General features: G+C 34.5%; 2 protein-coding genes and 1 pseudogene across 2 annotated transcripts; all 3 read left to right on the top strand.

The window, feature by feature from the left end:
• The first annotated feature begins 3,916 nt into the window (after window positions 1–3,916).
• LOC127878383 (tolloid-like protein 2) lies at window positions 3,917–18,520 on the top strand. The gene is made up of 10 exons (XM_052424908.1): window positions 3,917–3,947; window positions 8,667–8,751; window positions 9,894–9,994; window positions 12,838–12,993; window positions 13,453–13,567; window positions 13,921–14,048; window positions 14,433–14,597; window positions 16,094–16,235; window positions 16,534–16,661; window positions 18,300–18,520. Exons 1-10 carry the CDS (start codon window positions 3,917–3,919, stop codon window positions 18,518–18,520), a joined length of 1,272 nt encoding a protein of 423 aa, XP_052280868.1.
• A 643-nt stretch (window positions 18,521–19,163) lies between these two features.
• On the top strand, window positions 19,164–21,346 carry LOC127879239 (neuronal acetylcholine receptor subunit beta-3-like). Its single transcript, XM_052425992.1, has 2 exons — window positions 19,164–19,433; window positions 19,695–21,346. The coding sequence occupies exons 1-2, from the start codon at window positions 19,224–19,226 to the stop codon at window positions 21,033–21,035; spliced, it is 1,551 nt and encodes a 516-aa protein (XP_052281952.1). The 5' UTR covers window positions 19,164–19,223; the 3' UTR covers window positions 21,036–21,346.
• A 15,655-nt stretch (window positions 21,347–37,001) lies between these two features.
• Window positions 37,002–43,647, top strand: LOC127878382 (uncharacterized; annotated as a pseudogene).
• The last annotated feature ends 9,340 nt before the right edge of the window (window positions 43,648–52,987 follow it).

The raw sequence follows: 52,987 nt of genomic DNA, 5'->3' as shown, positions 1-52,987 counted from the left end.
AGAATAGTAGCGATTTCAACATTTTCTTTCGTACATGAAATAGAGGATATTTAAGAAATAATATTGTTCTATCATGGTTTGTTGTCGAATAACCCACAGTAAGGAGTATAGATGCGTAGTAATTAAATCACGAGTGCGAAGCACGAGTAATTTGATAACACGCATCTATACTCCTTACTGTGGGTCATTCGACAACAAACCATGATAGAAAAATATTATTTCGATTCTAACACGATTCTGATTGATTTGGTTCAAGCTTTTGGACGTGAACTATATTTTTCAATACTCCGCCCTTCTTAGTACAAAGTTCACTATTTAGTGACGTCATTGAATTGTACAAACATATGACGTCGTTTTTATTCATAAATATTTTGCAAATGACGTCACTTTCATTGAGAACAAACATCGTAGAAAACTACATGACGTCACGTTTATTGATGCTACTGAAAAGCTTACATGCTATATATGTTTTCTTAATTACATTTCCTAACAAATAACATTCTTTGTAGGCGTGGTTATGCCACTTATCACCAAAAATACAATTTGTTGTTTCATTACATTTATATACATGCTACATTTATTACTTTTCTTTTAGAGCGGGTTTTAGCACGTGCATTTTAGCGCAATATTTTCTTTATTTATTCGGAACTATTTTCGAAACATTAAGCTCCGCCCATTTATTATTGCAGAATAACCCACACGAGTGATCATAGAAAATATATTTTCACGAGTGGCGCAGCGCAGATCACGAGTGAAATAACAAACGATCTTACACTGACATGAACAAATTTTCTGTTTCTTTTATGCCCCTTTTTCAAGAAAAAAATTAACTGCTCTTTCCCTTTCCCTGAAAAGTTAACCATTCTCCCTTGGCGTGCCTCGATACATTTCAAAACACAAAATGACGTCATTAGTGTGACGAAATGACGTCATTATACCAGCGAAATTCTCCAGTTAAACTCTTTTACAATGTAGATCTAAATAAACGGCGAAAAAGCATAAAATAAAAATAAAATTTGTTGGATTCGGTGCAATGTCGATTTTAATTCACTCGTGGTCATATAATATATATATATATATATATATATATATATATATATATATATATATATATATATATATATATATATATGATAATCTAAAAATAGAAAAAAGAGTTCCGAAAATGTGTTATTTTCACCGGTGAAAACAACATTTTTTTATTTTCACTGCTGTTACTTCACTGCAGAAACGTCATATTTTATCATTAGGTATAAAAGAATGAGTTTTCTTCTGTACACAATAAAATATATGCACTTGTATAAAATTCAGATTTTGTATGCATATAGATTTTCCGTTACCATTTCTTTAAAACTATAATTCAATTTGTTTATTCATCACCGTTGTATCTGTTTAGAAATCACTATTTTCTTTCAATTGTTTTGCGTTTCGAACAAAATAGTGCTAAGCTCTTATATACTCGCTTAAAATTGTGTATTTGTACGTGTGATTAAGATGTGAAATGTTAATAACGATTGAATATACGTGTATTATTACAACTTCAGTGACGCATACGAGTTGTTCAACAAGCTCTATCACCGGAACGGTTGTGGAGCAATACTTGAAATATTCAGGAGGGTATGTGAAGTATTTATTGTAATGCAATTCTCATGTTATTTATAAAAAAAAACACCAAGGAACACAAATATCGTTTTTATAATTAATGTACATATTTTTCAGTAAATGGCAATAGTTGATTAGTTGATAATGATACTAAAACCAATGTTACAATAATACGAAAACACTTTAGTGAGTTTGATGCCATCCTGTCGTTTTTCAAAAACACTTCAAAATTGTATCTTTAAACAACACAGTGAGAATGTGATCCGAATTTACAACACATTTATAATTGTAAGCTAAGGAAAGCTATATTACTGGTTTAAAACCTAAATGCTTAGAATCGTCCTGTCAGAGGCGATGACACCCGGTGTAATCCATTCAATTGTGTTATGATTTATGTATTTCTTGTACCACTATCTGACGATTCAAATAATAATACAGCTACCAACTGCCCAACTTGAATAAAAGGAATGATGAGACTCGCAGCAGAAATAATTTCACGACAAATACCCACATACGTTATGTTGACAGGTTTGGAATCAATCATCGGATATGTAGAACATCGCTATCTTGTCCGAATGGTGTTATAGTACACAATTCTGGTATGATCAGCACAGCTGGCTCTTCTCGAATAAAAAACAACTCGAATTATCGTCGGCGTTTTCTGGTCTCTCCTGATATATATCCTAAATAGAACAAGCAACACTCTGTAAATATCAAAGAGTAATATAAAAATTAAAATCATCACTAACAAGAGCTGTCTCCATAGGATGACATATGCCCCGATAAACGCTTTGATAGAAATTATGAGCATTTTTCGAAACCTAAACGCATTTTTCGAAACCTAAGTTCAAGGTCAAGGTCAAAGGGGTCAAAATTTGTGTGCGTATCGAAAGGCCTTGTCCATATACACATGCATACCAAATATGACTGTTACATCTAAAACGAAATAGAAGTTATGAGCATTTTTCGAAACCTTAACGCAAAGTGTGACGGACAGACGGACGAACAGACTGACAGACGAACAGACGGACAGTGCGATCACTATATGCCCTACTTTGGGGGCATAAAAATAAATGTTGTTTGTTCAAGTATCCATACATGCTCTACATAGCAAATAACGTACTGAGTTCTTACTAGAGCACATTTGAATTATGAAGTAGGAGTAGGGGCTACCCAATACTCAGAGACAGCTGTGTAACTGCTCGACCTGCGTAGCGTATATATGAAGCAGTTTCGAAGGCAATTGTAGCTTTGTACAAGCGACAAAGAAAATAAGAATACAATGTTTTTTCAGAATAATACATTCGCCGTAAACTATATGCATTTCTAAACAATCAATTTTCTCCAAGTAAATGACGCGATGCTGTACTTTCCAATCAATTAAGAACTTAAGTGATCTGTGAAACATGTCTCTTTCCAAATGCTTTTGTTCAAAAGAATAATATACTTTCACATAAACTTCATCGGTTCATAGAAATCGCCCAAATACACAACTGTTCATAACTATTAAATCATCGGTGAGCAAACTCTTAAAGCGGGCTTTTTTCAATTCTTTTTTTTTTTGCAGTCGGATCAACTAATACTCACACATGACTATCCAGTTTACATCAACATATCTAATAAACATCGTTACGATGTATTGTTATCGAAGTTATATTACACAGTTCTAAGTTAAAACATAATTATTATATATTACATGTACACACCGTTTCTTATTTCAAGGTTTTAGTAAGACGTTTTGACTAACATACATGTACTTTAAAAATACGTTTTTATACTGCTGATTTCTTTTCCATATGTATGTGTATGATTTTATTTTGTCTATAAGCATCTATGCGATTTGAACACGTTTCGAAATGCTACCAATGCATTCTGATCGTCCTATTGACGATGCACTGAGCACTCTTGTTTTGTTTTCATTTTAGCGACTGCACGTGGACTATTGTCAGTCCAGCGGGGTCTCAGATCGTACTGCATGTTCGGTCGACACAAATTGATTCTAAGTGTGGCAACACTACCACAGAAAGAGATCGGTTGGAGATACATTTTGGTAAATTGCATATTAAAACAATCGATTTTCTTGTTTTTAATTCAGTTTTCAGATATTAAAATCGAGCGTAGAATTGTTTTGAAGTCGACTGTCTAGAAACGTGTTTTGAATGCATCGTGTGCTGTATATACAGGCGGTTCATTACCAGCTACGATTTGCGATGAGAATTTCAACCACCAGATTTACGCGAGTGTATACGGGAAAATGACGTTGAAACTTGCTACACCAGAAAGTTGGTCGTATGAGAGCAAGAGTTTTGAAGTGATGTTCTTCATTGCGTATACTTCGGATACGGGTAAGTTAACAGTCGGTAAATGTTTGTTGCACCATAATATACTTCGTCTGGTACGTTTTAAAATTAGGTTGCTCCAGACAGAAGGATTGTTCTGTTGGTTGAATGATTATTCATTATATATTCAGATTAGTCATAACTAAGTAAATATTTCATTAACGGGTAGTTAAAAGTGACTTTATGTGAACGTATTATTACTTTATGTAACAGATTTTAAAAATGCATGCACCTATTCCACGGAAAGTAAGGTAAGAGTATTAAAGGGGCCTTTTCACAGATTTTGGCATATTTTGAAGTTTGTCATTAAATGCTTTATATTGATAAATGTAAACATTGGATCTTAAAAGCTCCAGTAAAAATCAAGAATAAAATTTAAAAAAGGAAAAAAAGTAGCCGGTACCAGGGCTCGAACCAGTGACCCCAGGAGTCCTGGAGTTAGTCTAAAGTAAAAATGCATTAACCCTCTCGGTAATTCCGCCGGGTATACACAGATTAAGTATTTTATACGTTATATAAGCAATCTTCGTAGTTTCGTAAATTTAAACGACAACAACAGAACTCTCCAAATTATTCAATCGTTTCGCGTTGCAACGCTTTATCATTTTTAGGTTTTCAACTCGTCAAAAGATGCATATAATGGCTGTATTGGACTATGGTAAATGTTCAGTAATACTGTTTCCTCACAAATATCATAACTAAAACGAAAATTTGCGAATCTGAAACAACTTTTTTCAATTTTGTCAATTTACCAAACCGTGAAAAGATCCCTTTAAGGTAACAGATTAATCGTATGATTCTTTCATTGAATTACACACGTTTAAATATATGTATTTCATCTTCATACCTTTTAAAATAATAACGATATTGTACAAATGTAGTGATAATTGACCAAAATATTTATAAATATATTATTTCATCTATAAAACATCTATTTTAAGTGTCTTAATAGTTTTTAAAGAATCTATAGCGTGTTTTTGTTCATACTATCAGTGTCTTCATACAAAATGATATTAGTTCGTAATTCTATGGTCATTGAATCTCATCCACAGCAAATATATGGCCTTATATCTTGTAAATGCACATTTTGGGGTCGAATTTTTATCTTCCTGATTATGTTCATAGTTTTCATGGAACATGTGTTTTTTTATTGTACATATTTTAAACATTAGGCATTTGTTGTAAAAGTTCAATAAATGGTTTTGTTTGACATTCATCGCAATTTATGAAACGTTTGCATAATTTATTTGTTCTTAATAGACCTTTTTTTTTTAAATTAACAAATTCCATTGTATACTTATTGCATTAAGAAATTATTTCGCGCGAGGTTAACATTTAAAACGCGTCCAAAAAATTAGATGCGCACACTTATATCTCCATTATTTAAATATTGCACCTACAGCGGGATATCGACGATTACTACGATATTTAATTTTCGTTTAATCTAATCTTGTGTATGCTTTTTATTAAACGCTCCATTAAATATGTACATGTATTTGTTTATTCATAATGTAAATTTTGCCCCGTGTATATTATGAGCAGGAGCGGAAAAATCATCGGCAGTAATAAAATCTTTATGATTTAAAAGTACTATTAAAAGTACAGCTATACGCAGTGCGCGATAAAAGTACAGGAACAAGTTCATAGACATGGGCGATTTTTGTACGCCATAGTTTAAAGGGGCCTTTTCACAGATTTTGGCATTTTTTTAACTTATTCATTAAATGCTATATATTGATAAATGTAAACATTGGATCATAAAAGCTCCAGTAAAAAATCAAGAAAAAAAATAAAAAAGGGAAAAGAACATTGCCCGGAGCAGGTTTCGAACCAGTGACCCCTGGAGTCCTGCCAGAGTCCTGAAGTAAAAACGCTTTAGCCTACTGAGCTATTCCGCCGAGTACACTTTCGTGACGTATTTTATACCTTATATAAGCAATCTTCGTAGTTTCACAAAATTTAACGACAAAAACAGAACTCTCCAAATTATTCAATCGTTTCGCGTTGCAACGCTTTATAATTTTTAGGTTTTAAAATCGTCAAAAGATGCATATAATGGCTATATTAGAGCATGGTTAATGTTCAGTATTACTGTTTCCTCACAAATATCATAACTAAAACGAAAACTTACGGATCTGAAACAACTTTTTTCAATTTTGTCAATTTACCAAAGCGTGAAAAGATCCCTTTAAATCCCACCGAAAACAAACAACATATCTGGGCATTGTTCATGCCCTGAACAGCTTTTATTGCAATGACTGTAAGGAGGAATTTATAAGGAGGCTTTACCGGCATTTAATATACTTGTCGGATACAAACATATTATATTTTAATTAGTTCATATATGTGAAGTATGCTTTTTTTAGTAATTGTAAATACGAAATGTATGTATGTTATAATCAAGCACACGGGGGCGAGCGGTCATATGTTTTATGCGACAGAAAGCCTAATACTGATCATCATGCAACTTACAAAAAACTTTCAATTAATTGACAGAAATTTCGCATTGTATATTTACTTTAAAGCGGGTATATACGATTTTTCATATGTGTTTAATTGTAATATATTGATAAAATATGTTACAATAACACAAAATAGGCAAGAAAAATTATGCATTAAAGCCGAATTTCATAAAATGCAGCATAGACAAATTAGCGCCCCGAGCCGATAGTGACGTACATATTTTCCTACAATAACCGAAGCATTCGTCTTTGTATTATTAACCGTTAAACTACGAGGGGTGTTCCAGAAGTTCGTAGATTTTCGCTATAACTTATTAGTTTGCCGGCAAAAGTCAATGAAATTTTACATATTATACAAACCAATTATCACGGACTTTATATATAAGCTTAAAATGCATGAATTCCATAATGCGCGTTTGAAACGCGTTGCCATAGAGACCTCAGTAACGACATGTGGCGCACGCGTGTATTTTATTATAAGTATGAGCGTTACGCGAATTTAAATTTGGTTTAAATGTCGTTGATAAACAGAATTTACGGCAAATTTTACGTGACAGCGCCTAAGTCCTCCTTACAGCCCGGATTTGGCCCCTATGGACTTCCGCGTCTTCCCGGAAGTTAAATCACAGTTGCGCGGTATTCGCTTTGCAAGTAAACAGGAACTTACAGTTGCAGCAAAGCGAATCGTGTCGTCTTTTGACGCTGACTGGTATAGAGACACTTTTGACAGGTGGATTTCCCGACACATAAAGTGCATTCGCGTTGGAGGTGATTATGTGGAAAAGATAGTTGTTAACTTCATAACGTCATTGACGTTGAACAGAAACGTTACACGCATTGTGCACATGTTTAAATCTCTGATATATATTTATTGTTTTATGCATTTCCATGATATTTGGAGAGTATATTTGGAAAGGACGAAATATTCTTAACATGCTATTTGTTTGTCCATTTATGTTACCAAATGAAAGTTATAGCGAAAATCCACGATCTTCTTGAACACCCCTCGTAAGTTTGGATACACATCGTACACGTATGGTATACATGCTGGCGAATTCGGCTGTACAGCCGTTTTCAATTTCAGAATTAAATATCTGGCTTATTTCGCATTTTTCGACACATGTTCTTCTTAACTTTTATTTTAATTTATATTGAAATATATATATAATAAGTTTTTTACACAGTTTATATAAATTCATAAATATTTGACAAAATCGTATATACCCGCTTTAATAACAATTGACATTGAACTTTATCGAATCGAATGTTTATTCAGATGCTAGCATGCCAACAGTGATTTCATAGAATTACTTCAGATACAATTGTCTCAACATGGTTTAATGTGAGAGCGCTTTATGTTTGCATGTTTCATTACACGACGGGCACAAACTGTTTAAACAAAGGTAACAATTGAAATAAAACACGAGTGTCAATGAAATATTGCAGATATTTAAATATACGTATGACGTAGCAATTTAAAGCTTGTAAAGAATTGTTTTCCCAGCCTGCTTATTACCGTAGTATTGCTTAATATGCATATGCTCTGTCAGATTAAGTAACATACCCTTGCTACTACATCTTTAAACATTGATTATATATTTTTTAAATTTCGCGACTGGGTACTTTAAAAAGTGGTCGTTTAAAATCTTAACCTCAAATCTTGCGTATATCTTCAAAACATTCATTTCTATTTAAATATACATGTTAAGTGATATTATTGGGTTGGGTCAATACATAGAGTGAACGGAGATTTACAGCAATTAGAGAAAAGATCTTAAAAAACTACTCAACGAAATGATAAGACGTAATTATACTGACATATAAGTAAGCACTGAAAACTGACCCATATTGTTCTTAAACATTACAGGGCTATATCAATTGAATGCCAAATTCAACGAGTATAACTTATCTTGAAATCGGAGACGTAATTATTCACACAATACATGCACTCTCACTAAACGTTTTACAAGTGAGTGTCCGTATTCATGCATCTTACATAAAAATACACAATCTAGTTGTTCGAATCATATACAAAGTTTGTGATAGTAAATTAATAGATGGGCTTACGGTTATATTAAAAAATAATATTTCCATTTGCATTAATAGTTGGAACACAAATTAACCATAAGTAAACGTGAACTGAGAGTAACTTCTTTGCACTGAAATGTTGATTATCACATCGTAGTGTTCACTGGTGTGCGGAAAAATGTGGCTTGAGAAGAAACATTATCATAAACATGTATTTAGGTATTCCATATTTCAGCACTCATACCGAACTGTGCAGATCGTATCAACGTGACGGGGCCTGGTCAACTAATGTCTCCAAATTTACCATCAAGATTCTCTGAGTAAGACTACACTTTCAATAACGTATTATAATAACATTATCCTGTATACAATACTAATTTTTCATCGGTTCGGCCGGACAATGCGATGTTTATGTCAGCTGCGTCTCGTATCCACCCAGTATCAGTCAATATCAATGTTCACGTATTACTTGACAATTATCAGCCTTAGGTAAACATTAACTAAAAGATTCAGAAAATATTTCACATATAATGATTATATATATTGAGCTATTTATATCTTCACGAAACGAAACTACATTAAGAAGTATGGTTAAAGACATATCATGATGATGTCGACATTAGTTTTCACTGACCATAGACCGAGCAAAGGTTAACAACTTAGTGCCAGATTTTACTATAGAAAATGGCAAATGTGTACGTTTTTAATATGTATCGTAATATGCTAGTATATATTGCTTAATGTATATATAGGTAATTAAATGGGCCCGGCGTTAAACAAAAGATTATTCTTTGCAAACAGTAAGCAACAGTTTAATGGTCGCCTTTTTACAGAAAGGTCTTATTTGCATTCCGTTAACGTTTTAATATGGTGGAATAAAAAGTAAAATACAATTTTAATGTCGGACCCTGTATCCTTAATTATCCATTGACGTATAATATTTAACGAAAATTTCGTCATTTTGCGAGCACGATAGAGTCTGAACATCGCAAATAATACAGGAAAACATGACCAATACGGAAAAACTGTTACTTAAAAAGCATCTAAATGTATAAGATGACAATAGTTTCACTTATTACCTTGACCAATAATCCACAGTATGATTGCAGTGCATCGCATTAAAGATTGCTGCATGGTTTCATCGTCGTGTCTACATAGCTGTTAGGTTACTTGGAAGTCGTTCTGATCTAACGCTGCAGTGTTTCTGTGTAGCGCGCATGTAACGAATAGAGGGCGCGACTTAATTTTTGACCTCATGGACCCAGGATTGAGCTACTTGCCATACGCTATATGCCAGAAGGCGGAAGAACATTCAGATATTGATGTAATTTTTCAAATTATGCATCGATTTTCATAACATATATTATATTTAATACATTTTCAATATGATCCCTTATATAGCAATATATGACAACGAAATGTGTTTATTTGTATTAATCTGTACTTGTGATTTTCCTCTAAGCAACGACTCCTGCAGTTGGACCTTCTGGGCACCGATGGGAATCATGTTTTATGTGAGCTTCACCGACTTAGGCAGCACTGACTTTTTGAAGATTTATGATGGTTAGTGTTTGCAAAAATCTATTTTTAAAAAGAAATCTAAGCTGAATATATTTAAGAAATACACACGTTCTGTCATGTGATATGTAAGACAGGACTTGACATTTATCAAACTTGACTGTTCTTAAACAACATTAAAACATACATGTGTGCATTTTATTTGAGCGTCACCAGCCTTCGCGCATGTTTCCCATGGTAGTGTCCGATCTAAAAACATTATAGTGATTTTTATAAATGAAATATCGGGGGAAAAAAGAATATTATATAAATAGTTTCTATTACGGAAAAAATAAGTATTTAACGATGAATTTTAGAGGCTATACAATTGCATATTTGAATTAAGAAGTGTAATGTAACGTAATAAATTTTGCAAATTCCTAATGCTACGTAATACATTTTCCAATTCCCATCAATTCTAAAAATTTAAGTCACTTAATTAGAACGACATCAAGTCATCCACAGATCTATGAAAACTCAAATTAGTAAACAGATCTCCGAGTTTGGGATTTTAAAAAAGTCCACTTACCTTATATCTCACGAGCATAAGGTCAATATGTTAGTTCAGTTGTACTAACTTCGTGACCATGTTTGCATACATCTTTCAATACTTAAAATATATACAATTAATTGCTTACATTGCTTAAATACTTTTGTCACGATTTACTTTAAAGTTTTATTATTACATGCGTTTTCTGTACGTACATAAACCACTTTTGGTTTAATGCTTAATTCTTGACTGCATACACCAATCGCTGTTGTGTATTTACGGCCTCATTACATGTATATGCATGTATTTAAGTTTTGTATCGCTAAATCCGACTTTGTATTTTATGTCAGATTAATTTCATGGTATAGACTCATAGATAAATGCAAAGTGAAAATTAATTCGATACTACGCATTTCAGAGGGGCGTGTTTAAGAGAAATACCATTATATACATAGATATGTGACTGAATCGCTTCCTTGTTATATGTACAAGCGGCCCTATTTGAACTGAATAACAATGGTTACATCAGAGCTTAGAAGGCCTCATCTCTAACCTCTTAATTGAAAAACATTAGTTTACAACTTTAATATTCTTGTTCAAGTCGGGCCATATATTGCCACTGTTACAGATGCAAGCTGTAAACATAACCAAAGTTGTCTACGCCTTATTATTGATAATAGTTAATAATGCAGAACAAACAATCAGACACGACGACTGTCAATCTCATCAAAATTAAGTCCTACCGTTCGCTCTATTATTTATGGCTGTAAGCTATAGAAGCCTCAGACAGGAGGTGTGTTAAGTAAGTCAATGGCTAACAAGATAAAAATAAAACTTCAGTTATCCACGTTGGCGGCCAAAAGCAACATTTAATACTATTTATTTTGATTGCATGGTAAGATGTGTCTTTTCAGAAACGAGACGACCCTGGTTCTTTAAGTACCCCGTGAGAAGCTTATAGTACGCTACACCAAGGTCTAATGTCTTGAAGACAGACGAAATACCGAATAATTAAGATTATCAGTTATTCTAATTTGCTTCCACTTGAGAATTTTCATGTTGCATGAATTTATAAAACACGTCGTATTTATAAACAACCATCATAAACTGCTTGCAAATTTGAATAACATGTAGTGCTTCATTTATCAATGAAAGCAATCGTGTACGAAAAAGTTCTAACTAATCAGTTCATATTGCTTACCTACACAATTATATGTTGTATTCAGTTTAACATAGCTTCCACATTATTAAAGGGGCCTTTTCACAGATTTTGGCATTTTATAACTTATTCATTAAATGCTTTATATTGATAAATGTAAACATTGGATCGTAAAAGCTCCAGTAAAAAATCAAGAATAAAATTAAAAAAAGGAAAAAAACATTGCCCTGAGCAGGTTTCGAACCAGTGACCCCTGGAGTCCTGCCAGAGTCCTGAAGTAAAAACGCTTTAGCCTACTGAGCTATTCCGCCGAGTACACATTAACGTATTTTATACCTTATATGAGAAATCTTCGTAGTTTCACAAAATTTAACGACAAAAACAGAACTCTCCAAATTATTCAATCGTTTCGCGTTGCAACGCTTTATAATTTTTAGGTTTTAAAATCGTCAAAAGATGCATATAATGGCTATATTAGAGCATGGTAAATGTTCAGTATTACTGTTTCCTCACAAATATCATAACCAAAACGAAAATTTGCGAATCTGAAACAACTTTTTTCAATTTTGTCAATTTACCAAAGCGTGAAAAGATCCCTTTAAAATTGTGCAAACGTAAATATGGATAATCAATTGATATTGCATCAAACAATGTGTTTACATGGGACCTACTCTGAAGGAAGTACGCAATAAAATCTTGAAATTTAAAATACGTTTTCGCTTATGTATAAGACCGAGGGAATTTCGAATTGACTTGTGAGCACTTATCAAAATTAAATGTCATGTCATGCATTAATTTACAAAACTATACTATTTTGAATAGTCGACAATAAGTATAATCGCAAATAAAGAAAACGTTTATAAAATAGTCTTATCAAGCGTACGTTTTATATCTACACCACAGCGGCATTTAATATTGTGACGCATTTATGAACAAATATATTGTATTTATTTTGACCAAATTATCGCAGTTTACGCACATACTTGGAGACCATTCGGGGTAACGGAAATTTACAAAATAAAATGATATTATACGAAGTTTATAACTGGTTAAAAAAATCTTCACTTGTATTCAAGTCACATAAAGCCTTTAACAATAATACTAATGTATTTCATCTAAGGATGGCTGCTTTTGCATTGTTTACGGATAACACTTATTACCCTTCTATTTTAAGAATCACATAATTGTCTTGCTTTTAAGGCTTACATCGAAGTGACAGTTTATTGCTGGGAAAAAATAACTTCGCTGTTGAGCTTGAGCCAGTTTACACGACCGGACACTTTGGCAGAGTAGTGTTTGCGCCAAATTCCGAAAATCAACATTACGGCTTTCTTCTGACATATGACGTAGGCAATTGTAAGTTAACTTATGCCCTTTTTTGTTAAAAAGAATTGTTTGAACAGTTTCAACTGTCAGTGAGTTCGTTTGCGATCAAATACATGCATGTTAGTGTACATGCACAATACAAATGTTGATATTTGCTCATAAGAACACGTGCTGTCCTCCTACCTCTTAACGTGAACGTGTTAGTGTAGCAATGTATACAGGTAACAGTGTGGACTATACTCCGTGTCATTGTTTAAAGTACTACTCGTAAAAAGCGAAACAGTATGGGATTGTGACTAGCAAAAAACCTAAGGTATCATGGGAACTAAACATTGACATTTCCTTTCAAACTAGAACTTACATAAACAGGTTAGAACTTCGAAATAAAGGTACATGTATAACAATGACTATACATAGATTTTTTCATCAAAATTAATTGCTTTATTTACATAAGCTGTGAGTTACCGATACAATATTTTTCACTTTAAGTGGACCCTTCCAACATCTCGGTACTAGAGGAGTGCAACGAGACAGGCATCTATTTGAACACTCCTAACCGTACATTCTTCGAATATCTCTCGGTATCACGATCTAATTATAAGACGTAAGTATGCGTGGATAAACAACGTATATAATTCGAGTTAATTATTAAACTAATCGAGATTTCTATATGATTCTATATCGGGGATTAATATGCTTTTGTACGTGTGTGCGAAGCTTGTAAAAGCCTTAAACGCATTGATATTGGTGCGTTTATGAATACGGCTATGAATAATGGATGTCGTACATGGGGTATAAATGCACACAATGTTGTTATCGTCGTATATTAATAAATAATTCACATGTATGAAGATTGATATATTTTATGATATTCGGGAAATGTGCTTCTACAATTTACTTATTTAAAATAAAATAATATGTCAACATTACGCAAATGATTCTGTATATTTGTCACAGTAACATGGACTGCATCTGGTACATCACTGCCCCGGAGAACCACGCCGTGGAGATCGAGTTCGAGCCAGGGGGATACGGAATGGAAACCAACCTCTACTGCGACTATGATAACCTGGCCTTCTACGAAGGTTAGATTACATCAAACACGCGGCGTTTTCATCGGACGTTATTCCACAAGATTATGGAAATGTCCGATTTAAAAACATCTAATCGAACCTAAGACCTCTCGGTCGCTATGCGGACAACATGTCCACTACGCCAGGGCGACTTAATTACGTATTTTAATATTTAATTTGTTCCCCAAAGATTTATTGAGTGAATTAATTTTTGTATCTCCACTTTGAATACCACAATGAAAAACATTAAATTTGATAATTTATCTTCACCGGTACTTAGATTGTCGGGATCAAAAGAAACTAACTCAAAACGATTTTTAAAAATGTTAGTTCTTATACATTAGCACGTACATTCAGATTCGCAACTACAATACATCAATCCAAACCGTGTTACAGTTACTGGCCTAAACGATTCACTGAAACGGATTAATCGGGTGTGTGGCTATAAGGTTCCTAAGTACCGCTACCAAACCGTCGGTAACCGGATGATGATAGAGTTCCATTCGGACTACTTAGTGCCCGCTGTTGGATTCAAACTCCGCTACTACGCCATAGATATGGGTAAGAAGTTAAGAAGATGAAAGCATGCGTGTGTTGATCCATACTAATTGGTAACAATTATTTGTGCCAGCAATCAGAATCAAACTCCGCTACCACGCCTTTTGATATGGGTAAGACATTAAACATATTATTGCGTGCGTTTGTTGATGGACGCCATAATTGGTAGCAGCAAAGGAAATAAATTTCAACACCATGCCTTTGCTATGGGTTAGAAGTTTTGTACATTAATACATGCGTGTGTTTTTGACGCCAAAATTGGTTCCAGCAGTTAAAATTAAACTCCTATGCCAAACCTTTGCTATGCGAATGTGTATTTATATTATGCGTGATCTATTCCACGATTAATACTTACAATCTTATACAAACCTCGCTACTACGCTATCAATTGGAGCATGTAGATTTATGCAAACAAATGCTTATTATCATAGTTGTTAGTGCCCGCAATGGGATTCAAAGTCCTACTACGTCACTGATGTTAAAACTTGCAATGTATATATAATATATATATTTATATCCATTTACACAACGAATAATGCAATCAATTGATTTCTACTTTTGGTACTACGCCTTTATGTGTGCATGTGTTGTTCAACACATCAATAAGAAAGTGCAGTTGTCTTGAAACTTTGTTACTCTTGGCCTTCACGGACCTAAACATGAAAACCTTCATCGATAATAAAATATATGGCTAAGATCATGCTTTTTATATTAACATCAGATATATTATCTAATATATATTGTGTTTTTTGTTGGTTTTGGTAGATTATCGCTTTTAATTCATGAGTGATCAAAGATCTAGCGAAAACAAAAACAAAACAAGTTTTAATTAATGTTTTTTTTATGCTGCATTTATATTTGAATTGTTCAGCGGGCGAATTTAAACAGTGGTTTATCGTTTTAAATTACTGATATTTACTTATAAACTACACCAAAACATTTAATAAATTGCTTTTTATATAAGAATTGGCACGATCTTAGGTAGAGAATGGTGGAGCAGATGGCTTGTCTGAGAAAATATTCCAATGGAATTGTTTTGTTGTATCATTCATTTTACAAACGTGTTTGAATTAAAAGCCATAACAAACATATGGTGTTTCATCAACATACATATGTTGCAATCAATATCTCCTGCCCATTTGTTCTTACAATGATCTTCAATACGAAAGTGCTTCCGAAAATATGTTAACACGAAATCTACTGATTTAATGAAAACGAAAATGACAACTGTATTCCTCGTGTATATGATTAAAACATGCTGTGAAAAAAATAAAAAATTTGAGCGCCTTTTGGATTATATTTTTAATAGTCAATAATATTGATTACATAACTTTACATGTAAATAACATCACAAACATTCTTTTTGAATGCTTGGTTCCGATAGGTTTAGAAATTGCGCATTACAAAGTAAAGATATTTGCACTTTAAAACCAACGCGGGAAAGTAACTATAGTAACTTATTCCGTCATATGGCAATGATGTTCTTCGTATTGTTTCAGCTTATCCGTATTGCAGAGAGGATTTCAAGTCATTGGACGGAACGTACAACCTCCAAACGTCTTACTTGAATGCAAATGCTAGATGGATATTGACAATTACGAGCCCTACGATCCCTAGCTACTGGAGTACTAAATATGAAAAGTGAGTGTTAAACATTACTGGCGCAGATTTGTGGCTGAGATATAATTTTGCAGCCGTATCTGTAGGTGCTTAAAGTGTTCAGAAAGCAAGTATATATTCATTCGACGGACCCGTCATGTAAAATGTAAACGTTGGGACTCTCTTGTCGGAGATTGATTGGCTAGCCACATGCATTCATGGTTATAAATCTCATCATGCATATCGTCAATTGACCACGCCTCTTTACACGACCTGTTATTATAAGTTGTCGATTGTCACGTGATCAGCAGCGATCATGGTTTGTTTCCTTTGGTTACAGCAACGCCGAAGTGTTCTGGCTTATAACTGTGGAAGATCCAAGTCTGTACCGCCTAGTGCTTTCGTTCAGTTACTCTTGGATCGAGAGCTCTCCTGGCTGCAGTGTTGACTGGTTCGCCTTGTTCCGCGGTATGTTATCAATGTTGGATTACCTTTTCATTAGAATTGTTTTAAATCGATGTTGAACTTCTTGGATTAAGCACTGAAGCCTTCTCTGTTTCATTTGATGTCTTTTAATTTAAAAGGCCTACATTTAATACCAAATTTCCTGCGTTAAACATGGGAACGGTCTGAATATTGTTTGAAAATTAAATCGTAAACCACAACATGACGAATAGTAATTTGTGTTTGCTTCTTTATGTGCGTAATTAAACATCAGCATAACTATACGCATTGTGAATCATGCACTACATGTATCTGCATTTAGAAATAGCGTTAAATTGCAGTATCAGGCCACACAATCGGACAAACCACAAACCGCAAATCACCATACAGACATAATTTATTTAAACATCACCAAATTCTTTTCTCCCTCTTTCACAATACGTACGGTCTTTTCAAACTTTGCCGGAGAGTGTTATTGATACATTAATTATAATTAATAAGAGTGTTCTCGACTTTTATTATTCAATCAAATAACGCTTAATAAAGATCGTAATAGCCGCGTCATGCAAATTTGGGTCTTGGCAAGCTTAGCTTCAGACCAGCCCATTCAGTCACGCAGTCTGGTTAGGAGCTACCCTGTCGGCTGTAAAGTAATGCAAGGTTTCGTTGTCTAATTTGTGGAAACCATAGCTCCAGAACATAATGCAGGCCACACTGGCCAATGTGTGCATGACGCGACTGGTATCAAGTTTGTGCCTCATTAAGTTGTAATTTGGTTGATGCGATCAAAATATATAAAGATCTAGTAATTAAAAAGCAATTATATCGAACTTAGATTATGTTAATTTATTTTTATTGTATTTTCAATACTTTGAGATGTATTTTGAAATATATAATGTAATCAGTGTGAAGTTTAGCATGGATATCAGCTTGTTTAATGGCCCAATTCGTGTTTTTATCTGTTCCAAGTTAGTGACCGCAGAATTGTTCCTTTAAAACTATAATTATTATCGGTATACTAGTATACGTTAACATTGCCTCTTAAATTGTGTCTTATGTTGACTAATGTCGCTTGTTGTGAAACAGACTTGCAGATGTTTAAAAGACTGATAATGTTTCTGGAACTTCAATGTTTCCTGCACTGACATATCCAGGTCCTTGTTGTACTTTGATCGATAGGACCTGCGGTCACTATGGTTATTGGTTGAAGAAGTACAATCTGGAAGGCACGACGGACGCCTATCTGCTTTACTTCCATACGGACAACTCTTTCAATTTCTATGGTTTTAGGCTGAAATACTATTCAGGTAGACATTTATTAAATTCCATATATATATATATATATATATATATATATATATATATATATATATATATATATATATATATATATATATATATATATATATATATATATATATAAACTATATATGTTCTAAGACTACTTTGCAGTACATATATATCAGAACGATTATGGTATTAAAATGACTTATAGTAGCATGGTTTGCGTTCGCTTCAATTGATATTCAGTATTTTCGAAAGGGGTAATTATATTTTATTTACGATTATAGTGATCACAAACAAAATATTCAGCACGTTTAAACAGTATGTATAGCTCAAATCGTGGCAACAGCATCAAACCTCAAAATCAATCAATTTAAGAGTTGCGTAGCGTTGCCGCTGAAGTAACGACGACGCCCGCTGCAACACAAGGACCGCCGGTAGAGGCGGTGATAGAAGCCTTGAACGGTTCCATGTTTTACTACCGGAACGATGTGGTGCAGACGCGTAACGTCAGCGAGGGCCTGGAAGCCACCATTGACTTCTATCTGGTCGGCATAAATGGTTTGGACGAGGCAAGTACTGGAGGGCCACTTATATAGTCGGGAGACTGTAGACTTATATAAGCTATATAAGGTATTACCCTTATCGACTCTTTAAAGTGATAACAGGGATGGATTTTAGCGGGGCCCGACTAGCCCCTAAAATGTTGGATGAAGCCATGATGTCTTTAGTATTTTATAGAAAACTAGTACGCCCATGTACACAAAGTATATAAAACAACAAGGGTCACTGAAAAAAATGTTTCTTACCAATGTATGATTTTATGCGCTATCATAGCGTTCTATGTAAGAGTTGTAACTTCACTGTCCTTCGACGTCTATGCCAAAACAGGGCTTACCACGCTATTTGCGACAGAATGTGCAAATACTAAAATGTAGTACGTTAAAGAATTGTAGAATTACAAAATTGTAAAAAAATGTATACTATTATTATGTGTTTTATTGATCTTTATTAATAATATGCTACTTCAAATCGATATATGTTTTATTAAATTATTGTTTACTCACTTTATGGAACATTACTTTCCGGCCCATTCGCCCCTGTTCTGAAAGAAGAGTCTTTGCACATCACTGAGGTTAATTTAGAATCGACATCGATGGTCACAGTGTATATCACACTGCAAACACACGTTTATGCTTTATTTGCTAGGTTGAACAGAAGCTGACGTCAACGCTACAGCTAGAGATCACGTGGCGGGATGTTAGTCTTGCCTGGGAGCCCGAAAAGCGCAACGATATCGTAATGGTGTTCCTTCCCCAGGACGACATCTGGAAGCCGGATATCGCTATCATGAACGGCTTCGAGAAGATCACGCAAATGGGTTCATCGTTCATCTACGTGAATGTCAACTACAACGGTTCGTGCTTATGGAGACCGTATCAGATAATTGAGACCACGTGCCAAGTTGACATGACGCATTTCCCCTACGATCGACAGACGTGCGCCTTGCAGGTATGTGATGCGTCAGAGTGTTGGTATATAATAGTATTTACATGTTCTTATCAAATCTCCTCACCTATTGCTATGCATTTAGATCACCAGATAAAAAGAAATATGTATGATAACTAGAAACATATATTCTCATTTTCCTTTACGTAATATAAACCAGAAAAGTTCAATGGACCGCTAAACTGTAACACTTTAACTATTGGATTTTCAACTTTTCTTCATTCAATTCACTAATGTATACAGAGTATTTTTTTTCCTTTTTAGTTTGGAACATGGGGTAGCTCAGGTACCGTAAAAACAGCCTTCGGCGAGAACGGCTTACAAAAACACCACAACTTTCAGGATAACGCAGAATGGAGTTTGGTATCGCTGGGCGTAGATAACTCCAGCACATACCAGGCTGGAACCGTGAAATTTCATTTGTTGATAGAACGCAATTCTAGATTTATAACGTTTTACATGACCATTCCAACCGTCATGCTTGCATTTCTGAATGTCTTCACCTTTATTATTCCCGTGGAAACAGGGGAAAAGTCTGGATTCAGTATGACGATCTTTCTCTCGTTCGTCGTTGTCTTAATTGTCGTAAACGATTACATGCCAGACAACTCTGACAACATTTCTCTCTACGCCGCTTATTCTTTGACGATGACATTTTTCAGCGCCATAGTGGTAATGCTAACAGTCCTCCAAATCAGGGCAGCAAGTTTTGTGACTAAACGCTACCCCATCAGCAATCGCACTCATCGGTTTGTGCGAAAGATGTTTGCAATCAGGAATAAGATTTGTAGGATTAAAGATACTCCTGAACAAGAATTTCAAGAAGAGAATGATTTGGTTGACACTGAAACTAAGACTGAGGAACTTGAACCAGAGGAAGTTAAGGATCGGTTAAAGGTGCCGATGTACCCGCAGTATGATTACATATATATGGCTGGTGAAAACGACGTATTGTTTCGAAGGGAGCTTACAGCTTCCTCGATACGATTTGAAAGGAACTCTTTGGTGAAGGGAAGAGAAACGACAATTACAACTGACCGGGCACATTCGATAGACGTTCAGACACAAATTACAACAAGAGACGAAACCAGAGTACTAAATGGGTATGTAGGGAAAAGTGATGAAGAAAATCAACAAAAACTTCACGACAGGGTCAAACGCGTAAGATTTCCGAATGAGTCAAATGTTCGTCATGTTGTTGAAGCAGAAATAAATACTTCAAATACTGAACATGACTCTGACGTTGAGAGCGAGTGTAGTCATGAATCTCTAGAGAGCGAGGATTTAGATGTAACCAATGCGGATGAATCTGATGAAAACGCTGATAAAGAGAATGATGAAGATTATCAAAGTGCTTTAGCTGTTAGTATTGTTAAATACAATCAAAATGATCAGGGCAGGTACATTAACGACGATTGCAAGCAAGACAAACCTGGAAACATCGACATAAAGAATCACCAAAGCTCAAGAGCACTCTCACCTTTTGTAGAAAGAAATGTCCAACACGAGGCTATTCTATCAGAAACTCTTGCAGGCGACAATATTTCGGACGATTTTTACGAGAAGACAAATAATATTAAAGTTGTTGCGGAGGCGGAATTTTAAGCCGCATTTCCATTCATGATAATAATAAGGAAACTTGTCTTAAATTGAACGGTATGATCGCTATAGCTGACGACACACAGCCAAATAAACACGAATTTGGGAAAACCGAGGAAATAACCGTTTGTCACACCAATATTATTAATAAAGATGACGATTCTGACATGGAAATGGTTAGAGAGTTTTGCAATAGCAGCCCCACTGACGAACCATCAGCTACCACTCCAGTAAATGGTCAAAACTCTGCCTTAAAGAAAATCAATCGGTCCGTCTCGTTTATGGAAAATCGGATTCGACCAGTAACGTCCCAACAGAACTATTTCGAGGCAAGCAACAGACCAATATCTCGAAACGAAAGCCGCGCGAGCGCAAGAAGGTTAAACTCTAGCAATTTAGGAGGAAGAGTAGCATTTACGGGAACCAATTCGACAAGCATCGATACTAAAACAGCATCTTTGTCGACAAAGTCAATACTGGTGAAGCGACCACAATCAGCGGTGTCAGAGATCTGGGGAATTTCAGACGTAGCAGTCCCGAAACCTTATACTAAGGAGGAACTTAAAAGTTATCTTAAGGACAGGGAAAGTCTCAGCATTTGCAGCACCCCTGATCCTGAGGATAGTCTGGCAGGGGATGGCATTGAGCCTGTAGAGTGGCCGGACATTGTCCAGTGCTCCGACATGATTTTGTTTGTCATCTTCTTGGTTATTACTCTTATCGTCACATTGGTTTTCTTTATTATAATGATAACAGGCTCCTAAAAAGTGCGAACATTCTTTCACTGAGATTTATATAATAACTATTTAATAATCAGGATGCCATTGTTTGGATGTGTATACAGTTTATTTTTTATATTTATGGGATTTAATGAATGTGACAATTTAAAACACGTTTGCTCATTTGGAAATGTCGATGTTGGTGAATGAGCTGGTTCTGAAAGCAAGTGAGAGTAAATAAAAAATGGACTTAACGCTGAAGGATTGCTTGACGTTATTATGAAACATGTAATATGTTAGACATTAATTTCTTGTTCTGTGTTTGTATTGATGTCGTGCTCAAATTGGATGAGATGGTTTGTTAAATCTGTGTTATTTATGCATGCAAGTGTATTTGCACGTTCGAAATACCTATTGTGACAACGCCAAATCTCGATTATAGCGTTTACTGTAGTTGACCCGCGTCATGCGAATATGGGTTTAACGACATATGCGACAAGCAGTGCTTTGGCGTATTCTGGTATGGAGCTACCGTGTCCGCTAATGAAACCAGAGAATTTTGCTGGTCTATAGTTGCGCTGAATGCATATAACTTAAGACCCGTTATCGCAAGACCCGTGTCATTAGTTATTACGTAGTATTATTGCGTTATCCATATGGACAATTGACGATGGCTAATGACAGTAGCATTTTCCATTTTTACCATTATACTATAATTTCTACATATAGCACCATCATAAAGTGTGACTAAAATATTTAAGCATAAGACGTCTTTTTCAATAAAGATATTATATAAATATTGACATTGATGGCTAAAAATAAATAATGAAAAGTTTGATTCTCCTTACTAATACTGTGCCGTCCATACTACCTTTTTCAATTGCTCAGTCTTGTTTGCTTTGATATGGACATCCTAAATGATGGAAACATATATGTTTTTATTCCTAGTTTTACTATTATGTATCTTATAAAATGTTTTGATCCAGTCGGGACTATTGCAGGCCAAAATTTCTATCGCGATAGCCAAAATAACTTTCAATTTTATATTTGAAAGTCATGAACTATCAAGATAAAATTTAAATACTTGTGAGCAAGTTCATTAGAAATCAATTATTTTTATTTTAGAGAGTCTGCCTTATAAATATGTTATTGGTGAAAAAAAAGTGATGTTTTATGGTGTTATTCTAATTAAGATGCTTTCACATAATTATGATTAATGTATAAAACAACGTATCAAAAACATTAATAAACTGTAATTATTTCAGTATTGCATGAAGCGATGTAAAACAAAAGGTTATTGTGTGTCATTGAAGTGTAACAACAATTATAAAATGATATTGAATTGTATGGGTAGTTATATTTCAATAATAGCGATAAACACTACCTGTTGTGCATTATTTCTACCAGCAAGTAAACCATAATAGGCTTTATGCTAAAAAATTGCATACATTAAGGTAGAACATACGACTTTGAAAATCAATTAATTTAAACCGAATATAAAACCCAAAGGAAAACTGCAACAATTCATTGCGTGGGGTGTGTTAACACTCATGCCTTGTTCTTTCTTATCTCCCTTCTCCATTGGTGGTGGAGACTCATCTCAAACTTGAGATACGCATATGACATTACCTCACGGGTGGCACCAGCAAAGAACTTTATGATCTCGACAATAGACTATGAAAGAGTGAAAGAGCAAGAGCATACGGGAAGTCAGCACGGAAAAATCAAAGATTATGGCGAACAGCAAGATCAGTGCATACATCAACATGAACTGCGAGAAGCTAGAAAAAGTTGGGATCAACCCTGTCCAAGGATGGTAACACTACCACTGAGGTCCAAATAAGAATTACCATGGTGAACGCAGCGATGGCCAGACTGAGCAGGTTGTGTACAATTAGTTTCATCAACTTCCCAAACAAGTACAGGCTCTTCAAGTCGCTCGTAGTCTCCGTCCTACTGAACGCCTGCTAGACCTGGACGCTTCACGCTGATACAGAACGCAGGATACTGCAGTTTGAACACAAATGTCTCCGAAGACTGCTCAATAGCTCCTACAATGAGCACAAGACCAACAGCTACGTTCGGAACATTACTGCAACACTTGTTGACCCAGAAGAGCCCCTACAGGAGACCGTCAAACGTCGAAAGCTGGCTTGGCTTGGACACGGATCTCTGTGCAAGACTATTCTTCAGGGCACGCCAGAGGGAGGTCGCATTCGAGGCCGTTAAAAGAAAAGCTTGATGGACAATGTGAACGAGTGGACATCTCTTCCGATGGCTGAATTACTCTCAGTAGCATACAACAGACATGACAGGAGGAAGGTTTCTGTCTCTCGTCGCCTCTCATTTTGTATCTCATTACCTCCGCCCCCCCCCCCCGAACTCTCAGACCGGTCAAGGGAAGGATGATGATGATGGTGTATTTTCACCTTGTACTAATATAAATCTTAAGCAACGAAATCACCCTCATACAAATGTATTCTTATTCACATAACACTGCTATACGCTACACACTTTCAGCTGCTAGCAGTGAGACCAGACCATCAGACTCTCGGGTGAAATCAAATTAGTGCATCGTAACGTTTTGTTTGTTCTTTGCTGTAAAAGTTAATTCGAAATACCTGCTTTCTGTTTAAAAACGGGTTTATCTTATTAAGTATTTTAATCTTTCTCCACGAAAGTCAGTCAGTTTTATGTTGATTAAAAATATTTTGTGCTTGTTGCGATGAAATCGGTAGTATGAACTCGAGTGTATAGATATACGTGGAAGATACTTGTGTCATGGTTTTTGCCTTTACCAGGAAGATCTTTGAGCTGTACCTATATACTCATAAATGCTTAAAGAGTTCTAGAAGAACTAGGTGTCTGCATAGCTCTCGGATGGTAAAAGTTTAACTGGCAATTAGGGGGCGCTCTGATTATCTCTTTAGAAACTACTTGTTCTACCAAGAAAACTGACTTGCGAGTATGCCATTAGCCTTATTTTTTTGGTGAAATATAGCTTAAAGTAAATTGGTCTTATCAGTGGTGATACAAATCATGTTTGTAAATATTTGTAGATTCATAGGTTAAGAGCAAGAAGTAAAACTTGTTTTGTGATGAACAAAGGAAATTCGCTGAAATGATGAGAAATTTAACAATTTTCATTACTATGTAACACATGTTACTTTTGGAAACAATCATGTATAGCCAATAAAATTTTTTTAACTCTTAATGATGTTTTGTTCTTTAGATATTATTGTTTATACTTGTGAGTAGTATCACTACGTTGAATGTTTGATAAATTGTATAGAACACATGCAGATTTGATCCAAAAGCACACATTGCAATACTGAACAAAGCTACAACAAGCGATGTGTTTGTCAGATTGCGCCGCTTTGAAGCCATATATTTGACTTTTGACCTTGAAGGATGACCTTGACCTTTCACCACTCAAAGTGTGCAGCTCCACAAGAAGTAAGTAAGAGATTGAATAAAGAAATGAAAATAATTTTTATTTATTTTTGACCTTTGACCTTGAAGGATGACCTTGACCTTTCACCACTCAAATGTGCAGCTCCACGAGATACACATGCATGCCAAATATGAAGTTGCTGTGTTCAATATTAAAAAAGTTATGATAAAACTTTAATGAAGATTAAAGTTTTAGGAAAGAAAAATACAGTGATATTTGACCTTTGACCTTGAAGGATGACCTTGACTTTTTATTATTCAAAATGTTCAGCTCCATGAGATACACATGCATATTAAATATCAAGTTGATATCTTCAATATTAAAAAAATTATCAAACTTTAACCAAGGTTAAAGTTTTGGTGACATAATGACAGAATGACAGACAGACAGGACAAAAACAATATACCCCCGATCTATCGATCCGGGTGCATAAAAAGAGTAACACTTTTAAGGTAACGGGTGACCATAACCGTTTTGATTCTTATCATGTTATTATACCTCGATCGAGATTAAATAAAAATAATTTAATTCGTCACTGTGGCACAATATTTTAAATGCATTTGCAGGTAATATGAAACATAAATAAAAACATAAAAAAATACTATATTGAAAAAATTATTTGTGGTTTTTATTTTATTTCCTATTACCTGCAAATTCATTTAAACTTTTAAAGTATTGTTTCACAGTGTAAAATATATTAATTTTATTTATTACAGATGACTATATTGACAGTGTTCAAGTCCAGCATAAACACGACGAACACAAGAACGTTTCCTGGCGCAGACATCGGCAGTGACCACGACTTAGTGCTCACCACCATCAAGCTGAACTTAAAGAACAAGCGCATCAGATTAGACTTGGAGAAATTGAAAGACCCAGGGGTAATTCAAGCACAGAAAGGTGACAAGCTTGCAGCGCTGAACATCTTAAACAATGACATCGACATCATTAGCAATAACATCAAGGATGTCCTACTGCTATCGGCTGAAGAAGTGCTTGGCAGAGAGAGAAGGAATAACAGGCCATGGATGACGAGCAAAATCATTGACCTATGTGACAAAAGAAAAGAGCTGAGGCATAAGAACACCAGCCTGGACTCTAGGGCAAAGTACCAGAACGCGAACTGTCAGGTAAGGAGAGTTGAAAGAGGCCAAGGAGGAATGTAATGGGGAACTATGTTTCATCAAAAAGATGACCGCAGGTAGCAGTAAGAAGGCCTACAGCACCATTAAGACCCTTAAGAAGATCAGTCAGCTCAAGGCTAGTGGTATATCAGACGCTGACGGGAATCTCCTTACCGAGAGTGCCGCAGTCCAAAAAAGATGGATTGAATTCTGCAGTGTCCTCTATAACTATCCGCTCCAACCTGACGCCTGAGTCTCCTTCAGAACGATCCCAGAAGCGCCCAAATTTAAGGCAGATGTGGAGGAAGCAGTGTGTAGTCTTAAGGAATGAAACACTCATGGAGTGTCCAATATCCCTTCCGAGTTTATTAAGCACGTAGGAGAGGCAACGACGGCAGCATTGACGGCACTATGCCAAAAGATCTAGGGAGAGAAGAAGTGGCCCAAAGAGTGGACCACAAGTTGGCCAAGAATTACCGCACACTCATTTTAATCAGTCACCCAAGCAAACTCATGCTACGAATCATCTTTAATCGATTGAAAGGTAAGGCAACTGCTGGCCGAGGAGCAGGCTGGATTCAGAGCTGGTTGGAGCACAGTGCAACAGATCTTCGACTGCAGAATCATCTTTGAGAAACACATGCAACACCAACCTGACCTCTTCCACAACTTCATTGACTTTAAGAAAGCTTTTGACCGCGTGTGGCTTTATGGCCTATGGCATGTTATAAGAAGATTTAACAATGACGAATGGCTAGTTCAAGTCGTTCAAGAACTCTATGGAAACGGCCACCAGTACAGTACAAGTCATCGGACAGAAGGGGGGCTTCTTCGGGAAAACAGTGCGCGTCCATCAGGGATGTCTGCTCTCTCCCGCCCTGTTCAACCTTTTCGTGAGATGATAATGCCGGAGACAATCTATGAAACCACACCTCTATCTACATCGATGGAAGATCCATCTTCAATTTGAGATTCTCTGTGAAAGACTGTCATTTAGGACAAGCTTGAGGAAGGTCGACGTCGAGGCCGTCAGAAGAAAAGCTGGATGGTTAATGTAAAAAAGTGGACATCCCTTCCCATGGATGAATTACTCAGAGCAGTATACAAAAGACCGGACTGGAGAAACATTTCTGTATCGTCAAACCTCATTTCCCTCGAACGGCAAAACCGGTAAAGGGATTGATGATGATGATGATGATGATGATGATGATGATGATGGTGGTGGTGGTGGTGGTGATGATGATGATGATGATGATGATGATGATGATGATGATGATGATGATGATGATGATGATGATGTGATGATGATTATGATTATGATGATGATGATGATGGTGATGGTGATGATGATGATGATAATGATGATGATGATGATGATGATGATGATGATGATGATGGTGATTGTTATAAATGATGATAAACAGCATAATAGCCGTGCGACATATATGAATAGTTTAAATAGTATGAACAACATGCGTGCTCTCTCTCAAAAACAAGCCAATATAATCCCGCGACCTCTGTTAAAAGAAATAATGGTGCTTGAAAATTGTCTCCCAAAGGTAGAAATGTTAGAGCCAGAAATTGTTGTTCCTGACCCTCAACAAACTAGTCATCTCGGTCCAACCAGACAAACTCAGCCCCTCTTCAACTATATTCAACTTAATGATTTTTCAAAAACTAGTCTGACCCTTGCAACACCATTAAACCCCTGACACTATCCAAAAGCACCGCAGAGTGAGCCCATGTGAATATACGCTAAGACACAAGGAAGTAGAGCAATATCTGTACTAATCTATTATTACGTACTAACCAGTCCTCCGCGAGGGACGTTAAACGGGGGTGCAGTGTATCGGTGCTGTACACCGGGCATTTTAAAGAACCAGGGGCGCCTCTGGAATCGGGGCGTCTTCTGTATCCGACTCGAACCCCCACTAACACCTCTCGTGGGGCGGAGAGCGCAAAAACCACACAGAATTATAAGGAATAAATATTAATGCCAATAATAACAATGCTAACCTAGGAGATAATAGGAATACTGCAAAACCATTACAAAAGAAGGTTAGAGCCAGGAATTGTCGCTCCTGACCCCCAACAAACTAGTCATCTCGGTCCAACCACACAAACTTAGCCCCTTTTCTACTATATTCAATCTAAATGATCTTTCAAAAAACTAGTCTGACCCTTGCAACACCATTAAACACCTGACACTATCCAAAAGCACGGCAGAGAGAGCCCATGGGAATACACGCTAAGACAATAACAACTCCCCTCCTTTTCCGCGCCACACATGCGCAAACACACACACACACACGCACGCACGCACGCACACGCACGCACGCACACACACACACACACGCACAAACACACACACATACATACACACACTTTGTTAATAAAGTGACATTATATAAAATATTATAATTAATAGTATCATTAAAAGGAATTATATAGCTGGTATATCCAATGTTACGTGTGGTGAAGGTTCAGTGCGGCCTCGAACTTGCTATCCAAAGTGTTGTGATACCAGTGCGTTACCCCTAGACCACGAGATCCCTGTATAATTAGAGGACATACACAAGCATATATAACCTTACAATAAACAGGGCCTTTCACACCTTATCATGCTTTCAAAAGCTTCTTTTGTTCGCATATCTATAGCCTAAATAATTGGTATTTATAGTAACTGAAACATAGCAAGATGAACTTTAAAAAAATAAAACTGTAAATTGCAGAAGATAATTTTATCGTGAATATAATTTAAATACATATTTAACAAACATTTTAATCCAGATACCATAATTGTAGTAAAATTGTTAATTTACTGCGATGCCTTAATTAAATTCTACATTTATATTGAGACAACGAAACTAAACTGTAGAATATAAAAATGTACTAAAAAAAAGTTACCATGCAACGGAGACTTGTGCGCTACTCTGAGCGCAGTCCGCTTTGCGGACTTTTCTTCTCTGTCCAATCGACGGAGTAACCCGGGCTCAATGAGCCCACCATCATCGGGTACTGGTCGTGGTAGCCCGATGTCTTTCTTCTTCTTATCTTTTCACACCACTTTTCCTCCCGCTAACAGTCTCACTTACCTCTACATGCCTCTTTTAATTGATATGTGTTCTATCACTCGTCTTGATCCTTTTCCTCTCCTAACACTATCAATCTCTACTCTAACTATTCTCTCTTCCCTCTATTTATGCTCGAAATCTACTTTACTTTCTGTGAATTCGCAGTATTCTCACGCACACTTTAACGTCTTGACCTCACTGGTATATGACAAAATTCCTTTCTGCATCTGCTTTCACTCTAACCTGTCTTTGCTTTTCACTCCGCTCTGTCTTTACTCTCTACTTTCCCTCCTACATCACTCTTTCAACTTTGTCTACATCATCTCTCTGCCAACACTTCTTAATTTCTCTCAACACTTGCATCTACCGCCTTCTATCTCCCCATCTATCCAATTTCATTCTTTTCTCTCTTTCAACGAAAAAAGTATTCCCTATCCTAAATGGTGCGTATTCAACTGTATAAGTCATAGCAATTACCACTTAAAGATCGTGTTTAAATACAAAAATCACGGGACTCTCAAAGTGTATATATCGGCAAACTGGTTGGTTATTTAAATCAAATATCTGTTTACGAACATGATTATTATAAATCCTTGATTTTAGGGATGGCAACGAATACCAATATTGGTATTCGAATATTCGGTCATCCTTCCGAACGAATAATCGGATATTCGGTCAACATCTGTTGGAAAAAAATCAACTTTGTTTACCGTCATTCTATAAATAGATGGTGACGTCACTACGTTATTGTCAGTAAGACCGGTGTGACACAATGTGTTTACCGTACCATTTCGCCATGAATTCTTCTTTCGTTTTTACCGGAATTTCACCGGAAGTGACTAAATATTGACACAGCATTGCCGTCGCTAATTGTTAAAATTGAATGACGAAAACTGATTTTAAACTTTTTATATTGTACATCAACAATAGAACGAGAAACATAATATTAACATGACGACAAAACAATAACATAACAAAACAGTTAGATCTATAAATAATACAAGCTGAACTTAAACGTAGTATTTACATAGCGAACACGTGCTTTAATATTGTACATCAACAATAGAACGAGAAACATAATATTTACATGACGACAAAATAATTACAAGACAAAACAGTTAGATCTATATATAATTTAAACTGAACTTAAACGTATTATTTACATAGCAAACACATGCAAACAAAACACCGTTGCCACATTTAAAAGTCACTCGGATCGGCGTCACTGGACACATGAACATTGTTCTTATTTAAAAACACGATTGCGTCGACTAGATCACTGGCGAGTCTATTTCTTAGTTTATTGATGAGCAATCCAGTGGTTGAGAATATGCGCTCAGAGGGCACAGAAGTTGCAGGCACAGATAGAACACTCCTAGCAACATACGCGACTTTCGGAAATTCGCTCTCGTTACGTTTCCACCAGTCAAGAGGTTTAGCGTTTGGCTCCATTTTCACAAGCAAATATCTCTGAAGTTCGTCAGAATTCTCTTGCTCGGTTGAACTATACACTAGAAAGTCTAACTTCCTACGTTTGCGCGGCATTTCATTACAGTCTTTAACAGAATCGCGAGAACGAGACGGCAATCTCAACGGTGCCTCGTCCATACGACTCTCTAAGGTCTCCTTCGCGATCTTACGTTGATCACGTGACAAGAACGGGAGGCCCTTGTAACGTGGATCTAGAAGAGATGCGAGCACAGGTGTTGATTTCGCGGTTTCCGTTGAAGTCGGCTGATAGCGTTTATCAAGTTCACCACTTATTGTCTCCTTAACGCGCGAGATCAGAGAGCTGTCTGTGTTCTCAACCACTAAGCACTTGTTAATTAATCCACACACCATAGGATAGATCACAGAACATGATACATCACTTTCACTGCACATGTACGCGGTCGTGTCAGTTAACACACTGAGACACTCCGAAAGTTCAGAAACAACTTCCCACTCGTAATCCTTCAAAAGCAACCCAGCGTCATTTTTCTTCGTGAATTTCCCGCGAGCGCACAGTATTCTTACAAGGCACTTTATAATCCGGTGCAACAATTTGCATCAGGTTACGGAAACCTTCACCATCAACAATACTTAATGGCACATAATCCTTCACTATCATGTCCGCAATAGCACATGTAATCCGTTCACTTTCGGAAGCAGACACTTTCTTAGGCGTGACGACTGTTTCTTAGAGTCCCCAGCATCATTCGAAGATGCAGAAGATGGATGTTTATTATTAATATGATTGAGAAGATTGGACGTCGTACCGGCCTGGATGTACTTAAGATTAGCTCCACACAAGTTACACGTTGCCGACTTCTTATCGGATGATCTCGTGAAATACTTCCAAGCAGCGGAAGGTGTAGGTGGCATTTTGATTGGACAGAGATTTACTTTATGCGTATAGCAATGATAATATTTTCAATTAAATGAGGGCGAAATACCGAAAACATTTCTTTAAATATAATACCTGATTGAAGTTGTTTTAAATAGGGGTGTTGAAATGTATGATGGTTTAAATGACATTGTACATTTGTAATGCAAAAACAGAAGATATTGAATCGATTTCCGTGATTCGAACCGGTGCCTGATTGACTTGACTTTCAACTCAATGAACTCGATCAAAAGTATTAATACAACTTTTGCCCCTACGTCAAGCAAACATCCATCTGCCACCGCTTGGCTGAGACTATAACATTTTGACGTTATTTTAAGTAAACTGAACCGAACTTTAATTGTGTACCCGTAAACTTTCCACGAGAAATACCTGACGTTGTGTATTCAGCATATCGTTCGCGCGCTTTTATATCTTTGGACAAAAACTCATTTGTATTGCAATTAAATATTGAAATGATGATGTTTAATGATCGGTATTTATAGTAACTGAAACATGACAAACTGTAAGATGAACGTTTTAAAAATAAAACTGTAAAAGGCAGGAGATTTCTTAAAAACGTATCATTTGAATGCATATTTAACATACATTTTTTTCAAGATACCATAATTGTGGTGAAATAGTAAGTTTGCCGTGCTGCCTTAAAATTCACCTTTATGTTGAGACACCAAAGCTTAATCGATCGAAGAATATAGCTAAAAGCTATATAAACAAGTTACCAAACAGACAAGCGTGTGCTACTGACAGCTCAGTCAGCTATGCGGATTTTTCAACTCTGTCTAATAGACGAATTTACCCGGGCTCTAATAGACCATTACTATCGGGTACTGGTCGTGGTAGCCCGATGTCTTTCATATTATTCGCTCATCACAACACTACTCCTACTATCCGCATCAACTACCTCTATATGCCTCATTTTATGGTTACGTTTTCTATCTATCATATTCTTTCCATCTCCCTCTCCTACCATTTTCAAACAAACTCTAACTCTTTCTCTCTCCCGACTTTCTCTTCTCTGTTATAACGTTTTTCCTTTGAATTCGCAGTATTCTCACTCCTCATGCGCACTATCACTTCTTGCTCTCACTTGCTATTATTCATTTCCATTGAAATGACGCAATGAGATTTTTAAACCGTCGTCATGCAAAAATTGGTATTATGCAATATGCAGCTTCGCAGTCTGGTCAGAACATGCATGCTGAGGGAAGATTCTTAAAAGATACCATGAAACACTGCGTGTGTTTTATAGAAGAAAGTGTAGCCCATGACCAGACGGCGCAAGTGCGCGAGTCGGGCTTGGGCTGCGCTGGCCGCATATGCCATCAAACCAATTTTCGCATGACGCGGATGTAATCGTGTTATTTAATGTGTGGGGATAAAATTGCGTCTTAATCAAATATCGATATATCATATGTTTCGATGACAAAGAAATAAACTCATAATAAGTCATGTGAGAACGCATATGATGTGATCTCACGTAGTAAAGTTTGTATTTACGAACGCTATTATGTAGTTTTATAAACGTGCACCGTATAACAAACATTTCATCACTATCAAGTGAAAACAGAACACAACAATACTTAAACATGTGTTTATAATTTAATAATTTTACGAGCGTATTTTTTCTACCTTTATTAAAAGTCAGGATGTACCCCGAATAATTTTTGTTAAAAGATATTTCTTGTCTACACTGCATCGAAAATGATTCCGGTCTTTTGAAAACATGGACACTAGAGGACGGGGAGCTTTTTCTTAAACAGCTTAGGAAAAAAAATAATATATTCACACATATCGCCAGTTACGGGGTCTCTGATTTAGAAATAGGTCATGGGGTTCCCACTTTAAATACATGTATCTCCATACCCTGTAAAGCATAAAGAACTGTTTCGTATAAACAAACATTTATGATTACAAAATGGGATCAAATAACCAATCGAAAATCTGTTGTGAGGTTAGACACGTGCTCTCTTTGTTCCCCCCCCCCCACCCCCACCCCACTCCCCCCCCCCCTCCACGGTAAAACTAGACTTGAAGCAATGGGGTGCATAAGAATGAAATCGTGACTCAATACGGATAGAAAAAAAGAATTTCCCTAGCATGACCACAGGAGGGAAGCCCATATTATTAGTTATTTTTTATATATGCTATAATAGAAACAAGGATTGCAACTTCATTTGCCGTAAAACTACCATCTTTACTAACATAAAACCATTCTATACCGTATTTACTCTGGTTCCCAGCTTCTATTGTAAACAAATAGAAGTCTGGCGTCATTGAAAAGGTGTCCGACGCGATGGAAACTGTTAGTCAACCAATTTTTTAAAAAGTGGTTCATCGGGAAATCGTTTATTCTTCGATCGATATACATATATTTAATGCATAATAACGTCCAATTTTTTCTCTGAGCATTTCTTCTTGTATGTAATATGGAACGCTGCAAAAGTTAAATAGGTTTCGGATAAATAAAAATATAGTATAAGTTCGGATAGTTGAATCATACTACATGAGAAGATTATGGCTTATTGTAAAATCATTTTTTTGTTGCAATCTTTAAATGTATGCTAAAAGTACATGAGGTGTACATTTCATAAATGTAGAATTTGCCTAGGAAAATCATTTATGAGTTGATAACATTTAAAATTCAAGCCATCAAGGACATGGTTAATTTTTTAAAGATATTTTATATAATATATTGGATGTATATGCTTTTTGGCATTAGGCTGCTATGAATTAAAATCTGGCAAAATTTAATAAATAACAACATAGATCTACATTGAACTGCAGGATAAACAACTTGTAATTTTTCAAGTATTTATACAATTTCATATGGATCACGCATATATTAAGTCAACAGAAAGACACCGGGTTTCCATGGCATAAAAGACAGATCTGGGCCAGATCATACATATTGAAGTTCTCGTACGCCACCTAAGCTTTCCCCTCAAATCGGGGATCGAAAAGATTGCTATCCACGCCAACCGGGACAACACCAAAACAGGAGAACAAAAGAATTTAACTGGTGATTATCTTTTATACTGACTGTTGTACTGTATATACAATGTCTAATGTGTCACCTATAAGTCTAATGCTGTGTTAAAATAATGTTTAATTCATTAAAAATGGATACATTTTAATGCTGTCAGATCTTTAGTCATATCTACATAGATGCCTTATTTCAGCATTTATATATCATCATAGTGTTAAAGATTATTTTAAGTTTAGGTAGCCAATCTGGTTTCAGTACTTCAAACATTTAGTAAGACAATAATTTTTGGTAATCACCTACACAAAATGTAATGCCTCCATCTAGTAAATTGGCTGTTTAAAAAGGTAAATGCGCTTGTAACTGATAAATAATGTTCAACACTAAATCGGTTGAAGCATATTAGTGAGCATTTACAAAAATACATTTGTTGAGTGATTATTTTTATTTATTTATTTTTGTAAATACTCTCTGATAAACTTTATCCTTTACTTTTTAACAGCTCTAAATGTATATCTCATGTTTTGTATTATCTCTTAAATAAATATTATCACTTAAAGGATGAAAGACTGAAGCACAACAGGTGGTCACTAGAAGAAAAATCTTTTCTGACAGAGTACAGTCAAAGACCAAGACAGAAGGTGAATCGGAAAACAGTTTTTGGGACAGTTGCGCAAAAAAATATGAATGCAAAGTTTGGTGGAAAAAATAGAAATGGTAAAATATGTTTTTTTTTATATAAGCAGTCTCTAACACTCTAATTTTGCCATACTGTTCACTGGTATTACATGGGATTGAAAGTAATATAATTTCATTCATTTATACAGAATACATTACTTATAATTTATGGTGTTTGTTTTGATAAATTCATGTTTAAAAAAAAAGCTACCCCTTGAGGAAAGGTTCCCTATTGCCTTTGGTAAACAGCATTCGTTCAGCTTAACCACTGTGCAGTTCTATAATATGGCCAAAGCACCTAGAGATTGACCTGGACTGGAGCAATGACAATTGCTTGGCATTTACCTAGCTCTGTGTTATCTAAAAGGTTAGAGTCAAAACAATAGGCAGCTCTTAAATTGTTAATCTTTTGAATTCTCTAAGATATCAAATTTACATATTAGGAAAATCCTGTAAGATGGCAGCGTGGAGATTAAACCTTAACACCAGTACATGTAGAAGGTCCGTCTCCAGTTCGCCAGAAGAAGTTGGTGAGTTAACAGAACTACTAGAACTGCCAGAGACAAGCGGAAACAATGTTGGAACACAGACTGATTTGTCTTTTCCTATTACTAGGTAAGAAACATTGAAAAGAAAAAAAATACTTATAAAAAGAGTTTACAGAGATTAATAATAATAATATTAATAATAGTAATAGAACAATGTTAATTTATTGATATAAAGGCTCTGAATCAATAAATTCTAAATTCTATGACAATTAATTTAATAGTGTAAATTTCACAAGTCTGTAAATGTTTAAAATATGAATAATATATTGTAAGAATGTTTAAATGACTGGCTTGGTTTATTACTTCTCACACTTAATCCTTAGGTTGCTTCACATCCCCTTCCATGGTTTACTGTAGAACAGAGATATATTTATAGTTTTTAGTAAAGGGATCTAAAATGTTTCAGGTCTAACAAACAAGACTGGGTTTTCTTTGAACCACGGAAAAATCTGCAGGGGGTAAATTAAATACAATATTTTACGAACAAGCTACTGATAAACAACTTCTCACTACAAGTAGTATGTAAACATAAGTTTATTTGACAATGTGATTTGAACTGTTTTTAAACTGGTATATGATGACCTAAAGTTAGTGCAACATACTGATGCACCCTCCAAATGGCACTGCCAGATTTATTTTAGTGTTATTGTATGGACATGAATACTTGAAGTAGTTTTTTATTAATCTAAATTGTGTTACCGATACACATAATATAGTTCGCACAGAATTTGACTAATACTAAATGGTTTATATGGTATCTTTTGTCTTTCAATATCTAGTCAAATTTATGTAATAAAACTAGAGTATTGCATGTTGCCTCAAACAACAATGTTTAACCCCAAATCAAAAACTGATAATGGTCATTTCAGACGACGAATGTGTGTGCTGAAACAGTGAATACGGCCGCACTAAGACGTTTAAGGACCTACTCTAAGCTGAAATAGTCTGAGATACACGAGAACATGCAAAAACTAAGTGAGTATAATTATAAATGTTTAATTGCGTTATGTTATCTACTGTGTTTGGAATGTTGATGAAAACACGATACAAGGAGCTGTCGTTAGTTCAAAAGATGATCGCAATGACTTTAGCTAATGAACAAACAATATAAAGAAGTGAAACTCCAGCTGCTGGAGCAGTATTGAATTTTCATTAAAAACAATTAGTTGGTCCTTTATTTAAGGCAAGTGACCGATTGCCCAAACAGTACAAAACAGCACAATACAGCACAATACAAACCAACATAAACACAAAATATGAATAAAGCTGGGGTCACCGCCTTGGAACGGTCAATGCAAAGCATTGGGGGTTTAAACCTGGTTATAGAGCGCTCAACCTCACACTTGGCCCAGCAATATTCATAATACATTTAAGTGTAAATAAAATTTAACGTCATAGCATTGTAACTCAAATTAAACAATAATAAAAGGGAATTAAAACGCATTCAATTTAATTACTATTTAATTACTCAATTGCATTGAAGATACAAGAGTAACAGAATTACAACTTTTTGACGAACGATCAAATAAAACTATTAACAATTGTCAACTACATTTCTTCTTTATAGAAAAGATTTGAGAATGTAGAATCATAGAGTTAATATCTCAGATAATCATCGCGCAAATACAGGAAGAAGCAGCAATAATGGGTGTAAAAATTCCATATTACATAGCTTGGTTGTTTATGTGACTGCTAAACAAATTAAAAATAATTAAATCAAACAAGAAACGCCTATCAGAGAGAAAATATAAATAAAATGGAACATTATAAACCCAATGACCTATGCATGTAGATTACAACTGGGAAAGTCGGTCGTATGACGTCACAAAAATCCATAATGACGTGAACAAACTCCAAGGGCAGTACTAAATAAAAATATTAATGGGGCTGTGCTACTAATAAAACAAATTTACGTGATTTAATATTAAGAAGCAAATGAATACAAATGGTTTTTCCATTAAAGCGACATTATTGGAATCAAACAGTATATAGGTGTTTTGACAACTGAAGACAGAAATGATTTGATGTACGATTTGAGTCCAAATGTAGTTTACATGCAGATTTGTTCATACGACACAATGACACAATTTTATTCAACAGTGAAAAATGCCTATAATGTAGTATTCATGCAGATTTGTTCATACGACACAATGACACAATTTTATTCAACAGTGAAAAATGCCTATAATATCACTAATGATTCCAAATTTTAAGGGAAGAAAGATATAGTGAATCGAAAACCATCAAACACGTGTTTTTAAGTACATAAGCATCGTATCCTTTTGATAAAAACAAGTTAATTAAATTGAAAAGTTTAATATGAACATTTGGTTTAACATATTTTAATTTGCGGACACGCTTCAAAACATCTCCATAAAATGATGGATGGGAGATTCCATTATTTAAATGCCATTTTAAAGAAACATTATATTTTGAAATTAAATCACCATACTTAGAGTAAAATCTAGCAAATTTATTTCTTAGGTTATGATACAAAAAGCCTTGTTTTAGCAATTTTTTAGTTAATATTAGATTACGATCATTAAAATCTTTAATACACGAACATGCTCTAGCATAACGTACCAACTGCGAAATGTAAATACCATAGGAAGGTCCTTTAGGGATGTTGCCATCTAGAAACGGAAAATTCACAATTTCAAAGTTAAAATCGTCCCGTTTGTCGTATAAACTAGTTTTGATCAAATTATTATTAATAGTTAAATGTAAGTCTAAATACGCAGCGTCTGTATTGGATATACACGATCTATTTAAGACTAGTTCTTTTGGGTAGATTTTGTGAATATATTGTTCAAATAATGGATTATCTAAATTAAGTATGTCATCAATGTACCTACTAGTAAGGTTAAAACAATTAATCAAATCTACTTGCTTAGTTTTAGATAATTCTAACATAAATTCGCTTTCATAACAATATAAAAAAAGGTCAGCTATAAGTGGCGCACAATAAGTACCCATTGGAACGCCAATAATTTGTTTAAATATTTTACCATTAAATTCAACAAACAAGTTATCCAAAAGAAAAGTAAGTGCTGCACAAAAGTCAAGACCAGTCCAAATGATGTAATTATCTAATATCTGATTAGTAAAAAAGCTGCTTTAATGTTTAAAGCTAGATACAAACATTTCTCTCTAGCAAAAGTTTTTTCAATCAAAGAAACAAGTTTGGATTTTATTAAAGCGTGAGGAAGCGTTGTATATAGTGTCGAAAAATCATAAGTACTTACCTGTGACACCTTATATTTTTTATTTTCAATTTTATCAATAACTTCTAAGGTGTTTTTTATTGACCAAAATAGGTTAATATTACTATTTTCATAAACTTTATTACACAATTTAGCTATATGATATCTAATAGCACTCAATGCAGATGTAAGATACACTGATAATTGTTTGGTGGTACAAGACACTGAATTAGCGATAAAACGACTTTTACATGGCGTCTTATGTAATTTAGGTATCCAGTAAAGTGATGGCAATTTCTTGTCAGTAATATTGACTATTACATTTAACTTTATGCATAGGGCAATATGGTCGGTAATAATTTCATTAGGTTGCTTATTGTACTCACAATATGATGTAGTTTGTGAAAGTTCTTGTGAAATAGTTTGAACATAAAACACTCGTCATATTATGATAACATTATTAGCAGCCTTATCAGCAGGAACTAAGACGAATTTAGATTTTAAGTCTTCAAGCAATTTACAGAGATTTTGTTTATTAATTTTAGGTGAATGTGGTACGGCCAAACGATGTGTATCATAAAAACATATTTTATTCATTTCCATACTAAATATTTTTGTTTTCCAATCATTGAGTGCAGTAATTTCAGCATTTTCCTTCCTGCACCATTTAGTGCAATAATCATGTAAGGATGTTACGATATTCTTAATGCAGTCATCAAAATCAACAGGAATAGGCAGTCTGTACTTAGTTCCTCTGCGTAGCAAATTTCTAAGCCAAAAAGTACATTTTGTTTCAACTGTGTTTCGTTTTTTCCAAATGTTATGTTAAAGCCTAATAGCACAAAATTAGAGCTTAACACTTTGTGTATAGAATGGAAAGTATGCAATTTATATTTAATCATTTTATGAGTAACTCAAGAAAAAAAATTATTTAAGAGTTGCGCAACTCAGCTGTGAATGAATATTTGTTTCATAAAATACTCAATGTATGAATTTTGAATATATCTTTATATGTTTTAAATATTTCACAATACATAAATACACAAACAGTAAAAAAAACAATCCAGTTATCTCAAAAAAATCTTTCTTAGCCAGAACTTAGCAATATATAGTTTCTTGCAATTTGATAAAAAAAACAGTATTAAACATTAAATCGTGTAATATTTTCTTAACCTCAAGCTTGTGAAATTGGGCATTTGAATATTAATGTTCCTGTTATTGTTAATGACACATGTTTTGTTTGGAAATTAAATAAATCTTTTGGAACATCTATTTAATAGCACTGACCCAGGCACTTAAGGTCCTTGATGTTTTAGCTCACCTGAGCTCAGATGAGCTCATAGGATCGATGAATGTCTGTCGTCCGTCCTTATTCTCTTAACACCCCTTTGGTGTTTTTTTCTGCTCATATATCCAGAAACTTGGTCAGGATGATTGTTTGGAGGAATTGTAGGTCAAGTTCAAAGACGGGTCATCAGGGGTCAAAAACTAGGTCACTATGCCATTGACAAATATTGGCTACCTGTACTTCGGTGAGTATAGGCCATTATGGCCCTCTTGTTTTAAATCTACCCATAACACAATCAGGAATAAGTTTGCAAATCTGCAAATCTTACAAAAAAAATATTCTTATTTCTTGTCTATTTTGTTTCAATTTTTGAATAATTTTAGTTCTATATGTAATTAGAACACCATTTTAATTTCATTAATATACCTTAGGTAAAAATGTGTTAAATTTGATGTCAAAAGTGAATTTCCCAGCAGGATTCTCAGGGTTTGTAATTCTTAACGAATAAATCATTTTTAGCCTTATATAGAAGCAAAAAAAATTGGTCCTGTCAATTTCATGAGTCAGTCAGGTATCACCAAACAATAGAAATTTAAATGTCAACCTTATGAAAGATAAATTGCTCTTCTACACAGCAGATGTCATAAATAAGAAATAAAAAAATGTACCTCGTGAATATTAGTTTGTTGTTATTTGTTTATACTTTGGTTATGTTTATTTGTTATTTTCCCCTACCGGTGAAACCGGAGCGGACTTATGGTTTGCTCTCTGTCAGTCTGTAAGTCTGTCCGTCACACTTTTTTGGATCCTGCGATAACTTTAAAAGTTCCTTATATTTTTTTCATGAAACTTAAATATGGATAGATGGCAATGTGGAGATTATACACGTCATTACAATTTGATCCTACGTCAATAATTATGGTGGCTATGGCAACAAATATATTTAAAAAAATCTGACAATGGTGAAGTTTCACCGGTAGGGGACCATATTGCTTGGCAATCTCTTGTTTATCATTAAAGTATCATAGAACTTCAAAAACCAAACACACTGAATAAGTTAAAGCTGAAAGTTGTTGCTTCAATCTTGTTTTTTATATTACTTTACATTTAATGACAATTACCTTTTGACCAAATTGTAGAGAAAAAAACATGGAGTTTTTCTAAAATCAAGCAAAACCAAGTATAAGATATTTAATTGGCTAATTCATTTTACAATTTTCTGAAATGTGAAGTTTCTATGGGCCTTTAAACTAATTGTTCCTATTGTAAGTTAAGCGCACCGACTTCAAACAGGAGTTGTAAATTATGAATTATTCAATATATACATTTTTATATAATTGTTCCTTATATAATTTCACTTATTAGAGTGCCTTTCAGTTAAATGGAAATATATGAAGTATAACTTAAATGTGTTTGGTTTAGCTTTTCAAACCCATTTTAGTTGATTTATTTAAGGTAATATTAAAATAAAATAAAAAAAACTTCAAATGAATCATAGACAAAAATGTTTGATCATTGTAGGTGTATGACAGACTTCAACCTTTGGATGTCACTCTGAGCCATTCAAGCGTGTTGTATACAATGGATCATATATCGGGACACTTTAATACTGAATTTCTTTATTCCATTGCCAGTGGAAAGAAATTCAGAATTGTTGGTGACAACATAAATTTTAATGTAGGTGTAACCCATAAACGTAAATCCAGAGGAAATGCGGATCATATGGAGCACTGGTTTGGTTCAATGGCAATCATACAAAACTTAAGTTTTTGTCATCTATCCCACCAGACACCACTTTGCGACCTGCGAGCACTGCCTGTGTCCGCATTCCTTTTGGAACAAAAAGATATTGATATACTGACATGGAATGTTTCTCAGCTAGTTGCCAGAGTCCTGACTGAGTTCTTCCCCTGGATGAAATTTGCAAAGGAAACGGCTAGCAAACCAATCCCTGGTGAATTTGCTGAATTACCAGAGTTTCGTCGAAAAAAACCAAGTTATCCCACTTCCAGTTATGTCAATAACGAACAAAAATACTCTGATGTTGTGGAAATACTGGAAAGTTATGAAGAGCTTGTTATCTCTGTTTGTAACAAGGCAAACATTGAACCAATGCCAGTACACATCGGCGGGGATCAACTGACGCGCGAACGGTTTTCTGGGGCGAAGCGTTTGAGAGCTGCGGCTTTCACTGAAAAGGAGAGATTTAACCACTTGACACCAATAACATTTGAACTCTTTCATTTGCAAATGGCTGTCCTCACTGTATTTTATCAAATTTTATACAATACACAAAACACAGAGCCCTGTACACTACACGCACAGAAGATCCGCCTTCTTAGGAAAGATGCAGATGGGAATGATGTAAACAAAATCATTATAACCATTGCAAAGAGCTTGTTGCAATATCTTTTGTTAAAGCTTACATAGTCGAGGCAGCATGCGAACAATTTGGTATTGATGATTGTAAAACAGCTCCTGATATTGAACTGCCAGACCAAGGTGACTCTGTGTCTGATTGGTTAGAGAATGTCGTACAACCAATTTCTGATAAAGTTGTCAAAGCTTGTAAACAAGACAATCACGTGGAACATGAAAACTGTGATGCAGTTTATGACAATGCTGATCTTGTGCTACAAATAGGTCTTTTATTCATGGAACTGAACGACGTTATATAATACCCCGATAGAGACAGGTTACTGGCGGTCCTGAAAGTCCTCATGGTAATCTTTAAATGACACAACACAAGATCCAAATATGCATTTGAAATAAACAGACTCCTTTTCCAACAATTAGCTTTGTTGAGTGAAAGCCAGGCCTATTCAAGTCTTTATGGTCTATTTATAAACACAGGGGGTAAGCTCGGTACAAACAGTCCTGCCGATCTGGAAATGGAGCACCTTGTCAGATTAACAAAAGGTCACTTGAAAGCAATGTGCTCCACCATGTCAGAGTCAACAATGCGAAAGCGAAGCTCCGCGTTCTATGGAATGCAGAACATTTGTGATAACTTTGATGATCAAACTATGGTTGTACATCGTGCACAAAAGCACAAAGTTGTGTCATCTACTAAAGATGAAAAAGCCATCATTAGGGAATTGAGGCAGATACGGCCATTTCAACATAATTATGTGTGGAAGAAAAATTGCATCAGTAAATAATTGTCCCAAAAATCCAGTAAAGAAGATCACACCTGAAGAACTATATCAATGGATTTGTGCGAACCAAATAAAATTTTATTATGAAATTGGAAAATAAACAATTCAGATGGATTTCCATGTTTTAATACAAGAATAAAGAGCATGCCTAAAATGAGTTGTGTAAAATTTCATTACAACACTTATGGTTGCATATCCAAACAGTAAAAAAGCTACATGATGGTTGTAAAAGAATTGGAAATATGTCAATGCATGTTATAATATGTCAATGCACGTTTAATAATTTTATATATATATATATATATATATATATATATATATATATATATATATATATATATATATATATATATATATATATATATATATATATATATATATATATTAGACAATAGGGCCATAATGGCCACATTCGGTAAAATTCACTAAACCTATTAATCCATTTTTACCCCAGATATTGAAAATGAAAATGAACAAGAGGGCCTGAAAGGCCCAAAGTCGCTCACCTGAGATAAAAAGAAATGACCTGTTCTTCAACAACAATATGACTAAACTTTTTTTATTCTTTCCAAACATTCATCATTTATACTTAAGAATAATGCAAACAAAACAAACAATTCATATAGAAATACAGTTCATAATTTTTCAAAAGTTACTCATAGTTAAAAAAGGTTTGGAAAACAATTATACACTTTCATGTCTAAACTTGGTCAACAGTGTGTGTTCAGTATGAGGCAAATGCCTGTATAAAGCACTAGGATAAACAAACACCCGTGATCACTATAATTGAATTCACTCATTTCACTTCACTGAACAAATAATTAAGAACTCACTTTCATTGTGTTATTCACTTAAGTCTTATGTAAGACACTTTCAGAAAACAAACAGTTTAAATCCATTTCTTCGGCTTTGATTAATCACTTATAACTTGCGTTAATCACAACACACTAAGTCACTTTAATTAAAAGATAAGCTAAGATTTGTCACTTAACAAATTCACTATGTTCACTCATCACTTATTAAAAACACTAACTTGTTGTTGCATAAATTCACTAAGACCTGTTCTTTATTAAATCACTAACGCAATATTTTCACTTAGAGAAAAAATACTTATTTACTTTGCCTTAGTAATCACTTAACTAATAATTGCACTTAGTTAAAAGAACTAAACTAACTCCACTAACTTAACATACCCAGTTAGTGAAACACAGTAAATCATAAATTCAAAATTTTCATTTAGAGAAAAATAAGACTAAGTCACTTTTACTTGGTGAAATTTCAACTTAGAACATTAAACTCACCTCCATGATAAAACTAACTGTTGCTACATGAAACAGGTCTGGCAGATTAGTAATTCACTAACCCCAATCTTTGAATTAGTGGACTAACTCTTTCAACTTAGAGCCAGGGGGTCTAGCATTAGTCTTTCACATGTATGACCAGATGTTTTGGTTAATAAGTTCTTATGGGAGAGGTCAACAATGTGCCAGTCCCCTAATTCTGAAGTGTAGCAGGCATAGTAACATAGGTAAACATCCAATCAAATGAGAGCACTGCTATTCTTAGCATCCAGGTAAAGATAAGCACTGATCAAAGATCATCACTGACCACTGATGTAAACTATCTGCACTTACAGAGAGTTTAAAGCAATTATTTCATTTCTTAAGAACTATCATACAATGAAAATATACCTGATCTATCATTAATGAATTTATAAGTTATTAACTATCATCAATGAATTTAAAAAGTTATTAAAACTTGTAATTTAAAGAATTGTTATTGTAAGAATAAAAACAAAGTAAACAGTTACAAGGCAGGCGTTACAATACATATAAAGAAAACTGCCCCCCCCCCCCGCCGGCCATGTTTTTCCACCCATCATGACCATTTTCGAACTCGTCCGAGATATTTATAAAATCGATGTTTAAATTTTTTTATGATGATTAGGCAAAAAATGTGACTTCCAGAGTGTTCACAATCTTTTTTTACTAAATAAATATAAGGAAAATGACCCCCCCCCCCTGGCGGCAAAGTTTTTTACCGGTCCAAACCATTTTCGAACTCAACCGTCATATCCAAGAAGTTCACAATCTGTCAAAAAAACTGATATAAATATTAGTTTTTGTTAGTCTAGAAGTTGCTTCAAAAATTTAGTTTATAAAATAAGTCTAACTTAATCTAAAGAACACAATTTATGGACAGTGGAAAACTCCAGTTACTCAAATGTAAAAAATAAGAAGAATTTACAAAAGTTATTTCAATCAAAAGAGTCTTTATAATTTTAGAAAATGCCAAATTACAAGGTTGCCATGGAAACAGTTTCATAGCACAGTAGTCTGCTAAATACCAAAACACAGTAGGTTAACTTGGCTTATCAGTAAAGATCAAAGATAAGGCTCTACAGTGCATTAGTACATGTACATTTATTTTATGAGATAGGTTTATTAAATTGCATGCAAACTACTGTCTTTATTTACACCACATTTTATGAAAGAAGTCCCAGGTTTATACAAGGGAGTTAACCATTACTTAATTATTAGAAAGTATGTACAGGTTATCTTTCTTTAACATTATTGCTTATTACAACTATACTGTTTTCACTATATACATATAGAGAAAACTACCTGCCCTTTGGCAGCCATGTTTTCCAAGCAAAGGTTACCATTTCTGAACTCATCCAAGATATCATTGGGACAAATCTTCTGAGCATGTTTCATGAAGATCGGAAAATAAATGTGGCCTCTAGAGTGTTAACAAGGTTTTACTATAGCCATTTAAGGAAAAATGCCCCGCCCCCTGGCGGCCATGTTTTTTAACCAACCGGCATCATTTTCGAACTCGTCCAAGATATTATTAGGATGAATCTTCTGACCAAGTTTTATGAGGATGGGACAATAAATGTGGCCTCTAGAGTGTTAACAAGATTTTGCTATAGCCATATAAAGCCATATAAGGAAAAATGCCCCGCCCCTTGGCAGCCATGTTTTTTTAAGCAAACGTAACCATTTTCAAACTCATCCAAGATATCATTGAAACCAATCTTCTGACCAAATTTCATGAAGATTGGAAAATAAATGTGGCCTCTAGAGAGTGAACAAGGCAAATGTTGACGTCGCACAACGGACGACGGACAACAGACGATAGACGACGGACATAAGGCGATCATAAAAGCTCACCATGAGCACGTTGTGCTCAGGTGAGCTAAAAAGGGTATGGAGATACGTGTATTTAAAGTTGGAACCCCATGAGCTATTTCTAAATCAGACCCCCCGTAACTGGCCATATGTGTGAATATATATATATATATATATATATATATATATATATATATATATATATATATATATATATATATATATATATATATATATATATATATATATATATATATATATATATATATATATATATGAAGATGTTCAACATATTCATTGGTTTGCTAAAAATATTAGGAAAATTGTTTTTAGTTTTAGGAAAACTTTGTTAATAGGTAATAAACAGCTCAAGATAAAATTAGGATTATATGTGTTATGTTTGAGCTGAGAGCACAGAATAGAACTTAAAGCACAAAATAACATTTTATAAGCGCAGGTCAGTACTGAAGTTATTTTGTTTGCATCGGCAGATAAAAACTTTATTAACTTCTTTATGCTCAATGCTCAATTATGTGCTCATTGCTCAAACTTCAAATAGTTCTGTTGACTTTTATATCTAATATTGGAGCTTAATTATGCTTACATGTACATTATGACCAATGTTGTTTAATGCTGTGTATGTTACACTACTTTTGGTATAAGAATCTAAGCATTTCAATGTTGATAAATATCTATGAAATAAACTTTTTTGAACTTGTTTACTATCAAAGGCAGTCTTTAAATACCTAAACTTACTTTCTAAGGAAGCAGGAGGTCCAGCATGAATCACCCTTTTAACATGCCTCAAATCTGCACCCATGCCTAGAGCCACAGATGCAAATATCAGTCGGATTGTAGACCTTTCAGTCTGTAACGTCTCAACAATATGTTTCTTCAACTAAAAATTAATGAAAAGAACAACATATAAATATTTTGCATGTTGATGGTTCAAAGATTAAACTAGATCCATTCATTATAAAACATCAACCTTACTAAATAGTTTCTAACAAGTAACAATTAAACTTGTGTCATATTTACTGAAACTACATAATTCAAATATGTAAATTGGGCAATTTAGAAAAACAAAATAATGCAATTTTACACTATAATTGATTTTCATATCACTGTATTTTTGTAAATCTTATCAAGCTCACTCTTCAGTTGTTGCAAAACCCGTTTAACCGGTACAAATTTATAGTCAAATGGTGTAAATGAGGTATTCCCTTTGGAGTTTGGACTAGAACGATTCTTAACGACCATCGTAATGTTGTCTTTTGCATGGCTAGCACTTACAACTTCATAGTTAGTCAAATGCAGACATTTTGCAATTTCAGCTTGACCTGCTTTTGTTATTGTTGCTGACAAAGCAAGAATTGGACAACTTACAAGAGAGTTCAGTTGGTATATTCTTTTAAAGTCCTTCCTAAATTCTTCGTCCTATTCAATCACACAATGAGCCTCGTCTATTACAAGAAACCTGTTATAATCTTGAAATTTAACAGAGCGAAATAGTTTGTTCACTTCAAGCGAGTTTAAAACAGTCTCTGGATGAAAGAATGGTAATTGATAAGTCAACAGTGTCTATATTCACAGACATAGAAAAAGATTGTCCATAGAGTTTCAATATTTGCTGATCTATTATGGCATTTAAAGGCACAATAACAATCACAATACATTTTGGAACAATAAAAGGTAAAATTTTGTAAATTAATGATTTGCCATAACCAGTGGGTAGAGCACAGATGCAGTCATGTTTTGATAATAATGTTTGTACTGCTTTAAACTGTAGTGGTTTGAGCTCTGATATATTAGTTTGAAATTCTGAACAAAATTTCCGCAATGCATCTGTAACTGACTGGCTGTTATAACCTGAAAAAAAAGAAGAAAGCAGTGTAGTGTCGGGGCTAGTCTAAATAATTAGACCTTGGTTACACAGGATTATCATCCCACCAAGGACAATTACAAGTATCTCTATTTAAGCTCAGTCGGTAGGCATGCTAGAATAATTATCTTGTGTACTATGACTATGTAAATTGCTTAGTAGTTGAATTTAAAATTTAAAAAAATGACCTATTTACAATAATAATTATTCTAACTCAGCTTTTTAACTCAGCTGTCTCAGCCATCATAGCAAAAATTGCAAGTACAATAGGACAATGTAAAATAGTTCTAGTAGGATGAGCAGTGGCTAGTAAAATGTATTATATACTATAGACCAGTTGACGAGTGACGTCAAGCGCACCTGCAAATATTAGACTACATCCACTGGTTGGCAAAAAGAGGTGAAATTCATATAAGCGCATATAGCGAATGGTTGAAATAATCATCTTTTTTATTGCTAATCATGCACTATATCAAATATAATTTTACTAACTATGTCTGAATGAAACATAAGCGTGCACATATGCATTTTTGGAACGATTATATTGTTGTTATTATTTGTTTTTTACTATAAACGAACTCGGGAGTGGAACACAATATATACGAGCTCGGTATGTTGTTACCATAAAAATCTCTTTTTGGCACATCTTCGAGACCAATTTTTAGATAAAACATTCTCAGATATTGAAATTATTTCAGAATAAATTAAATTTAATGAACACAAATAAGGATGTAAACAAACAGCAAATAGATCGACTATATGTACGCAACATATAGTAACTTATTCGAACATTTATGCCTGTAAAAACTTACCTTGTTACACATTTAATGAATTTTCTTGATAAATGTAATTGTTTTTATTTAATTATTCACACCAATTTTGACACTCTTTGTTTCAGCGTTTTTAACCCGGTGTTTTATTGCACCTTTGTTCATCATAAACCGATTATCTCGTTATGATCGGATACTGTCCAAACAATTACAAAGAACACATGGGGTCATAAACCCAGGGACCTATTCTTGGGTCCCTGCATAAAAAACATGTGGAATAAAAGTGTCTGGTCATTAAACAAAATTTATGATACCTCCATGTCACCTCTTGGCATATTGAGCAATCATCTAAGCAAAATTGTAGAGCCAAAATACGAAACAGTTGCTTTAATAAAATATTTTAACATATTTAAAAAAAAATGAAGATATTTGTCCGAAATGGATTAACAGGAACGAGTGTAAATATTAGCCAGTTTAATCATAATAATACAGTGTTTAATAACTATAAATTACAAATATTGTGCAATTTCACTGCTACACAATTAACGTATTTAACGAGTACCGGCAAATGTAAACTCGGCTATTACGTGTTATGATCGTACGTTACTGTAGTGTACGAAACGACATCACGAAAACAAGCAAACAACAAAAGGTTAAAAAATACTTGCGTAAAATAAATTAATATATAGATTTATTTATCATAAAATGCTAGATTGTTATCACTCCTTATCACCAGCAAAGAGAGTGCACGCAAAGACAGTTCAATTTGCATAATATGCAGTTCTTGTTTTTCATATGTATGCTAAACCATATGATATTGTCATTCGTTGGAAACGAAACGATAGTTCATTCAATGGAAAATAAAATAACTACAATGTTTACAAATTGTAATGTATTCCGCTTTTAGTGCTTCGTTTTATAATTGATTAAATGCACCTCTTACACTTTCTTTTGCTTATGAACAATTGACCTTATTGCAACATTCGGGCACTTGCGTCAGTTAGAGTTACATGCCCCTTGACGACGGTGAAAACAAAAGCGCTGTCGCCATTTTATTTGCATTGAAATATTTAACACTGCTCGCAATTTTCTTAAGTTAAGGCACATCTTCGCGACCATTTTTTAGAATAAAAATACCCAGAAATAAAAATTATTTCATAATAAATTTAATTTAATGAACGAACACAAATAAGGATGAAAACAAACAACCAATAAATTTTAAATATATGCAACATATAGTAGCTGATTTGAACCTCTATATTTGTTACCTTATTACCTTGTTACGTATTAGATTCTAAATAAATTCTCATGATAAATGTTATTGTTTTTATTTAATTCACACCAATTTCGACACTTTTTGTTTCCGCATGTTAGGTATTTGAATGCCCCTTTCTTCATCACAAACCGATTATCTCTTTATGATCGGATACTGTCCAGACAAAGAAAACACGGTGTCATAAAGCCAGCTGGGGACCTATACTTGGGGCTCTGCATAAACCACATGTGGTCATTTAACACAATTTATGATACCTCTATGTCATCTCTTGTCATACTGAGCAGTCATTTAAGCCAAATTTTTAATGCCGAAATAATTGAATATACAGTTGCTTTATTAAACACGTTGACACCTTAAATAAACATTTAATTAAACTAAATGCAATATTTTTCATTTGATTGTTTGCATCAGTCTTAAAATCGTGTAAGCTTTTGTATTCTGGTGTTTAATTGCCCCTTTGTTTTGCATAATCCGATTATCTCGTTTTGATCAAATATTGTCCAAACTTAACTGACAAAAAGGTGTCATAAACCACACTGGGTGGTCCAGACAGTGTCATTTAACACGATGACAATATACTAAATAACCGTTTCATGTTGTGCTGTACTCTCTAAAAAATATCATAGTTGATTCGAAGGCATGTTGTACAATTTAAACTTTTGTTCTGGCTTTATCTTTTGGAGAAAGTAGTAGGGCATGAATATGTGCTCACTACTAAATCCCTGAAATGTGATAAACTTAGAGACTTAAGTAAAACATTGCACTGAAAAAAGTTACATTCCACTATACAACGGCCGGAAAAAAAGTTGCAAAATCAGTCGATTTTGAATTTTGACAAGTTCTTTCTTGGGTCGTACATGACATTTCTTTTTTATTGCACAAATCGACTCCGCTTAGAATGGCCTTTAAGAAAAGGTATGGGTATGGGGGTCTCTATGTGCAAAATGTTGCATTTATTTTCGCTTAAAGGTGTCGCTTTTACATTGAATTATATAGGGAAACTATTTAGTATATTGTGACCTAAACGCAAACCAGGCCCCGTCACGAAGGAGCTGTATTTACATAAAATCACCATTTTTTGGTGGGGTATTACGCGTTTTGGCAATTTTTACGGAATAAATGCGTTTGTTTTATGAATTTAAGGAGCATTGTGAGTTTTTTACGAAAAACATGCTTTTTAGATGAAGATAATAAAAAAATCGTACAAAAACTCGTCTTGAGCATCTCAAATCGCAACAATTTTTGCTGAAAGCACCTCAAAACACATTTTTATAGTTGTTTACTTCTTTATGATGTAGCTTGTAACAATATTCCAGTATTTTGACTGAGTGTTATTATTTAGGGCAGTCTTTTTACTCCTGATCGCCTTTTATAAATCAAAGCTCCGACCGCAAAAGCCAGATGGCTTACCAGGCGTTATTATAAAATGCATTTTCAAGCATTTCTACGTGAAATATCGATCTGAAATTTGGCACGCATATTGAAAATAGGTTTATAATTCTCAAGAAGTGCTATTTTTTGGCGATGTTAAAAATAAACGTTTTTTTAAGGTTACAATATACTAAATAACCGTTTCATGTAGTGCTGTACTCTCTAAAAAAATATCATAGTTGATTCGAAGGCATGTTGTACAATTTAAACTATTGTTCTGGCTTTATCTTTTGGAGAAAGTAGTAGGGCATGAATATGTGCTCACTACTAAATCCCTGAAATGTGATAAACTTAGAGACTTAAGTAAAACATTGCACTGAAAAAGGTTACATTCCACTATACAACGGCCGGAAAAAAAGTTGCAAAAACAGTCGATTTTGACTTTTGACATGTTCTTTCTTGGTTCGTACATGACATATCTTTTTTATTGCACAAATCGACTCCGCTTAGAATGGCCTTTAAGAAAAGGTATGGATATGGGGGTCTCTATGTGCAAAATGTTGCATTTATTTTCGCATAAAAGTGTCGCTTTTACATTGAATTATATAGGGAAACTATTTAGTATATTGTGACCAAAACCGACCCCACTGTAGGTTGCCGAAATTCGCGTCAATTACTCGTTAAAAACGTATTTTTAGCAATAAAAAGTACATGGATTTAATAGAACGATGAACAAACTTGAAGAATTTGACCAACATATTTCGCGATCGCGTTGATTTCTTTGCCGATTTTTTATGGTAAGTTTTCATTTTAAATTATTTATTTGCTATATTACGAATTCTACGTATTTAATGGTTTTATTAAGAAGAAAAATGTATACTTTACATAATAAAAAAATAAATCTGAAATA

This window comes from Dreissena polymorpha, chromosome 4 (genome assembly GCF_020536995.1).
Source record: "Dreissena polymorpha isolate Duluth1 chromosome 4, UMN_Dpol_1.0, whole genome shotgun sequence".
Taxonomy (NCBI): domain Eukaryota; kingdom Metazoa; phylum Mollusca; class Bivalvia; order Myida; family Dreissenidae; genus Dreissena; species Dreissena polymorpha.
This window is presented reverse-complemented; position numbering and strand designations above follow the sequence as displayed.

Excerpts from the sequence above, each read along its gene's own strand:
- LOC127878383 (XM_052424908.1), top strand. The coding sequence starts at position 3,917 with ATGTTCTTCATTGCGTATACTTCGGATACGG. Across the intron at positions 8,752-9,893 it reads TTACCATCAAGATTCTCTGA|CAACGACTCCTGCAGTTGGA; the intron begins GTAAGACTACAC and ends TTTTCCTCTAAG. Across the intron at positions 12,994-13,452 it reads GACATATGACGTAGGCAATT|TGGACCCTTCCAACATCTCG; the intron begins GTAAGTTAACTT and ends TTTCACTTTAAG.
- LOC127879239 (XM_052425992.1), top strand. The coding sequence starts at position 19,224 with ATGGTGTTCCTTCCCCAGGACGACATCTGGAAGCCGGATATCGCTATC. Across the intron at positions 19,434-19,694 it reads GACAGACGTGCGCCTTGCAG|TTTGGAACATGGGGTAGCTC; the intron begins GTATGTGATGCG and ends TTTCCTTTTTAG.